This window comes from Akebia trifoliata, chromosome 4 (genome assembly GCF_017979445.1).
Source record: "Akebia trifoliata isolate Shusen 1 chromosome 4, ASM1797944v1, whole genome shotgun sequence".
Lineage (NCBI taxonomy): Eukaryota > Viridiplantae > Streptophyta > Magnoliopsida > Ranunculales > Lardizabalaceae > Akebia > Akebia trifoliata.
In genome coordinates, this window is record NC_141378.1 from 11,626,481 (window position 1) to 11,698,569 (window position 72,089).

General features: G+C 34.3%; 4 protein-coding genes and 1 pseudogene across 6 annotated transcripts; 2 read left to right on the forward strand and 3 right to left on the reverse strand.

Annotated features, from left to right (window-relative positions):
* Positions 1-176: 176 nt before the first annotated feature.
* ABA1 (zeaxanthin epoxidase (ZEP) (ABA1)) lies at positions 177-12,018 on the reverse strand. Its single transcript, XM_086439522.1, has 16 exons — positions 11,307-12,018; positions 10,451-10,613; positions 10,243-10,317; positions 9,077-9,177; positions 8,500-8,615; positions 7,344-7,555; positions 4,627-4,718; positions 3,916-4,030; positions 3,698-3,801; positions 2,829-2,874; positions 2,616-2,680; positions 2,425-2,514; positions 1,981-2,035; positions 1,221-1,309; positions 1,053-1,140; positions 177-487 (listed from the first exon to the last, which is right to left on the reverse strand). The coding sequence occupies exons 1-16, from the start codon at positions 11,816-11,818 to the stop codon at positions 404-406; spliced, it is 2,007 nt and encodes a 668-aa protein (XP_086295648.1). The 5' UTR covers positions 11,819-12,018; the 3' UTR covers positions 177-403.
* A 15,161-nt stretch (positions 12,019-27,179) lies between these two features.
* Positions 27,180-34,478, forward strand: LOC147403787 (ABSCISIC ACID-INSENSITIVE 5-like protein 5). 2 transcript variants are annotated; one of them, XM_086439524.1, is made up of 5 exons: positions 27,180-27,335; positions 28,292-29,541; positions 32,921-32,992; positions 33,215-33,253; positions 34,200-34,478. In XM_086439524.1, the coding sequence occupies exons 2-5, from the start codon at positions 28,414-28,416 to the stop codon at positions 34,275-34,277; spliced, it is 1,317 nt and encodes a 438-aa protein (XP_086295650.1). In that variant the 5' UTR covers positions 27,180-27,335; positions 28,292-28,413; the 3' UTR covers positions 34,278-34,478. The 2 variants fall into 2 exon arrangements, with proteins under 2 accessions (XP_086295650.1, XP_086295651.1); XM_086439525.1 differs by having other exon boundaries at positions 33,224-33,253.
* Positions 34,479-36,118: 1,640 nt separating this feature from the next.
* THO5 (THO complex, subunit 5) lies at positions 36,119-49,458 on the reverse strand. The gene is made up of 8 exons (XM_086439523.1): positions 49,176-49,458; positions 46,567-46,857; positions 40,455-40,791; positions 39,037-39,374; positions 38,324-38,583; positions 37,450-38,056; positions 37,224-37,358; positions 36,119-36,793 (listed from the first exon to the last, which is right to left on the reverse strand). Exons 1-8 carry the CDS (start codon positions 49,374-49,376, stop codon positions 36,527-36,529), a joined length of 2,436 nt encoding a protein of 811 aa, XP_086295649.1. The 5' UTR covers positions 49,377-49,458; the 3' UTR covers positions 36,119-36,526.
* Positions 49,459-54,019: 4,561 nt separating this feature from the next.
* LOC147403789 (uncharacterized) lies at positions 54,020-60,685 on the forward strand. 2 transcript variants are annotated; one of them, XM_086439527.1, is made up of 8 exons: positions 54,020-54,328; positions 55,079-55,190; positions 55,309-55,386; positions 55,466-56,125; positions 57,961-58,324; positions 58,919-59,000; positions 59,944-60,201; positions 60,512-60,685. In XM_086439527.1, exons 1-7 carry the CDS (start codon positions 54,137-54,139, stop codon positions 60,148-60,150), a joined length of 1,695 nt encoding a protein of 564 aa, XP_086295653.1. In that variant the 5' UTR covers positions 54,020-54,136; the 3' UTR covers positions 60,151-60,201; positions 60,512-60,685. The 2 variants fall into 2 exon arrangements, with proteins under 2 accessions (XP_086295653.1, XP_086295652.1); XM_086439526.1 differs by having other exon boundaries at positions 54,021-54,328; positions 55,076-55,190.
* An 8,450-nt stretch (positions 60,686-69,135) lies between these two features.
* Positions 69,136-70,220, reverse strand: LOC147403790 (transcription factor HEC1 pseudogene; annotated as a pseudogene).
* Between the last annotated feature and the right edge of the window lie 1,869 nt (positions 70,221-72,089).

A 72,089-nucleotide genomic window follows, 5' to 3' on the forward strand; every position in this document is an offset into this window, starting at 1 on the left:
TAAAAAACAAAAAACAAAAACAAAATTTCCAACATTAGTGAGCAAACCATTGGAAATGAGGTTGGGGGAGGAAAAGAAAATACCTGCAAGAGCATAATTAGTTGGAAAGTATCCTTCTTTGTTCTTTCTTTCCCTATTTACATATACTTAATTACTCGACGAAAGAAAAGTCGGCATAAGGAAAATAACTAATTAATACATTATTCTTCCCATTTTTAACTGAAAACAAAAGTATGAAAAAACCATAATCAGACATTGATGGTGTGATGCTTTACTTGACTAAATCATCCTATAACTTGTACAAGAAGAGCAGCAACACTTTTACATTGCTCTGACACAGTATGAATACATGCTGTACAGTTTTTTCAGTGTAAATCAAAATCATTTTTTAACTGCTTTGCTTTCATGCAGCCTGGAGGATTGGACTCTCTCCTTTGTTGTCTGTGATATTTGGAGGAGCTTTCAGTACCTTTACCCGATAAGAAACCTGCGCAAAACTTGGGAATTTAAACATTCTGAACGGAAAAAGCGACCTACTATCATCTACGTAACAAGAATAATCCATTTTCTGATACAACACCACTAAAAAAACATATTGGTTAGCAATATTAAGTAAATGAGATGATTATTATAAAAAAATACAACAACTTTTATTTGAATGGGCATTGAACCGTAAATTAGGCTGAAATGGTTTGGGCATGTTCAATGAAGGACAATTTTAGTCCCAATTAGAAGAAATATTTATGTTGAAAGTCAATGTTGAAAATCAAAAACAAGTGAGGAAGACCTGAAAGAATGTGGATGGAGATAGTGTAAGGGGATATGAACTTAATCTCAATAACAGAAGACTTGGCTTTGGACAGATTCGTGTCCCTACATGTCGAAAGTGGAAAAAAAAAACCTAGAAAGTGCCGTGCTATTGTTAACAAAGCTCTATGGTTTAGTATATTTTGGTTTGTGCTTGACATCTTGCATCTATGCATAACCAAGTACAAGTACTATAAGAGCTGAATAGTATTTATACGATGAAATAAATGGAAACATTTTACCACCTTTTTATCAGAACCAAACTCAATTATGTCGGATGGACGGAATCGAGCAGGAAAATTTGGAGGAAGCCGATACCGCCTCCCTTCAATACTGCATGGGGTTAAGAAAGTCAAATCACTGAGAATGTATTCAATGAAAAACCAAATGAGATCTTGCTTCCCTTGACTTACTCAGTGATCCAAGTACCCCGTTCACTTCGCAAATCGGTCAGGTAGAAGGCTCCTTCTTTATAGATGATACGAGCATGCGTTTCAGATACCTAAGATCATTGTATTTAAATGCCAAAGCATGAGGAGAGACATTTCACTAACCAAATGTGTAGTCTTATGAGAATGCATTTTTTAAATACATAAATAAACAGACAGCAAAACTCTAAGAGAGTTTCCAAATTCAATTGTACTGATCCAAAAATTTCATATTTTTCCAAAATTTTAAGTTTTAGTCTAAAAGAAAATTAATAATTAGTGTAAAAACCACCATAACTAAAAAGTGTAACACCACTCTAATACTAGAGGAAAAGCTAGGGCATAGGTTCTATATAGAGAGAAAATAGAAATAGGGAAGAAACAAAAACTACTGAGCGATACCATTGCCAACTTTATAAATATAAACACTATTCAGTAATGCTACAACAAAAATAGATGGGAAAAAGAAATACAACACATCCCATAAGGTATATGCTTAGTCAGAAGGCACCAAAAAGGTATAAACTTTTTCAAAGCCTCTTTGAGTGGGATGAAACTGCATACGCTTTTGAGTGAAAAGAGCCTCTCAATGAAGACTAAATGCAATTCATGAGAGCCTTGAAAACATTTCCTGCTGAAAAGCCTATTTACTCAATTAAGGATACCAAAACATAAGGTAGTGAAGAATGAGAAAGGATCAGTTTTTATCAACAAAACAGGTGAAATCATCATACATCAAACTCACCTGGGGTGAAGGTATGGCTATTGATGATCCAGGAAAGTCGACATGTGAAACATTTCTGCATTGCACAATACACCTATGCATCATATGAAGTGTTTTTACATAAAATGCTAGGAACAAAGGAAAACTATGGTACCCATCCAGTAGCATGTAAGGACACATGTACATGGTACACATTCGGTTGGATGTATCCCAACTAAGAGATCTCTTTCACTACAATCACAAAATTGGTTAATTATAATCACTTGTATCTGGACCAGTTGCCAAGAACATATTAGATTTAATAGAATCATTCAACCAGGTTGATTCTTGTCCTAGGAGATCTCATAGAAGGGACCCATTGAATAGTGGGTCCCACCCCAGTCAGTGTATGGTACATGTACAACGGAGGTTACCTTAGACATCCTCATAGAACAATAGGTTATAAGAATTTGTCCTGAGTCATACCCAATTATGGATGGTTTGTTCTCATCCCTACTTAAATGAATCGGTTGTAAGGTTCCCTTGGTCTCATTCTCTGAGGGGAAAAGAAACCACCTAGAAAATAAATAAGATGACCATAAGTATAAAGTGCCGTGAGGTTAACCAAAAAACGGAGATCAAATAAATTATATTCACTGATAATACATCACACATACTCGCCATCAAGTGCACGCTCTAGTGCATCATCATCTTCAAACCATCTTCGTAATTGGTCATTTGCCTTCAAATTATTAATGGCCAAATATTATCTTTCAGATAACAATTTATATTTGATAAAGTTTCAGCTACTTGTACCATACTAGACAGTACGCTATGTGGAAACAGTTTCAGTATTGATTTTCGACTTTTAAATTTTTTAAGTAACATACTTTGTCTGAGAGTCGGCAGCACTGTAACCTCCCTTCCAGTTTTTCACTGCAAAAGACAACAATATTTCTCGGGTCAGTTTAGATAAAAAATTATCAACCAAATAATGAGATTGGTTTCCGCTAGTTTTCAATTTCATGTACTCTTTTACATGATTATGAACATTCAGATCTGTTAGTCTAGGTTCTTGAAATTGATGTCAGCACATGTAGACCACATTTTCTGCTCCAAATGGTTGTTTACTGCAATATGATGAAGAAAAGGTAACTCATGACTGTGTTTTCAGGCTTATTCTATCATTTTCTAGAATACTCAATGAAGAATCTTATTTCCATGATTTATATAGAGTTCCCCATATCCCAAATTTTCTACAACATTTCAACGGTAATGGAGATATTAGATGGTGATATCGATATTTTCAAGCAGATTGATATGCACAAAGAAATTGAAATCTGAAAAGTTTCTTACTTGTATTAGATTACAATAATAAGTTTGAAGAAGTATGTCTAAGGGTGCCCCATTTGGTTTAGAAAGTTCCTGACTAATGAGGAAAAAAATCCTGAATAATTGGCTCTTAAAGTTCTATATTAGGCATATAAAAAATCCTGAATATAGAAAATTTTGAACTGTCAAGGTACCTAGAATTCAAAAGTTCCAAATAATAGCCCAACACTATTGTGCTAGGACTCTTAGAGTGGAGTGACATATTAAGGGAAAAACACACAACCAATTGAAGAATTAAAAAGTTCCAAATAATAGCCCAACACTATTGTGCTAGGACTCTTAGAGTGGAGTGACATATTAAGGGAAAAACACACAACCAATTGAAGAATTAAAAAGAAAAAAAAAAACAAGGATACAAAAGTCTCACCTGTTACCTCCTAAGACCCAGCCCAGCATTAAAGGCATTGCAATGTCAATAAAAAATCTCCCACCTACTCTTCCTGGATGTGGTATCCGGAACTTGGTCAAAAACTGCAGGGAAAAAGAAAAAAAAAGGAAAGAAAAGGTTTAAACCATCGTAAAGGGAACAAAAACCACACTCCAATATTTGTAAACGGTGTAGTAATACCAATCTTGCATTCATACCGACAATGGACCGAGACCCACTCCCAAATACGGTTTATAAGTGGAAGCCATTATTGCTGCCATTCTTGCCATTCCATATATGATTGCAACACGCAATCTTCTTTCTTTCTCATAACTGAAAACAGATAATCTTATTTTAAAAAGGGGAAGCATCAATTATATCTGTAAGGGGAGAATTAGTTAGAATTTCAACAAAGCAACTGCCCCTAAAAATTATGCATTTCAGATTTTTTTTTATTTTAAAAAAGCCCGTAAAACCATTGGAATTAGATTTTCTCTCACCCATCCAAATAACAATCTAAAGGATATTCATTAATCTTGCTGGTTCGACACACCAATTCACAGTGGTCAAAAGTAATGTGCCGAGTCTAACCAAGATTTCCTAAGCCAATATTTCAACCAAAAGAGATTGCTTTGATCATCCAATATATTTTTTCTGGACTGTTAATCATAAATGACCACCCAAAAAATGAACTAGATGGCCGTTATGATGTGATTGATTGTTGGCATTTCTGATTATTTCCCTTCATGTGCATCAATGTACGGTATGCCATTGGAAGAACATGCTTATGGTCTAACCCCAAATTTAGCTCAGATTTTGTATTTATTTCTATTATATGCATACTTCAAAATTAATTGTGGTATACTTACTAGTTTCAAACTGGAAAATTAATTTCGTTTGAGTATGTTGACAGAAAAATGAAATGTTACCTCTGCAGAGAAGATGGAATATCAATAGGGTTTCCTGATTCTACACTTTGTCTCCAAGCTTTCTCAAGCTCTAAAGCAAGTTGGTAGCTATCCTACAAGAATACATTAAAAATAAGCCAAAGCAAGAACCATATTTTGACATAAAGAGGATGTGTGATAGGCAGGTCATATCTACACAAGAATAACACCAGAAGAATACATGGATCTTAGATGTAAGCATTGCTTATGAAAACAAAACATTACTGTATTTAATTTATTATTTGACCATGGTCATATATGAACTCTCTAGAGGGAAGACAAGTGTTGCTAGTATTTGCTTTACATCTTATTTTTATGAATTTAGACATTTCCTTTATGAATTGAAGGTAGCTAGTCTTCACTGAATAGGGACACGATTGTAATTTTTTATTTTATTAAAATACAAGTTAGAGAGGGGGGTGGGGGGCTTGATGAGGCCAAACCCTCTTTTCTCTCTCTTTTCTTATTCTCTTTTTCATTCAAATCCTATTGTTATCATAAAATCCAAAACAACATGGAATCAGAGCCAACTAATATTTGATTTGGTTTAGTTTTTTCCCTTTCCTTTCTCCTTTACATTTTATTTCTCGTCTCTTTATGTCAATTCTTAAATATCTCACAGGGCTTGATGTTCATGGTTCTTTCTTCTTGATTTATGTGATTTTAATCTCATATTGTGTTGTTTGTAACCAAGTGCTGTGACAACCCTTTTCATGTCAAGAAACAAGGACACCACATGTTTTTCTTCAAGTTTAATGATATAGTTTCTGGAAATCAAAGACATCATAAAAGTGATTGTGTACATGTTGCTACTCTGTATTTCAATCATATATCTGTTGGCCACTAAAACATATAAGAGACTGTTCTCACAATTGTTGATTGTGTATGAGCTGGAAATTGAAAAAGGAGAAGTCGCATAGTTTTGGAAATTCTCTCAAGGGTGTTGGGTCCTGATTGTTCAGTTTAAGTAACTGATTTATCAAGCATTTCAGAAATTTTCAACCCCTTTCTTCATATTTCTGATTACTAAACTCCGGCGTAATGAGAATCAACATTTGTAAGGGTGCTTGTGGTCAGCATTGTTTGAAGAGGACCCTCTAACTCATTATTTGGTAAATCTATGGATGACAAGCTAACCATATCACTCAATGAAGGAGGAATGGAACTGACGAGTTTATTGTGGGAAAGATTCAAGGTTACTAACATAATCAGGATTTCCCAATTGTGGTGATATCTTCCCAGTGAGTGAATGTAAACTAAGGTCTAGTAACTCTTGCAAGGCTCTCAGATTGCCAATCTGATATGGGATGTTTCTTGAGAAATTGTTTTTACTCAAATTCAAATATATCAATTTCATGCAACTTCCCAATTGTTCTGGAATCTTTCCACCTAGCTTGTTCATCGAGAGGTCCAAGTACTCCAAGTTGGATAATCTTCCGATTTGCAATGGTAATTGACTAGAAAGTTGGTTATCATTCAAACTCAAATTGAACGGAACAGACAACCTACTCAACTCCTTTTGAATATCCCCTACAAGCAGGTTTGAAGAAAGATCAAGCACTTGTAATTGAGTTAAGTTGCCTAATTCATCTGGTGTACTACCACCGATCCTGTTACCACGAATTTTTAACTCTTTCAGATTTTGGCATTCTCCCCAATTTGATGAGAAACACCAGAAAATCTATTGTAATTAAAATTGATGTAATTAAGATTAGGATACAATCCAGCGTCTAGGTATAAATTTCCATTGAGTTGGTTACCGTCAAGTCGAACTCGGACTAAGCTTGTGCAGTTTCCCAAGCTTTCTGGGACAGGACCCATGAAGTGGTTGTTGGCTACAATGAATTTTTCTAATGAAGCACCTTTACAAACTTCTTGCGGTAAGTAGCCTGATAATATCACATTGTGGTCAGCATTGTTGGTCAGTTGGTGATGATGATTCATGCTTCTCACATGGAGACAATCATCTGTATCATGCGTTAGCTCAAGAGTGTTACTGGTAGAGATATCGTATTTAAGGCATTAAGGCCAATGGCCATTTGCACACAAATTGAGCAAGATATCCATCTAACAGGAGATCTACCAATGAGTATTGCATCTTTGTTGTGGGTAACCTGATAAGTTGGTGAAGTAATAAGCAAAGTGTTGTAGCCAAGTTTAGTATTGAAGAGGAGTATAAGACAATGACTCTAGCCACTCGTGAGTTATTATCGCTACAATCTCTGGTGGAGGAACTTGGATTTACTATGGTTTGTCTTATGAAACTTAATTATGACAATTAGAATGCAATACACATAGCGAACAATCTAGGTTTCATAATAAGATCAAGCATATAGAGATTGACTGTCATTCCATCAGGTAGAGCACATGATAGCCAAAGTTATTTCTATGCCATTTGTTAGATATGCATTATCAGCTAAAAGATATTTTCACCAATAATCATAATCCATTAGACAAGATTCAGTCCAAACCGGGCATATATGAAATATATACTCCAGTTTAGTCTTTTTTATTTTATATTCACTTAATAGGGACACATTATGATATATTTTTTTTAAACATAAATGAGTTAGAGGGGATAGACGAACTTGATGAGGCTGAGCCCCCTTTTTCTCTTTTTTCTTTTCTTCTTCGTTCAAACCCAAATGTTCACCTAAAAACCAAATCAACAAGGAAGCCATAGACTACATAAAGAATACCTCAATAGCCATGCAGCCACCTTGGCCCATATTTGGCTGCATAGCATGAACAGAGTCCCCAAGCAAGGTTACGCGACCCTTTCCCCATGTAAAAATAGGTATCCGATCATATATGTCACGCCGAAGAATCGCATCCTCATCCGTGGCATGTAGCAAGTCGATCACATTATCACACCAGCCCCCAAATATGTTGAGCAATCTTTCCTTTTTACCTGCCAAAAGCCCCATAAAGAGTATTGAAATTTGAAATTGATTGACGGTTAAGAAAATAAATAAATAAAATTATTCATTTGATATTCTCATGTTATGGATGAATGCAGTTTAGTTTATTTCTTTTATTGCTTTTGATAATCTTATATTGATCTCAAACCTTCCATTTAGTTAAGTATTCCTGCATCAATTTTGGTATCAGAGACTAGGATCGGGAGACACAAAGTAGAAAATAGTGTTGAGGGGAGATGGACTCAACAAAGATGTTCTCAAAGGAGCTGAAAAATATGTTGTCGGAATTATATTAAACACGTCACTCTTGGACATACTTTCATTGTGTCGTGATCGTATTATAAAGGAAAGTGAAGAACATAGACAACTACATGAATAACAGGATGAAAACCTCAGGCTACAAAACTTATGCTACAAGTGCAATCATCTTGGATACTATAAATAGGAGTGCTCGAACTGGGATAATGAAGTATATGGGATCAAAGTCCATGAGCCTAAACTCAATGCGAGTAATAAAGAAATCAAGGAAGAAATCTATAAGCCTGATTTCAGTGAAAGCAAGATTGACAAGTGTGAAGCATCAGTTACAGAAAAAGAATCTAAGTCAGAAGAATTTGAACAACTGGCACAGGGAATTGTTGAGCCATGACATCCTTTACTTCTTACACCAATTGTATCCCATGGAATAGAAAAGGCAGATAATATTTTGGATAAACCAATGAGTTACGCCATATACACTTAGGATGATCTCTACATCAAAGGATGCCCAACATATAAATCCAGGTGTCGTACAGGAAACCCCCTATGTGTATTTTTCTGGTACGTATTAGTTATGTATATATTACAATAGGATTATAGGTCAATTCATGAAATCCCTTAAAAAAGGCTCATTCATATGGAATCTACAAAACTCTATGCATATGAGATTACCTACCATTTGGAGCATCAACACCACCAGGTGATTCCTCGTTAAATGCATACCACTGCATCTTTCCAGCACCCACATCTGAAGAAACAAAGTATTGTTTGTGACCCAAAAATACCCGGTACCTTCAGAAGAGAAATCTGGATATTAGACCATACAAATGATGCAATATGAGATATTAGCCGGTTAGAAAAAGAACATTGATAGATATCATAGCTCCATTGGTAATTTAATATAATACCGCCAGTATAATAACATCAAATAACTTAGTGACATCTCCATTCTCATACCCCAATGGTTTGCCTAGGGGTGGTATTATATTAATTTACAACCATGGCTGTGACATCGTTATCCTCAAACAAATATATTGTCACTCTGAAGAAGTACCACAAAACATGAATAAAGAGAGCTTATATCACCACACCAACTTTTGCTAAAGCCACCCAAGATGTGTGCTAATTCTTTCGTGATCTACATATGAATTGGGGTGGTGTTAGCAAAAGTTGGTGTGGCAATAGAATCTCTCTAAATACACCATCAAAATGGAAAGATTACCAATTACTTAAAAAGCAGAAGAAATACATACCCGACACATTCAATATCTGGAGGCACAAAATCTGCAATACCAGTGTAGCAAGTGTAACCCGAGTATTGAGCATCTTTAGGTCCAAACAATTTCTTCCTCACCTATTAATGGGAAATACTTGTTAGAATAATGAATTTCTGATGCCCCCCACTGGCATATGTCCCCATCACTGAACCGTAGATCATTTGCCTTGGGAGACGCAGAACCAGAAATCATTTTCTTGTGTATCCCGAGGAAAATGATCTATGGTTCTGTGATGGGGGTTTATGTCAGAGGGGGGTGTCAGATTATCACGACTCTACTTGTTATCATATTGACATTTTATTTCTTATTTCTATATTTCTGTCCTTTTTCGTCTTTTCCTCTATTTATGTATTTCACATAAATAGGGAGTAATGGAATAAATTTCTGGCACAATTTCTCTTTTCCTCTCTTTATCTCCAAACCCTAGATTGAATTTGTACAATACTATCTTCTTGACTTTCCAGATTATAGGAAATCTATGATACAAATGAAAAAGCTTCCTATAAAAAAAATGGTACATATCAGATAGACCTTTAAGGCTGTGTTTGGATTGAGAGAAGTCGAGAGAAGACAAACTCATTAAAAGAAAAGAAGAGAAACTCAATTTCTCTCCACCATTTTTGGATTGACAGGAGAGAACTTGGAACAACTTTGGAATTTTAAAATATCTTATAAGAGATCTAGGGGCAGAGTTGGAATTATAAAATATTTTAAAAGGGTTTCTCTCCAATTCTTCTCTTCTCTCCCCGCTTAACAATCCTAACAAGAGAAATGGAGAGAAACTCATTTATTTTCTCTTCTCTCCATTTCTCTCAATCCAAACACAGCATAAAAGCTGTGTACCAATGACATAACGGACCACATGGTGCATAACGGATAGGACCAAGCATTTGATGGTTCACAAAAAAATTTCCACCATCAAATATTAATCTGAATGGATGAATATAACCATTATGATCTTTCTGATTTGTTATGATGACTCAGACATTGATGTCCGATATATTAATCAACAAGAAATTGATGAAGTGGTCAGCTCAAGGACCCGTCATATGTGCCAAGAGTACATCCATTTTGTTGGAAAACTATCCTTTGGACTTACGGTTTTCTTTTTAAGATATAAGAAAACCATGTATATTTGCTACCTTCGACCATATACCATCAGCACCAACAAGGAGATCACCTTCATAACGTTGTCCATTCTCGAGTATCACAGTAACCTGAGATTGTTAAATGTAAAATAAGAATAAATGCAATTTAGATATGAAGAATAATAACCATGTATTCTTATAATGGATAAGTTAATGAAAGAAGATTTTCAAGGAAACAAAAGTTTTTGAAGATTCCAATTACCTTATTTCCATCATCTTCGTATTCAACCACATTACTCTCATTCATGATTGAATCTTCACCAACGGCCTGAGCAAAAATTTGTTGCAGAGTCATTCGGCTAATAACCCTTGTGACTGGGAGGCCCCGCTCCGCTGCCGGAGTGAATGTATCAAACTTGATGTACCTGAGGGCCAACTACGAAATTACATGATGTAGCAATTGGATGCTTATAAAGCAAAGTTTAGTTAAAAAAGACAGCCAAAATAAGAAATATTGTTCTACATAATCTAGGATAATTTTATATAGAGAAACAATTTGTAGTAAGAAGAGGATATTAACCATTGTCCTCACATGACACTCTGATGAGACAGTATGTACAGGGGAGGGAAACAGGCGAACCGTTCGCAGCCTAGCCATAGTCTTTGTAAGGCATCCGGGGCCAGCGAGGTGATACCCCTCTACATCGATTAAATTTCAAAGGAGCATCCAAAGTTCCAAAAAACTCTTTCATGTGATTTGTGAGCTTACTCTAACAAGAGGACTATACTAGAAGACCCATCCAAACTCTATTTGAAACATCCAGAATGGGTGTTATTGATGTTGATGGTAATTGGCATGGGTTTTAGATCCATTATTATAGACTTTCGAGTCATAATTCTACTTGAACAAGAAATGCCAAGAAGGGTCACTGATTAGCAGAAAACCACAACTTCTAATTTTCCGTATGCGACTAACATGACTACAACAAGGAAGAACACCAGCACAGACAAAACAAATACAAGAATTTTTCTACACCATTAATGAAACCGAATATGATCGATAAACGTAAAACAAACTCAAAATTAACAAACCAAAAAAACGATCCGAAAAACCTTACCAAGCACCAGTGATTCCATCAACAAGTCCATTAATCCGATCACCCGTAACACACCCAGCCTTCATAACCTCCTCGGCAACCTCCAAATCAATCGCCTCCAAGGCCGCAAGCGCATTGCTCTGTATCTGAATTGGACCTCTATACTTACCTTCTCCTCTAATTGCACTCAAATCTTTCTCAAACACCAACACATCAAACCCTTTTCTCTTCGCCGCTAATGCGAAAACCAATCCACCAATCCCACCACCAGCTATAAGTATTCGAAGCTTCTTCGATATCGGGTTTTGGACAACGCCATTGTTGCTGCTTTGGGTAGATGTAGAGACTGCTGAAGCTGCAATTACATGTTTTCTCCTCTTTTGCTTAAATGGTTTGGATTTAATTAAGGAATTTTGGTGGAGAGAAGGTGAGATTGATTCAGAGACGTCTTTGATGATTGGAATTGGAAAATGGGATCTTGAGAAAATTGTTGTTGATGGGTTGAGAGAACTGTGCAAAACTGTTGAAGCCATTGTTCTTAAAGAATTTTGTACAAATTGTTGAATTTGAGAGGTTGAAGTTGAAGAAGAAGAGTTTGAGAGAGCGAGATGTGAAGAGTGGGATTTGGAAGAAGTGTAGCCAATCCATGGAGTTTTGCTCTCCTTCACACATGCTCCACTAAGGGTGAGAGATTTAAAGGACACGTGGCACTTAATACGCCCTTGTAGCTTGAGTACTTGAGTTTGGGTGGAGGTAGACGAGAGTGGTCGCTGTTTAACTGCTTATCCAAAATTCGCATTCAAATGTACTTAACAATTGCACTGTTCTCTTACTACCACACCAACTTTTATTTATAACACACCAAACTTCCAAATTAAGTAACACCCATGTTACCCGATTCGTTGGTACTGAGTGCTTACTCCCAACCAAGAACCCATCGAATTTTGGTTGGATTCGTTGAACCAAATCATTTTTTAGTTGGTCCAGAGAACCAAATCAATTTATTATAATTTCTTATTGTTGATATTTAAAATTTGGACGATTTTTTTAATTTTATTTCTATTTAACTTACTTATAACTTTTGTATATATATACATATAATACACAAAAAATCAAAGCAAACCAATAAAATAATTATCTCCACCCATGCACATGAATTGGATTCATTCTAGAGTGGCAAACCCTGAATCAGAATTCGTTTCATTTTGGAAATCCCGAGCATCGTAATTGTTTGTTTGATCACGAGTCTCAATAATGGATTGAGACTAGTGTTGTCCCTTCTTCCAAATAACTTGGTATAGAGAGTGAAGCCACGATATTTGGACCCTAAACATTACTCTCCGTAATAAAAAATGATATATTAATGAAAACACTGAAGGTTTGTATAATTGTAGGGAATCAAATTTCGTAGAAAATACAAAATCATGGGCCTAAAATTTATATATTTTAAGGTAAATATTTTGCTTGCTTATTTTTCATGTTCAACGAGGAATTCATTCATAATCAGCAGGGAATTCATTCTCGATGAAATATAAATTTCTTGAGAATTTGACTTTACCAGTTAGGAAAATGTTAAGAAGAAACCTAGATTTTAATTTTGGTGCAAGGTAGGGGTTATCAATGGGTCGGATTCTGATCGGATCGGATCGGATTGAGGTTGATTAGATACCAATCCAATGAGGTTCGAATTGGATTCAGGACTGATCTGATAAGTTTCAGATCATATTTATTATTGAAACTCAATAATAAGATCTAGACCCGATCCATTAACAGTCGAATCGGGCCAAATATGATTTTATATACAAAATTTAAACAAACACATCTCAATGAATGTACAATATAATTTATATACATTCTAAAATATTATCGGATTAGATCCTTATTAAAATCCAAAACATCGATCCAAACCCGAAGTTATTAGAATAGATTGGACCGGATTTTAGGTTTGATCCGATCCATTGACAGCCTTAGTGCAGGGCGTACGGGTACTCATATGATAGAATAACAGTGTCACAAGGGAAAATCATACCCCTCCTTAAGTTGAAAATCACTTTGGACAAGAAAATAAATTTCAGAAAAAATATGCAATCATATACCATTAAATCACATTTTTCAAGAAAAATCATTTTTTCACCTCACATGCAATCATACAAAATCTAATATTTTGAGTTTTTTTTGTAAATGTCAAATCCAATGATCTAAAAATCACTCAACGAAGCTTAATTTGTTGGAGATTTTAATACAAAAATTATGAAAATATTCGACATGATCAACGCAGAGTACAGATATTGAAGATTTCCTCATAGACAAGGGTCACAGTGGGCCCAACTGATGCAGCCAAGTGTTTAGGATAAAAGTGATTAATTTATTAAACTTTTTAGTAAGTGTAGCAGTGAGTGGCATTTATTGGGAGAATAATCTTAGTTTTTTTTTAAAAAAAACCGAAAGTAAGCCAGTGCTGGGACTTTTTGGTCGTAAGGGCGGTAGTGTGTCGTGCATTAACTGTCTATGGACCCACCGTTGTTGCTTGACACGTCAACTGAAACACCTCTTCCCATCCGCTGACTGACACGTGTTGAATTTTCCTAATAATGAGGGGGTGATTTAAACATACCTCAATGTTTTTGTGAATATTTGAGATACCCTTGTATTTTCAAAGTGATAACATGCCTCCCTTGACCTCTTTCTACTCTAATATATTAAAGAAAATGACTTAAAACCCTCGTATTCAACCTATAATCAAATCGATTGACTTTCTTCCCAAAGCTAGTCATATTATATCTTTTACATAGATTTGTTTTACTTCATCTTCAATCTTAAAATTCTATTGTACTTCAATCATTAAACCTCAAGAACAAGGTAAAATTGTGGTGATGTAAGAAGAAAATAAGATTTTAGGTGAAAAAATCAGTGTTTTTTGTTAGAGATTAAAGTGAGGTTTAAAATAATAGATTGGAGATTAGCATGAATAGTTTAATGATAGTTTAAATAAATAAAATCTGAAGATTTTTTCGCAAGATGTTAAAGATAGGGGTACTTAAGCCATTTTATTGTTATTTGTAAGAAAAGACTGAAGTCAAGGGATGTAATTAGTTTTGAGATCATAAGGGTATCTAAAATTTTACCAAAATGTGGAGGGGGTATTTCTAAATCACCATATTGGCACCAATTCATGGTCACCCACCTCTAGTGTTGGACCCACTCTCACCTACACACAAGTTCAACAAGTTTATGTAGTTGTTTTGTAGCCCACTAGATTAGAGCACCATAGGCTTTCAAAATATTTTATTTTTATCACTTTTCATGAGAAAACACGGTGAGTCGGTCATAAGTACTATTTATGATATATGGAATGTTTTTTCATGAAATAATTATGGTGGACACGTTAGGTGTCCTTAAATAGAAAAGGAGGTACACCTGTCAGTTATTTGAAACCCACACGTTTGCCACTCATCTAAAGAGTAAATGACGATGATACATTCATGCACCAAACTAAAAATTGACATCTAAGGCATAAAATGCGGATTTTTATTTGAATGATCTGAATCCGAATTTAGCAGATTTGATTTTTTAGAATATATCTTAATAAAAAATAAGTCAAATATGAGTTGATGTCCCTTTACCCGAGTCGGATCCGAGTGAGATACAAATCCATCCCTATATTGTCCTAAATCTATTATGTTAATATAACATGAATTCTTTTATAAAAAAGTAAAATAGTATAACGATTGGAAAAGAAATATAACAAACCAATGCTGATCGGTCTGAAATTATCTTACTCGACTCACATGAATCAAGTAATTTGGTTGGATTAGATCCAAATATGAGTTTAGTGAAATCAAAATAGTTCAAATAGGATTTTAGCTAATAAGATTTGAGTCGGATTTGGATCTGGAATCGAATCCAGATAAAAAAATTTAGATCTATATATGGATATACTCGAATCTAGCCCGAACCCGACCCATTTAAGCCCTATCTAGATGCTCATCAAATTAGTAGGTTGGTAATGATAATGCACTATCATTGATTTGATTTAAATATTTTGGTGTATAATTACGTTTGGCATGGACTAATAAAGAGGTTCTTCGTGGCCCATTAACATCTAAAAAGGTTGGGTTAAATAAAACATGTGTTGCTCCATCTGAATGGAAAGGTGATTTGACGAAAGAGTGACTTTTAGTCGAAACACCCACGTGTCAAATTGTTGACTAGGCTTTTAGCTTAGACACCCATGCATTGATTCAGGTAAGTTGGAATTGTTGAGTCCATAAATAGGATGATCACCAAATAAGTAAAAGACTTTTTGACTCATTTTTTAACTCAGTCTTAAGATTTTTTTACTAACTTGATAGTCAAAGGATCTTAATCTGGAAAAAAATAAGTTGGTTAGGTAAATCTTTTTACCTATAGGTATTATATTAAGTCACCTCTCCTGATCAGCATCTCATAACATACATGTTCTCACCCCCCATCGACACACTTATAGTAACAAAGAAACTATTGTCAAAACCAGGGTTACCAATGGGTGGTTCATGTTGATCATGGTCGGATCCTAACCCCAGCCTGGAAGAGGTAGGTAGTACTGTAAGCCGACCTTACACCCTTGTTAGGCCTAAGTTGGCTAAGTCTAAAGTAGATCGTATGGAGCTTGGATTGATTTTCGAGTTTTATAAAAGAAAAATTAAAAAAAAAAAAAAAAAAAACCAAATTCATGCACATTTCAAAGTCGTTCGAAGTCATTTAATATTGCTTTTCATAAAAATAAGAGTCCGATGTATCTTTCAAAGTTGAAAAAATAGTTAGAGATAAGGATAACTTTATTATTTTAAAACATACTTTCATTATTTTTTGTTACAAGGCATATCCATACAAACAATATGGTAGAGGACAGCGAGGAAGAGTTAGGCCCAAGTCCAGCTTGAATTTAATGGATTGGAAATTTTTTACCTTGACCAATGCTTTCAGGGTTCAAAATGAAAGCCCTACTAACCATTGTTTTTTGTTTGGTCGGGCATGATTAGTCGTCCAATGGGCCTAATTGACAGACCTAGGTGGAAAGTTTTTTTTGAAGCGGCCAGGCAGCTTCAAATTTTTGAAGAAATCCTTTCCATTGGATTACACCTGGCATTTTCAAGGTGGTATTTCGAATTTTTCAGAAGTATATGGTGTGAAATATCATTGAAACCTTTAACTTAGAGAATTATATATATATATATATATATATATATATATGGGAGCGGTTCGGCAGCCCTAAAGTTTGCCAAGTTTGTGCCAAACATTTTTTGTAAATCACTTTTGATGGGGTTAGAAGTTTTGAATAGGCTGATTTTTTGTGAGGATGATCTCTACGGTGAAGAGATCATCCTCACAAAAAATCAGCTCATTTTGAAATTCTAACCCTAGTTTACAAGTTGAAGAATTGTGGACCGTCCATTTTGGTAAATCACTTTTGATGGGGTTAGAAGTTTGGAATAGGCTGATTTTTGGTGAGGATGATCTCCTCATCATAGAGATCATCCTCAAAAAAATCAGCTCATTCCAAAGCTTCTAACCCATATTTTGAAAAATGTTTGGCACCAAACTTGGCAAACTTTAGGCTGCTGAACCGTCCCCTATATATATATATATATAGATATATATATAGATATATATATATATAATATATATATATATATATATAGATATATATATATGTTTAGAACATTTTTGAAAGGGTAACACTGGAGTGACCTCAGGGGGACATCTTGATATGGTGGTGTGCACATGCTAGTAGATGTGTTTCTCTGAGATACGAATAAAACATATCTACAGACATACATGTGTTGCCACATCAAGGTGTCCCTTGTTGAGGTCATTCCAGCACGACTCTTTTTGAAATCCCTTGAAGAACCCTTAGTTGCCAAGCCATTTTGATACCAAAACCTTCGAAGAATTTATTTTTTTGACTAAATCTTAGGTTTGAAAATGGACGGTCACTAAATTTTCACATTTAAAATTTAAATTCAACGGTGAAAAACATCTGTTTGTTCAATTTTTTGGAGTGAGTTTATAAAGTTTTATGCTCTAGATACCTGTGGCACCCGAAGAAGTTTTTGGGTGCCATGTTGATATGTGGTCCATAGAGATAGATGGTCCTCCGATTCTTATAACCCCATCTCTTTTACAATTTAATCTATTATAAAAGAATTGTTTATTTAATTTTAAATATAAATTAAGATGATTTTGTAGATAAAATAATAAAAAAGATATTTTTGTAATTTTAAAAAGTTAAAATTAACGTGATTATAAGAGGTTGAGGAATTGAAATTCTATTCATTTTATCGAAAATGACCTTGATGATAGTGAATGAAGTTAAATGTAAAGGATGAATTACAATTTCATGGTCAACTTTTGAAGAATTTATGATTTCGGTTCATTGTTCATTTTAATTATCGAAACATGAACGATAACGAATTCGCAGGTTTAAAGTAACAATCTCGCTAAAAATAGTGAAACCTACGAGATAGTCACTTTAAATTTGCGACATAGTCACTTTAAAACCATCGAATTCATTATCATTCGCGTTTTGACGATTAAAATAAGCAGTGAGCCAGAATCGTAATTTCGTAAAAAGTTGATAACGTTTTCGTAAATATTCCAAATGTAAAATTGGGGCATTTTTTATCTTTAAAATTTTGGTGTAAACAAACACTTATTCGACTTTCTCTGATCTCTACTAAAATTTAATACCGTTCTTATACTGGCCAATTTCTGTCGAAATTAACTCTCTCTCTCTCTCTCTCTCTCTCTCCTTCGAAGATAAATACTGACCTTTACATTTTGTGTTTTATATGTTGGGATTATATAAGTTTTTATGAATAAATTTTAATTAGTCTGGATTTTAAAATATATCTCGAGAATACATCATATATTGCAAAGATAAATATCGACCTTTGGATTTCATTGTTTCAAATGTTGGTATTGTGAAAATAGCCTCACCGTCAAGGTCGGTAAGAAGCACTTAAACAAGGTCATTTTGGTCATTTCATAATTATCAGAGCATTTATCTTCTTCACGAATGACGGATTAATTTGACTCTAGAAATGGACTCGCATGGCACTACATCATAGTTTCTCAAGTCCGTCCTTTCTTATATTAGAAAAGACAACTTATGAGTATTAGAAAAATTAAACAAATATCTCAAAACCTTACCGAAGTTTCTATATTAGGTAGTGATGATGGGCCTACTTCACCTACCATTATCGATGAATGTTAATTTTATAATTATTATTAACTTTTACCAATAAAAATATCAATTTGTTTTAATTGCTGAAGAAAATATTCTTGAATTGTTATATTGTTCTGATGTAAATATTTTAATGTGATTAAAAAGGTATGTTTTATTTTTCAATTTTTTTAAGAGTCGTAATTTTTGGACTCATTTTTTTTTCACTATGTACTCGACTGACGTGGCAATAGCACAAAATCATAGATCGTTTTCTTCAAGATACACAAAGAAAAGATCTATGATTCTGTGCCATTGCCGTGTCAATTAAATACAGACCTAGTGAAAAAAATCGAGTCCAAAAATCATTAGCCTTTTTTCAAATGATCATGAGTTTTAAATTACTTGTAGATAGGGTTGTCAATGAATTGAACTAGACACAAAATTTGGTTTGTTTTGATTCGATAACTATAGGTCTAGATCAATTATTAGATTCCATTAAGACTTTGATTTGATCACTTTTTGGATCATTCATCCATCAATCCACTAATGTGTTTGGAGTGTATAATTAATGTATATTTATATTTATATTTTATATCTACTTCTATCAAAAGGAGTTGGTCCGATTAGGACTGATTCAAAAATATTGATTTATTTTTTGTCAACTTAAGCGAATCCATAATTATGCATATCGTATTGGACTAAGTCTGGAATCAAAATTATAGATAGGATAAGTATGAATCAAACCCTGAGAGATTGGCTATATGGCTATTTTGAATCCAATAAGTAGTGAGAGTCGGTAGGTTGTGTGTTCGATACCCAGTGTGAGTAGTGGCTCCTCGAGGCCACCCACGAGGCAGGCATACCCACACTTACCTGTTGCATGTGATGTGCGGGTGTTGCACGTGCCTGGGAAAAGGACCCATATGCCTTGGTCCAAGCCCTAGCTCATCCAATCCCACTAATCAAACGTAAGTTCGGATACCTCCATTAACAATAACAAAAAATACGAATCAAATTTAGTTCTTACTAGATCATTACAAATTGGGTACCAATCCTATGTGTGTTACTTTAGGAAATTTTCTAAATAATGTTTCATAATTATGACTGTGGGCACAAAAATTTGATCCTATATTTGGTCTCTGTCTAATTACTTTAAAGGGTCAAGAACTACCTGATCTTCACTCTTCTCTTATTGGTTGTGTGAATTTTCTAAATAATATTAGATAATTATGACTGTAGGCACCAAAATTTGATCCTACAATTGGTCTCTGTCCCATTACTTTAATGAGACAAGATCTATCCGATCTTCGATCTTCTCTTATTAGGGTGGGAAGATTGCAAAGAATCCTACAATAAAGTTAGATCATAATTTGGAAGTGTGGGCTCAAAGATGGGAAAATTTCACGATTTGGCCTTCCACAGGTTTCCTTTTTGTAGACTTGTCCCCTGGTCAAATCCTTGAGAATCCTATTATTATCACTTTCCCAAGAGCTGACACATGGACGGATGGAATACATGTTGGCATACAATTGGATTTTTTTTTTGTCTATCTTTGAATGATGACAACCGATATTAATTTTTAGTTTGCTCAATTATTTTTTATCAATTATCATTATAGAATGACATTAACGAGAAAAAAAATTTACTCCTATTAAAATACATGCGAAAGTAGGTGAACTGTCATGTTTTCTTAAGTCGACATAATAGATTTACAATTTATATCTTTAGTCTTGACGCTTGAAATCTCTATGTGATCATGATTCGATCATGGGAGAGGATATTTTTTTTGTTCCTAATCCCACAATGAATATTATTAATATTAATAATAATAAAAAATCAAATCTAAGCTTTTGTTGTTTGAATTTTAAAAATGTTAAAAAGCAATTCAAGTGTTAGGATGGAAAGTGAAAATTTCAAATACTTTGTTAATATTTTGGATACATTTGTTGAAACTATAAGTTTACTCTCACGTCGGATTGGGAAAAAAAATTTCAAACTAATCAATAGATTCTTAAATGTTGAACTAGGTTACAGGCTACTACGTTCGTTTTCACCGCCATAGACTTGTTGACTAAAATGATCTTGACCAATGGATGGATGATTGATTGGTTGTCCAATCGTTGCAAGGGTGAGACGTTCCCCTTGGAATCACATTGGGTATCCAAGCGATCGATCTTACTCATTCATCATTCAGAACATAAGTGTCGGTCGATATGATTGTAGGGAATTTGTTTTTTAGAGAAATATGAATTTCTCGGGACATGGTTATAGGAAAATATGATTTAAAAGGAATTCAATGTTTATTGTACCAAGGAAAATGTGAAAGAGAATTGATTTTAAAATTTGGGGCTCAAGCTCACCGTAAGAGAAGACGTGCGAACATAATTTTCCTAAGGGTGGGTAAGAAAATATTTTTCTACCTAGAAATTCCTAGGAAACTACACAATCATACACGTGAAAATGGCAATTGTCTTGTAGAAGATCCTTTTTCTTGTCCATTTCCCATGAACAATCATGCAAACATTGGTTTTCGAATTCTTTACTATTAGTGCAAAAAAGTATAATGTGGTTCCAAAAATTTTAAAACAACAATTAATAATTTTTTCACAATCATAAATGATTAAACAAAATTTTTAGTTAATATACATCTCTTTTATATATGTATACTAGAGTTACGGTAGAGGCATCCTTTTTGGGGGTTAAAAAGGAGAGATAGTAAAGCTAGAGTTATTATTGAAAATGGGTTAAAATAGGATAGATAGTAAAATCGGAGGAATATTATTATATTAAAAAAAAATGGAAGAGAAGAAAGGAGAGGAAAGCCAATAAAACCAATGGGGGTGAAGAGGAAGGATAGGAGAGTGTGGATCCCGCTCACTATAGTTAGAAGGGACGATTATCCCCCACTAAATTGTAGTTGGAGTCAGCCCTGCAATTGTATTTTATTTTATATATCTTTATAAATATAATGAGAGAAGTGGTTCGATACTAAAATTTGGATCTCACAAATGCCCCCATCTTTACATTTAAACTTAATATAATTAGGTCATTTTGATCAAAAGTCAAGAAAATCCTATGATCCTATAACCATATTGATTTGTTTTTAAAATTAGAAAAATATACTTTAATATTTTAAATTACAAATAAGTCTTTATGATACATGAGAATTTGCACATACCACCTTTTAATCTATATAGTAAAACAAGATCGATTGTCTCCCCTCTTATTCATTTTGATCCTCTTATAAAAAAGTATTTCAATGACAACTTTTAATTTTTTTTTACTTTTCTCTTCTTTCTTTTTGAATAATACCCAATTTTGTTGTATTTTTTTTTTTCAATAACATCCCTTCAATTTTATTATTTTCAATCTTTTATTCTTTTTCAATAATACCCTTCCAACTTTATTATATTTTCTCTTGTACACCCCTTAACCCCAAAAGACATTTGAAGCAAAATTTAAAATATGGTATCGATGACATTGGAGAAAAAAGTAAAATTTTCAGGGATTTCTTTTATCTTTTAATTTGTTTTAGGGAATCCTAAAAGCATCTTTCCATCTCACCTGTGGGTTTGATGCCCTAGTTCACAAGTAATTTGAGACTTGTCTTTTCCATGACAAAGAGAGGTACCTTATCAAGGTTTCAACATTTGTTTTCTTTAAAAAAAATTATGGTGTACTACTAATAATTTCAATATTATTAATTAGGACTTTTATATTGTTAAGAAAGACATTTTTGTAAGAATTTATGTAATTAGGTTTAAAACAGAATAAAAAACTATAAAACTATTTTATTGCAACCACTAATATTGTTCATTCCGTTTAAAATTATATTAAATTAAATTATTTTAAAATTTTCCCTTACTTTCACTATGTCGGCTAGTTCACAATGAAGTTGAAATATCCAAAGATATTTGAAATTATATAAATTATACTATAAATTTTATTTAAATATATATAGTTTACTAATTAGTTTAGTTGGTAAATTTTTTGGGTGATGACACCAGAGACTTGGGTTCATATCTCGCCTGCATCGAGTTACTGTACCCATAAAAACATTCTTACCGATAAAAAAAATCATTGTAATAACAATCGTTTAAATTCAATCTTATCATCTAAACAACACAAAATCCCAACCAATAAAATATGAAATCCAATGATTGAGAAAAATATATATAACATGAGGACATATCACATATCTCTAGGATAGTTATTGGGAGTTGATTTCATATTTTTCATGAGTTATATGATCCCAATGTATCTCTAGGATGTATACATATCCCTAAGATAAATATCAACTATACCTATAGTTATTTTATTAACCTATTTTCCAATAGAATTTTTTTTTAAGCCAAATCTTTGTTCCATTAAATGGATTTCTCTATATCCAACCCACTCTATTTTGAGGGGATTTGTGAATGTTTGGTCAAAGGTCCAAAAAAAAAAAAAATGCCAGTCAAATACTCAACAGTTATAATCATCTTTATCAAGTTGACATTTGATCTCCCATGTTTGTTAGGTAAAAGTCATTAAATGCTTAAATCTCAATTCTTTAAAGATAAGTCAAATGTACAGCTTTTATATGATTTTTAATTTTCCTTTTCTCGACTGTAATCCTATACTCCACGATACGGGCAAGTTGCCAACTCCGGGATTCCTTCTCACTGAACCATGAATCTTGGAGTCCCAAAGTTTAGAGAATTTTTAGTTAGCAATCGAACTAAACTTTAGGTAAAAAATCGATTTAGACGAGAAATTGACTCCTGAAAAAGACAAATTCAAACATGATTCCTCCTTTTTCAAGAATCCAATTTCTCGTCTAAACCGATTTTCCACCCCAGAGGGTAAATATTTTCCCATCCCTCCCTAAGAGAAAATGATTTTTCTGCCCATCAAATGCTATTCTCTCAAGAAATTTCCCACCCCAAAACTTTAAACCAACTCACCTTTTTAAATTCTCCTGTCAAATTTATTTTCTCGGTAATTCATTTTCTAAGAAGTTTCCTCATGGGCTTGATATTAACAGATGTGCATCCATGGTGATTACGGTTTATGGCCCACCAAAAGAAGCTACAGTCAAAATAGTGACACGTGTCAACAACAAAATATGATGTTTTGTAACTTTATTCTATTCCTGAAGCACAACAAATCATTACTCTGCTGCCTTTTTAATTGTACGGTAGGTCTATTTTGTTGGATCAAGTAAGTTTGCACTTCGATTAGTACGCATCTCTAGGATTTGTATCGGATAAATTGATAAAAAGTCTATTATTCGTAACTGTATACGCGTCAAGATCAAATATAATGCTTTCAATACAGATAAGATCGAGGATACGTGAACGTGTTTCTTATTAAACAGTAATATAACACGTGGGATACATATATTTCAAACCAAGTTAAAGATTATTTTGCTCCTAAATATGCCCTTAACATTGGCATTTATTGGGTTACAACTATCAATGTATCGGGATCGGATTAAGGCCAATTTGATACTGATTCAATAAGAATTGGTTCGAATCCTGAACTAATCACGCAAGCATCAGATTGTGTTTGAATTTGCCAACCCAATTTGCTATACATAATTTAATATAATTCATATATTTAAAATAAATACATAATTTAATTTACATACTTTATGACATTTTATCGGATCCAGACATGTTTATTCAAAATTGTCAAAATACACATTCTCGATTCATACCCCAAGCTCTCATACCATAATGGATCAAATTTGGGTTTGATCACATTCTTTTATAGCCTTAATTACAATTTCCCCATGTAAGGTTGTGAATAGATTTAAACAAGGCTGATCTGGTACCGATCTGAGAGGACTTGAAATTGATCTGATAAGAATTAGATTTGATTGTTGTTGGGTTGATTGATTGTTTTATCGGATCTCAATATTAGTATCCAAAATTGATTTGATACCAAAGACCTTGGATCAAATCCTACCAAAAATTTTTAAACTATATAAGACAATTTTTGACTCACCAACAAACGAAATATATGATATAACTTACATACAGTCCAACATTTTATTGGATTGAAAATGATTGGTTTAGAGTAAATCTCAAAGAACGTCAAATTGAATCCTTATCCAAGCTCAAATCATTGGTCCATAACCAAAGTTATTGGATCAAGATGAATAGGATCTCAACTATGATCCTATTATTGACAATCCTACAAGTAGGAGATGCCACCATTAATAAGATTAGGGACATCCAAAAGAGAACATTGACTTAGATTATTTGTGTATGTTCAACCAAAGTTGATTACAATTTAAGTAATTCAAAGAAATCTTCACATTGAAGGTTTTTAAAAAGAATCATGATAATCCCGACTTAGGCACATGGCATACTCAATTAACTTACCTAACATGACAAGTTTGAAAATCGTAGATGTACTGTCAAAACTGCATCTTTTTTTGGGAAATCGTAATTCTATATCTCGAGGAGAGCACATCTACTACTTTGAGCCTGTCACGTCAGATAAGTCGATTGAGTCGCCATGTGGCTAAGTCAAATTATTAATACTCTTTAAAGAATGCGAGGCAGGCAGGGGTAGAGCCAAGATTTTCTTGTAATGGGGGTAAACTATGATTAGTTTTATAGTTGAAGAACTTGAAGATGAATGATTTTAGAAAGAAATTTAGAGGTGTTGAAGAAAAGGATATTTAAGTCATTCCCAATTAATATATGAGAATGCCGGCCAATGTCATAAAAAAATTGAAAGAGAAGTTTCCTACTAGTTGTCCAGCTTTAGGGTTGATGCATGACGTACTTGTGATGTCGAGTGATATTAAAATTGGCACAGATGCTTGCTTCACCAATATGGATAATAAAAGAAAATAAACCATTATACTTCAGTAAGAAAGCAACATGTTTAGACCACCATTTTATTCTCATTTACTTTCTTCAACTGTCATAACATACATAATGAAACTTATAATTAAATAAAAATATTAATAATAAATCTAATTTTTAATTTATGAATTAAAAGTTTTATGTTTTTTTTTTTTTAAAGATGGTTGTGATGTGATACTATTTCCAAAAAAATAAAATATATCCATTATTGAGTAGAATTGAATCTTGATTTTTTTTTTTTTTATATTTTTTCCAAATACATTAAAATAATAGTAAAGTAACTCTAATATTTGATAAACGAAAAGAAATTGATTTTGCATATGCCAACTAACTTAGTTGGTAAAGTCTGAGGGTGATGATATCTTATATTTGGGTTCATTTACGGGTAACATCTTAAAAATAATTTTATTAAATAATAAATAAATAAAAATTCATTGAAAAATTTTAAAGGATGTTTATTGAAGACCCAACTACCATCCTACTAGAAAAAAATATTCAAGATTTTTTTTTTGTTAAGAAGGGTATTTGGGCCAACTTGCGCACACGGCACATCAACTATTCCCTCCTCCCCATACAAGACTTTCGAAATAGGACTTTTAACCCTGTGATCTATGGTCACCAAATATTAGTAATTGGTGGGAATCGAACTTGAGACCACAGGGGGAGTTAACCCCGAACTGCTACCACTCGTAAGAAAGATATGAACACACTTTCAAATTTCAACAATAGATAACTTGGGATAAGACTTTGTTGTTGTCATTTGTGCACTACTATGAATAAAGATGATTTTTTTTTTTTTTTATTAATGTTGTATGCGTTTTGTTAACATATCCCCAAGGGCACACGTTAAGGTATATTAAATACACCTTTAAAATAGGCATTTGAGGGTATTCAGATCAAAAAAATCTTTTGAAGGCATGGTAGGAAATTTAATTTTCAATGTGTATTTAATGCACTTAAACATGCGCCCTAAGGATGCATGTTAATAAAACCCATATCTTGCCTTTTCTAGTATAATGAGAAAAGGCAGAATAAAATGATTCGACACCAATTTTACATCCCACAAATACCCACTTAAATTTAATATAATTAAGATCATTTTGATCAAAATAAAGAAAAATGCATCCCATGTGTTATTTAATTTTCCAAAGAGAAAATTAATAATAATTTATTGAAAATAATGATTTAAAAAAATTTTAAAAAAAATCTGGTCATAGGTTCCTCTAGTGCATGGTTGGATGTATGTAGAGTGTATTTTTGACATTTAATTTTTTATTTTTTTTGAAAACATTCAATTCAATCAACTATTTTCCTAAACATGCGTACATACCTTTGGTTTGTTACATTTAAAAAAAATATATTAAAAATATTATTTTTTAATAAATAATCAATTATTTTTTTTTAAATTATAAAAATATCATTTTTACTATATAATCTTTAAAAAAAAAAATCTTTAATTAATATTTTAAATTATAAGTCTTTTTAATTTTTTAATACATGTGCCCTTGCACATCCACTTTCAAGTTTGTTTAATAATTAAATTAAATGAAACAAGACCATATTAATTATGAAAGAAATCTTGTCCAAAGTGACCCTTTATATACCCTAACCATTTGGGAGAACAAGCAACGAAAAAAAACTAAGGTCCAAATCTAACTTTTTATGAGAAGAAAGTGGAGATGGACGATCAGTATGCCTCCATGTAGCTTAATTCTATTGCACCAACGTCACATCAAAGGCTGCACATCCATTATGAGAGGCCCACGTATGGCAATGTTCAGGCTTCTAGCAATTATTTTATTATAAATTTATTGCGTTTAATCGAACCCCACTTTCTTTATAAATGTGGGAAACCTGTAGAACTCTTAGAGACGACACTTGGCATCACCACCGAGTGCGAGAAGAAGGCGAAGAAGAAGGAATCTCTCTCTCCCACTCTCTGGAAATAAAAACTTCCAGAAAATAAAAAGAAAAAAAAAGGTAAAAATCTTTATTTTTTTTTTTCCCCGTTTTTTTCGCTCTCTTTTTTCTCTTGAGTGGACCGTTTAAAAATATAATTTTTATTTTTCTATTTGTAGATTTAAAATAGTTTTGGTGTATTTTATCCTTGATTTTCGATTGAACTTTCTTTTATGGAATTTTGCTTGAATTTGAATTTCTTTTGTTTAGATTCAGAAGTAGGAAATGTGTTAGGGTTTTGTTTTGTTTTTTTTTTTTCAATTGAACTGGAAATGAGTTTTGATTGAATGTCCGAATTTAGTTTTATTTTTAAAAAAATATACAAAATGTCTTTAAATCACCCCCCCCCTCCCTTTTCCTGCTAATAGATTTAAAAGATTTTTGGTGTTTTTTCCATGATCTTCTTACTGATCTCTAAATTGTGGATTATTTTCATGAATTCTAAGTTCTTTTAGTTAGATTCAGTAACAGGAAATGCATTAGGGTTTATATTTTTTATTTTATTTTAAGTTAAATTTTTATTCATTTGAGCTAGAAATGAGGTCGGTTGAATGTCTGAATTTACTGTTTGTTTTGAAATTTCTGGTAGTTAGTACAGCAGTTGAATTTGGTTAAAGTTTAATTTTTTCACCTTTTTAATGTTCTTTCTAGGGTGTTCCTGCTTTGGTGAATGTTGGGTTTGATTTAGTGTCTGTTTTGAAATTTCTAGTAGTTAGAACAGTTAAATTTGGTTGAAATTTAAAAATAAAATAAAAAATCCTAATACTTTCTAGGGTTTTCCTGCTTTAGTGAACGTTGGATTTATTTGGTGTTTGTTTTGAAATTTCTAGTAGTTAGAACAGTTAAATTTGGTCGAAGTTTACTTTTTTCCCTAATTCTTTAATGTTGGATTTGATTTAGTGTTTCTTTTGAAATTTCTAGTAGTTAGAACAGTTATATTTGATTGAAGTTTAAATTTTCTTCCTAATTCTTTCTAGGGTTTTCCTGTTTCGGTGAATGTTGGATTTGAATTGATTACTAGTGATTCCATTCAATTTGGATTGATTTGATGAAAGTACGAGACAATTGGGGCACTGATTAGCTCAATTTATTGGAAAAAATGGGATCTCATTTGAACTTCAAGAACATGGGTGATGCGCCACCGCAACCACCGGAAGGCAGCGGTGGAGTAGGTAGGGCACCCGGGAATTTTTCGCTAGCCCGACAGCCCTCGATATACTCTTTGACCTTCGATGAGTTTCAGAACTCAATGGGTGGGTTTGGAAAAGATTTTGGGTCAATGAACATGGATGAATTCCTTAAGAATATTTGGACAGCTGAAGAGGTTCAAGCCATGGGATCCTCCTTTGGCGCACCCGAAGGAGGGCTTGCTAGTGGAAATCTGCAAAGGCAAGGTTCATTAACATTGCCACGGACGCTTAGTCAAAAAACCGTTGATGAAGTTTGGAAAGACTTATTTAGAGAAAATGGTGGAGATGGGCATGTCAATGATGGGTCAAATTTACCGCAGAGGCAACAAACATTGGGAGAGATGACTCTTGAGGAGTTCTTGGTGAGAGCGGGGGTAGTGAGAGAAGAGGCTCAACTGGCTGGAAATCCGAATAATAGTGCATTTTACAGTGAATTGTTGTGTAACGATAATAATCCTGGTCTCTCTCTTGGGTTTGGACAGTTGGGTCAGACCAATGGAGTCATGGTTAATCAAGTTTCCGAGAATAATAATCAACCCATAAATCAATCCCCTAATCTAACTATCAATGCAAACGGGGTTAAATCTTTTCATCCGCAACCTCAACAGCCGCAAAAGCAACAACAGCAACAACTCTTTTCCAAGCAACCAACGGTTGATTATTCGTCTCCGTTGCATCTATCAAATGCTCAGTTGGCTAATCCGGGTACAAGAGTTGCAAATGTGGGAATCGGGGATCCAACGATGAATAACAGTTTGGTTCAAGGAAATAGACTACAAGGTGGAGGAATGGGTATGGTTGGCTTAGGTGGTGGGGGTGTTACGGTTGCCACGGGATCTCCTGCAAACCAGCTATCTTCAGATGGGTTTGAAAGGAGTAATGGGGATACATCTTCGTTGTCACCAGTTTCTTGTGTGTTTAATGGTGGTCTAAAGGGAAAAAGGTGCAGTGGGACAGTGGAGAAGGTCATTGAGAGGAGGCAGCGGAGAATGATAAAGAACAGAGAGTCAGCTGCCAGATCACGGGCTCGTAAACAGGTGAATGTTCTTGAAATGTTCATTTTATACTGCTTTTGTTTCTGTTTATTGTTATGCGTTTTGTGCTAGTGACCTCGTTTTGTGACAATTTAAGCTTATGCATTATGATATCAGTTTCTGCATCTGTGCTAGTTTACATATTCTTATATACAATCGCACCGGCGTACTATAGCCACTGCTAGCCAATTCTATTGGTGTAAGATATTAGAGGATGTATGTTTGATTGCATGGAAAGTGACTTTCCATGGAATTTGAAATCCATGGAAAAATAGTTGTAGAAAATAAGTAGGGTTGGAAAATCAAATTCCATTGTTTGATTTTACTTGGATAAAATCATGGAAAAAATATGAGAAAAAAGAAGAAGATGAGGAGGGAGAGAGGAAGAAGAAGATGAGGAGGAAGAGGAGGGGGGAGGATGTGGCGGTGGTGGCGATTGCGAGGGTGGCGGCGGAGGCTACGGCTACGGTGGCGGCAACGGCGGCGGTGGAGGTAAGTGAGGAAGAAGATGGGAGAACGTGGTGGTGATGGTGGTGGCGGTGGAGGTAAGTGAGGAAGAAGATGATGAGAAAGATGGGGGGAGAACATGGTGGTTGTGGTGGCGAACGAGGTGTGAGAGAGAGAGAGAGAAGGTGGCCGGAGATGATGATGACGGAGACGGAGACGATGAAGGCGACGGTGACGACGACGTCGACGAGGTTAGTGTAATGGTGGTGGTGGTTGTAAGGAAGAAGAAGATATGAGTGGGGAAGAATTGGGGATGGAAATTATGGGTGTGGGTGGGAAAGTGAAATCCATGTTTTGGTGGACTTTTTGATTGGGGTGGAAAATGAATTTCCATTTCCATGTGCAATCAAACACTTGAAAAATGTCATTTTCCATGGAAATTGATTTTCCACCATATTTTCCATATGCAATCAAACACACCCTTATTAGAGGATTTTATGGGCCTCTTTCTTTGAAGACTTTCTTTTTAAATGGGATGTATTATGTAACATGAGGGTTAACTTTCTACACTTCCTTTTTTTTTTTGGTTAGCTCGACCATCACTCCGTTCTTATTTATAAGATACTTAATACCTTTAAAAAAGGAGACTCGACTTATTCCAAATGTCCCAGGGTGTCTCTACTTATGGGCATTTTGATGTTTGATGCAACAATATAAAGTAATAACAACTTAACTAAATCCTAACCACAGCCTTAATGATGCACACCGAAAATTACCTAACAAGTAAATAAAAGCTGGCTGCATTTGTTGAAACCTTACATCACCTCAGCCACCCATTTTGGAACTTCAAACACTAACCCATTCTCAAGCTTGAGCTAAGTCCTAAGGTTCATTCCCCCTTGTGTGGAGCATCCCCCCCTTTGGGGAGGATGACTTTCCAAATTCTTTGAACCTGGACCATCCTAAAGTAGAAACCCCCACCCTCCAAATTGGCCATTCGGACATATTGATCAAATGATATTGAAGTGTTATTCGGTGGATCTTTTGCTAGACAAATCAGAGGCCTGATTGATGATATATCTGGTGATCGTTTTGATCTGCATCAGCTTCTAACTATTCTAAATCAACCACTTCTCCAATGCCTAACACTTATCTTTTTACCAAATTACTTTGAAGGCCAGGGACAGCTTCAAAGCATTTGAGTGTGTATCTTACATGAACTGATCCCTATAAACATCCATGTGTGGATTGTCCACAAACTACGAGTACGAAATAGAGGGACTTGTCTCCCTTACTTTAGAGACAATTTGAACATCCACGAGTTTCCACATTACAAATCTTTTGCTCCATGCTTTCACCACCACAATGCATAGAAATGGAGATAAGAGGATTGCCTTGGCCTCCATTTAAGGCCAAAATACATTCCTCCTAAGTTTGATAAACTCAATGTACTCACTTAGCAATAAAAACCCTATCCAACTTCCTTTGTCAGAATCAAAATATGTTGTTTTTCTAATCCAAGAAACCCTCTTGATAGAATTCGTCCAATACCCTCATAAAATGCTCCAATGGAAGAACTTGGTGTTTTATTTCGAACTGATTTCCTCCAACTTGGCAATCTTCCACAATTCTACTCATTTTAAGTCTTCTTCTCCTATCCTTACTAGAAGTTGGACCTCCTTCCTTGCTGTCAATGGAAGCAATCTTCTTAAGTGGAAAGCACAATGGATTTATATTTGATACGTTAGTGTTTTTATGAGAATTCCCCTTGAGTTTATTCATTCAAAAGGAATTACTTCTGTGAGTAATTGATTCCTAAGCCTTTTTTCTGGTAGATAGAGACATTATATTTAACACAAGCTACTAACTTTTTCTAACTTGATGGACATTTCAACTTTGTGGATAATTCTTTTCTTTCTTTTTTATAGGAAATTCTTTCATATTATTTGGGATGAAATTCATGGGATTAGTTACGAAATACTACATACATGTAGGATATAAGAAAATGGTTTGAGGAAAAATGTGGAAAGAGAGGAGTTTTACTCTAAATGTGTTTTATGAAGTCCTGGTTGTACAAGTTTACAACCTTCTGCTTTTGTCATACTAAAGGGTTGTTTGATCTCTATACATTATTTAAGAAAATTTGGATATTTTAAGTAGCAGATCTAAAATGGTGGAGTGTTTTTCCTTCTGTTGATAGAGCTGCACTTGAACCCACCACCTCAAAGTTGCATTGCAATATGTCAACCAACTGAGCTATGGGTCAAGCACAATTTAATGGTGAAGTTTAGCTGATGTCACAAGAGGTGAAAGAACAACATAAGCTATTCTACACTCGGACCTCATAAACACAATCCACTTTATGATAAAACAATGGGTATTTTAGAAACACCCCCTCCCCTATTAAATTGGTGATATTAGGTTTACCCCCTTGCAAAATGCAACATTAGTTTTACCCCCTTGACCATAAGTCAATGTTGTTTTTTTCTTGATGATTTGACAGTGAAATTTTGATTTTTTTTCCAAATTTTAATTTAATAATTTAAGTATTTGAAGAGCATTTTGAAAAAAATCAAAACTTCATTGTTAAATTATCAAGAAAACGAAACCTTGACTGACGGTGAAGGGGGGTAAATCTAATCTTGCATTTTGCAAGGGGGTAATCCTTATGTCACCAAATTAATAGGGGTGAATTTCTCAAATACCCTAAAACAATGGTACATACATCTGAAACAAGGAGTCAAAAAGGAAGTTAAATCTGTCGCCACAAAATGGACATAATTGAAAAGGATCAATCCCCATGATGTTAAAGCTATGATGATTTATGACTTATGATATTTGTAAATGTGCTGGTTATGACAGCTTAGTTTTGTTTTCAAACATTAGTGCTTATTTATTCTTTCTTTCTTTTTTGTCTTGTTTGGGTTTCTGCCAGGCATATACCTTGGAACTAGAAGCCGAAGTGTCAAAACTTAAAGAAGAGAACGAAGAATTGAAGAAGAAACAGGTATGTTTATTTTTGAGAGATACTATTGCCAAACTAACTTTTGCCAACACCACCCCAATTCATATGTAAATCACCAAAGAATTGGCGCACACCTTGGGTTGGTGATAGAAAAAGTTGGCGTGGTAATAGAAGCTCTCTTACTTTTAATGAAGTGGTAGACGTTCCATTACCAAACATTATTTGAAATTTTTTGTGGCAAAATCTTATTGACTAAACTTCCAGACGCTGCAGGCAGAATTTATTGAAATGCAGAAAAATCAGGTACATGGCTTCTTCCCCCTTTGTAGCTTCCAATGCTAATTTCTATAATTTTTTACAAATCCTGCTTTTTGCATCAAATAAGATGTTTTCGAAGTCTTTCTAAAGCTTTCATGGCTAATGTCTCATTTCTGATAAAGGAATGAATCACGCTGCCGTGCAATAGTCCTCCACATATAGAGTTTAAAATCCTACATTTCATGTAATGAATGTAGGTTTAAAAAAAAGCTCCAAGTTGAATTCCCGAGGTTGTTTTACACGGTACACATAAAAGTTCAATTTTCTTGTCCAAAAAAAGTAAGAGAAGATCTACATTCTTCCATTGAAGATGGTGACACTAATTATGATTTTATATGAAGGGATGACACTTTCAATTTTTGCCTTTTTTTTTTTTAATCTGCTATTGGCACCCCAACTTTTACTTGTCACACCCCAATTAAAAATAAAGAAAATAAGTGAATTGTTGAGAATAAGTAAAAGCTGGGTGCCAATAGAAACTCTCATTTATTTTTGCTATATTTCTGTCATTTGGGTTTAGGATTTTATATGAGCCTAATCATAATTGTAAACAACTGCTGAAATTGTTTGAATGAGTCTTATAATGTTGAGATTATAATTTGAGCCAAACATTTGTAATGTTTGAAGAGTGTGTTTTAATCTTTATTTGGGGTGTCGTAAATCATTTAAGAAATTGGATTGTAATAAGTAAAAGTTGGAGTGCCAATTGCAGCTCTATTTTTTGTGTGTGGTGGGGGGGACTTCATACTGTGCATGTAGGTAGGAATCCTACATATTGGATTAAGAAGAAAAAACTAAGAAAAAAATCAACATTTTGGATTGGCAAATATAACACATTTGTATTTGCCCATCCAAATATATCTTACCCTGCGTTCCTTCCACGGTAAATTGAATAGCCGAAAATAATTACGTCTGATTTGGTTCTGGACAGGTCTTGGAGACGATGAAAGAGCAAAGCACGGGAGCCAAGAAGCGGTGCTTGAGGAGGACAGGGTCTGGACCTTGGTAAAGTAAGTAGGATTGTACATACAGATGGGATAGTAGTAGGGTGCCATAAATTTAAGAGACTTGATTTGTAGTTTAAAGACTAAACTTTCCTTATTCTGTGAACTTTGTTTGCCCATCTTTTGAACATCAGTAAGTAGTAGTTGTACGTGAAGAGAAGCGAAAATTTGCAATGTGACCAGTGTCTAAGCCCACATTCAATATCTCTCCCCATCGTCGAAAACACTTATCAACGTATTTGAATGTGGTGGGTCGTATTGGTTTTTCTTATTTGAGCAAACTTCCAACAATAGAGATCATTGAAGTTGTTCCAATGATGCACAAATAGCTTCATTTTCAATGGCAATGGCACTTGTAGATTCTGTTTAGCTCATAAATTTGAATTTGTTTGGTGTGCGACTACAATGGAATTAGAATAACAATTGCTTCTTGTAGCATACACACAAAAATGTTCGAAACTAAAGATACTCTTCAAGATGGGCTCTTACCTCCATTAATTGCATGAAATGAAGGGTTTAAGCTTAGGAACATAAGGATAAAGATGGAGGGATAAAATGAACCTTCAAGGGAGTGAAGACCACGGAAAATTTAAAATCCGATCACACGAGGAAAAGAAAATTTAAATTTGGATCAATAAGACAATTTTACATTATCGGATCCTGATGTACGATATGAATGCATTTATTTTAAAATTAAAAAATTAAAAAATTAAAAAAAAAAAACTCTTTTGGAAAAAATTTGTTGTAAATGATATTCTTATAATTTCATTCACCAAAGGGCATTTTGATCAAACAAATAAAATAAATTCACCCTTTGTTTACTGCATCTTGTGGTCAATCCCCGAAGTCCTAATTTTGCATTAGAGACACTGACTGCCCGAGTTTTTAACATTTTGCATGAGGATTACAATAAATTCCCTCTTTTTTCCTCCGTAAGACTAATCTTAGAACCGATTTGATTCTTCACGAAAAAATGGGTGAAAATTTCATTTTTCATAGAAAAACATGTTTTACTGATTGATTATTTTTTCCATGAAAAATAAATATTCCCCCACATCTAAAATCTAATATAAGATTTGATTTAATTTTATTTTTCCACCAATTCCCATGAAAACTTTAGTGAGTTATTTCAACATTTTCCTACAAGTGGAAAAAAAATTCGATGACTGGTACAATCAAACACTGACATACATCTCTCAAGAAACCGATTGTCTCATTAGACCATTTTATAAACAAATTGAATTTATCGAGGGTATTCTTTTCATAAGTAAATCTTACTGAATAAACAATTTATTCAAACCCCTTATCAGAAACACATAAGATTCATTTAAATAGAAAATTCTCAAAAAGTACTCTAAAACCGCTTAAAAAAACGTTAAACCAAGAAAACAGCAAACACAATGCCAGTGGGTGAAAGGTACTCATTGAATGTTCATGGCGATAACGAACTGAGAAAAAAGAAATCGTTTGGTATTGAAAGAGGTAGGATTCAAACCTTCCAACAGATTTACAAACTGTCGCTTTTAATCACTCGGCCTCCTCTCCCCCTTCCCCCACCTCCCATCTTAGTGGGTGAAAGGTACTTTTCCTCTATTCCCCTTTTCAATTAGACAAATAATGAATCAAATCATAATCACTTCAGGGTTTAAGCATACCTATAAATATTGAGAATCTTCAAATAATGCTGTAAAAAGGTTTGACACCTAACATCCTCTCCTCTGCCATGGATAACCATGAGAACTACACCAAAACAATATGATCTTCAATCAAACCTTACAGAAATTAATACAATTTGACCTGGCAATAGATTCATCAAACTAGTGCAATCTCAATATGTAAGACAAAATGAAATCCTAACAACAATAACATAAGCAAACCGGTAGAATTAGATAAAAGATACATCAGGTATAGGACGGTCAGCAGCTTCTCAAGACAACAATAATACAAATCCTTAAACATTCACAATTTGAAGCGCTAACATACTGTTTAAACTTCCTACGATGTAACATATTCTTGAGCAACCATGAAGTATAAACTGAATTTCAAACACTCCAGTAAAATTGCAATTTGGTTTCAAGATCGGTAAAAACCAGACTGACAATGCACTTGAATCATAAATAATGGTTTCTAGGACACCAAAAGCCAAAGATCAAACCAATGCAGCATTTCAAGTGGAGAAACTCTTACTACCACATCGGCGAAATGAGAAGAACCCAAATGACAGTTAACAAGCAATGGTGTTTGCACTAGTAGATTAGCAAGGATAGCCAGAAGTGCACTCCATGTCCTTCCAAGAGATCATCTTCCTCCGATCTCTTCCCCTAAAAGATCTTGCAAGAATCCTCCCACTCACTGGCTTGCATAAACCAACATCAATAACAGAAGTACTCATCCTTGTTTTGGTTGATGGAGAAGCCTCGTGGATGTAAAAATCAAACAGCATTACAAGGCAACGAACTTGATGAGCTAAAATGTAGTTTTCATGGTCCCAAGGTAGCATCTTTAAAATGTGAAGATTGACCTGTGAGACCATCATTATTTCAAGTAAAAAAACAATTACTCGTCTATATTCTTTGCAAGAGTTGAGGATTAAAAACTGCTTCCAATAACTAAAAAAAATTTAAATCACCCAAAGAATATTTTGACAGTTGACCAAAGTTTTGATCAAGAATATCATAAGAATTGTAATTTCTCTTGTCAAATAGATGGAAGGAACCCAACTTTTTAAATTCAAAATCCAAGGACTGAGATTTATCCTCGAGATAAGTTTCTTCGAGATGTGTGTTATGGAGATACATATAAATCTCAGCCATTGGGTTTTGTGTTTAGACGGTCAGGATCATGTCTTTACTCATCAGTCACAGGAGCCCAACCCATTCTTCTTGCAATGATTCATTTTAGTGCAGATACATGTTAATGAAATTTGGGCAAGTAAGCATTCAATTGCTTACCTCGGCTTCCATGGCACGTAGTTCGTTGTACCATTCAGAGCCATCCCTCTCAGAAGAATTTTCTCCAGGTAAAATGGTGTTCAAGTTCAAAATGAAAAGCGGAGGCCTAAGAGGATACTCCATGCTAATCTTGATCTGCAATGGTGGAAGTTTAAGCAAACTGCTCAAAGCAGAAAAACCAAGAAAAGAAGAAAGATGAATAAAAAAACAGCATAACTTTAACTACCTTGGCTTCTAAATTTGCAATTCTCTCGGTTTTATCCATTCTCCTACTTAAAACCAAAACAAACTCTCTAACCCCATATTCTTCCCATGAATTGCCGACCATTTCGTGGCATCCAATACTTGTTGCATTTTCCATCTCTAGCTCAATATTTGTAGGCTCATCCAGATCACTCTCAATGTCAAGTAAAAGTTCCAAATCATCATCGTATTTCTTGAAACTTTGAGATTTCCCCTTACTCATTGGAAGAATCACACTCTTCGAAATTAAAGCCAATCGTCTAGAATGCTCAGGATCAGAACCTTTTGATGGAGGGTGTCGTTCAGAATCATTTACAAGTGTTGGAACCTGCACTACGGATGGGAGTTCCCCATCTTCCCTTGCACTCTCTAACTCTTCCTTTGATCTACCAGATTTCCCATCCATATCAAGGTCCAAAGGTTCGGGAACTTGTTCGGTAGCAATAGCAGACATAGATATAGCCTGGTTAGGTGAGGGACCTATTGGTGACCAACTTTTCAAATCACACGAAGGGGTATGCAATGCCCATGGAACATTTTCATAGGTCAGTGGAGGCCACTTAAGCTTCGTTAAGGAACCAAGCTGATCCCTGTAAACCAACCAAAGATTCCAGACTTTCAACTTAATCATATATTGCCACATGAGCAAAACAAAACATAAGAAGATCACATAAAACCATTCAAATTTCAAGTGAGTAGACAACCCAAAGTTCTAAATAAATATTTAGTGAAGAAACTTCAAAAACAGGCCTCAATATAGCAAGTAAACTGTAAGGGCCGATGTCCAGCTTTTAGTACTACATTTTTGTATTTGTCTCACAATAAAAGCCTATTGTCCGTTATCCAAAGTGACTCACACGAGAGCCAGCTGAGCCTTCACCCGAGAGCGGATCCTTTGCACAACTGTCTGAACCCGATTTTGTTGGCGATAAAGAGAGAGGCCAGAAATAACAGTAGAACTTTTTGCTATGGCACTGCTTTGAGTTTCGCAAACTGAAAGCAGAGGCGAGACCTCGGGCAGAAAATCAATTCCTGCCAAATGCTGGACCCACTTATATGGACGTGAAGTTCTCTTTTCATCAAATGCAACAGCATCACCGACGAGTAGCTTAGCTGACTGCATCAAAATTGATAAATGGTTATTATTGGAAGCAAATGCATAGTTGTCTGTTAAATGAAGAGTCCGACTAGCCTTACTAAGGGTCCTTGGGCTCACCTTGTGACATCGAAAAAACATGATCCGATGCTTCAGGGTTGTAGATGACAAAATTCTATGAACTTTGAAGGAAAAAAAAACATTAAAAAAAAGTTATTTTTCACCATTGAATTTTAATTTTAAATTTTAGAGCTACGTGGAAATTTGGTAGCCGACAATTTTCAAAACCTTGGATCAAGCCAAAAACATTTTTTTTATCTGATTTTTTTGAAGAAATTTAGAGGACTAGGGTGTTGGATTGCTAATGTGGTAGTCCATTTGAGCAAAACGACCTTCAGTAAGGCTTAAAATCTTTACTAAATTAGTAAGAGAAATATTTCTCTTAAATGAAGGGTGCCTGTAACATATTCGTACCTGTTGAGGAAGCTCAACACCAGTGTCATCAGGAAACAAGTTGCATAAGATGTTGTTTTCTGGTCCTTCATTAGACCCTTCGAGCCCAACACATACTACATTCAACTTCAACAAGTATTCAAATCTTAAAGTGACCAGTTTCACAGGCTTTGGATCAGAAACCTCATCATCGTATATATGGAGAATAACTTTGAGTGGATGGGATGGACTTAACCCTGCCTGGTCAAGGCTCTCCTTACTGGGGACCTTCTTTGGTCGCTTTCTCCTTCTCTGGCCATCGTCCTCCTCATCAGGTGCATCATCCTCCAACCTGTTGATCTCTGTGTTTGTAGATATACCTGAGCCATTAACACAATATTAATCAATGTTAAAAAAACTCGGGCTCAACTCACATGCTTATAGATGGGCAGGTTGACAATCAAGAAAAACAAATATTCAGATGAATTGAATGAGTAAATGGAGCAGTTGCAAGCAACAATGAAACAGCCTCTAAAATGCACCCTATTTCTTTAAAAACTACCATCTTGATCACTGACAGTAAAGTGTTTTTAGTAACTCCAGATCTGATGAAAAAAATATATTTTATACGGTCCCCACTCTCTCAATATAGGGTTGGGATCCATTTCCCGGCCATTGGATTTCATATTTTAATGGTCAGGAATCAGGATTCATTTTTTTTTCTTGCTCATTTCTCATCAGTCACCAGATCCCAACCCATATACATATACTAGAAGGCGACAGGTGCAAACCCACAAGTATTTGAAGTGCTTATTTGTAATTTAAAATATTAATTAAAGTGTAGTTTTGAAGATTATATGGTAAAAAATGATATTTTTTAAAAATTTAAAACAAATCAACATGATTTTAGGTTGTGCACTTGCCATTTGCTTAGCCTTTGACCAAAATGACCTTGATTATATTAAGATTAAATCTTAAAGTGGGGGCATTTTTGGAATCCAAAATTTGGTGTTGAACCATTATAATAGTGTCTATCTATCTATCTATATATATATATATGATAAAACACAGTGGTGGGTCCCACTCAGCTACAGTTTTGTGGGGTCCACACTATCCTGCCTTTCCTCTTCACCCCCTTCAACTTTATTGTCTTTTCTCCCCCCCCCCCTTATCTTTCCTCTTTTACCCCCTTTAACTTTACCATCTTTCCCCTTTAACCCCAAAGAGGATGCCCGTGCCTACTCGTGTGTGTGTGTGTAACATCCATAATTTTGATATAAAAAAGGAAGAAAAAGCTTAGCAAAAAAAAAAAAAAAAAATCCATAATTTTGTTAATAGGGATACTCCTTTCTGACCAAAAGTGAGTCATCTCAATGTGTATGGAACATTCTGAAAAAAGTTCAGTGACCATATAAAGAAATAGCATGAAAAACAGCATCTCAATAGTTCTAATAAATTACCAATGTCCTTAGTTGCTTGCTGGTGAGCAAAAGCTTGAGCATCCTTCATACTCCCCACAATCTCCAAATCAATATCCTCTCCAAATGCCTCTTTCTGAGCCAAAAACTGTGAGTAAATCACATAGAGAGAAGGAGGAAGCAATTCTGCCGAGTGATGCTGCTTTAATTTCTTCGTATGAAGAACCCCTAATTGTTGTTGTGCTGGCAAGGATGCTTTCTTAAGAGATTTCAAGTGTGAAGGCAGACTTGACAAAAACTTCTTCCGGTTTGCAATGGTCTCCTGCAGACTTTTCTTTTGTTGTTCCAGTTTCTCATGACGCTTGCAGAGTTCTTTTCTCTGATTCAAAGAAAGAGATTTATAAATACTAATTTATTATATTGTAGGCAATACATTCTGATAAACAAATATAAGACACTAAAAATTCATTTCAGAGGAAACTACTTCTATATCCTGAAGGAAATCTTAAACTTGTTTTTCTTCCAAAATTATAAACATTAACTTACCTTCACACTTAAACCTATCAAAAAATAAAAGAAGATAAATACTAATAAAGCAACCATTAAAAATAATAACTCTAGAACTTATTGACGACTAAATATAATAAATGGAAGGTGTGGCTAACTACACTCGAACAACTAAAGCTTTAATTCTGACATTTATAAATAGTAGTAAAGACGAGAATTTACTGGAGTAGGCTAAACGTGGATGGCCCATGGCTTCAAACATTCTCCAAATTTTGAGCACAATTTGGGCTCAATTATAAGGTCTAGAATAATCCAATTTAATTTTCTTTTTCAACCATCATATTTTGCGTACAGCTCCAGTTTCAAATCCCCTCGACTCAATATCCTAAGCACAATTTTGAGCACAATCATACAGTGAGCTATATTTTATAGTTTCGATGAAATTTCAGATCAGTTTTGAATTTACCTCAAACCAATCCGATAAAAATCCGAACCGATTGCTTCTCACATACATATACATATTTATACTTATAAAATAAACAACCCATCATCCCCTTCAATCCAATGGTTGGGATATAAAGAAAACCAAAGAACAATTTAACCAGTTCCGGTTTGGGGTTAACTCGAAACAAAGACCAATTTAACCAGATACGAGTTCAACCCGGACTGGTAACGAATAGGATAAACCCAACCCCGTCCAATACCATGTTGATCAAAATCAGTCCGGTTCCGGTCCAGTTTTTGGGTAAAATTGACTCGATTACCTATATAAAAAACTCTCACATCACTGCAATATAATAGTTTTTAAAAATAAAGCACGGGACAGTTCGTGTCAATAAAATATTACTTTTCCAAAAAATCAAATAACAGTCATGTCAGTGTCAAGTGTCAGTTCAATTTAAAAAATAATATAACTATTACACATTTTAAAGGCTCACAGCCTCACACGTGTCCAACTATATATAAAAAATTTATTTTCAAAAAAACCCCTTCACAGTGACAGACACATGCTCACGCCATCCCCAAATTCTGACTTGATGTCAGAACGGTCTTAAGACCGTTGAGTAGAGACTCTACTGCAGTGTCTACTGCAGGTAATTATAAAAAAAAAAAAAAATTTATAGAAAACCGGTTCAATATTGGGTTAACTACCGGGTTATCAACCAGGTTACGATTAAATGTTGGTCTGATTCTAGGTTTCGGTCTGATTCTAGGCATCTAACCCAAAACCGAGCATATATCTTCGTGTTGGGCACGGTTCGGGTTATAAACTGGTTCCAATTCAATTTTCGGGTTAATATACCAGTTCGGGTGGAATCAGGTTACCAGGTCCAGATTTTTTTAACATCCCTATCAAAATCCATCAAACCCTAAATTTTTCTACCCCAAAATTGATACTTTCAACCTCCTCCACCTCCTTTTCTCTCTATGCAACTGAAGATCCCTAATTATATCTTTTGTAACCCTAGATCTGATATGAAGTTTCTAATCTCTTAAACTCTGAAACTCTTCTAGTCAAACAACCATCACATATCACATTTGATGTGTAATTTTTGTAAACAACACAATTTATGAACAATCTTAAAAATATTCTAAGATCCAAACCAATTTTGATGATTTCCAGAAAAAGAGAGAGAAGAATACATGGACGTTCTTCAGTAGAGAAGACACGAAATTGAGGAGAGATTGAGGACGATAGGTTTTGGGAGATACATACAGGTTGAGAAGATGGGGTCTAGGGGAGAAAATTTTGATTTTTTTTTTTTTTTTTTGTTTTTGTTTTAAACGAAGAGAGAGACGATAAAGATTAGAGAAAAATATCATTTTTTATTATTTTCTTTATATCCAAACTGTTGGATCTAAAGGGATGATGTGTTGTTTCTTTTATAAATATAAATATGTATATGAGAAACCATTGGTTCGGATTTTTATCAGGTTGGGTTTGGGTTAATCCAAAACCGATCCAAAATTTTATCGGATCTATAAATTACAACACAAATCCAATCCGAATGTTATTTTTTCATATCGGATAATGATAAAATCCGACCCATTAACAACCTTATGCTACTCTACGAAACTCCAAGGGGAAGGGAAAAACAAGAACCCAAAAGACTGTCGATTTTGTATCCTAATGCTAATACAAGTAAATCGATAACGAAAGTTGACCCCACTAAAATTCACTGCTAACCTCAACACTACCTCAAAACAACACAAAAAGGCTTTCAAAAGGAAAATATGCTAGAATAACGCATCCAATAAAATCAAAGTATTTTCATCAAACTACATATAGGACACCAAGGGATCGTGACGCAAATCTGAAATCCTTAATCGCACCAATTGACATAGCTATAGATATGAGCATTCCTAGGGCCTTAATAAACAACACAAATATAAAAGAGAATATTGAATCACTTTGCCTCAACCTCTAGGGATTATGATTCTGAAGATCCTGATCGACACCCATTCACAAGGACATAAAATGACGGAGATGAAACACAATTTATAACCCATAAAATCCATGTGTTGTTGCAATCCATCCACCCCAAGCAATATTCAAGAAACTCCTAGTTTACATGATCGTGTAAGACTATAAGTCATTTCAAAATCAACTTTAGATAGAATATCAAGGATTTCCTATCCAATCTCGGGTAAATGCATTTATTTGCAATCAAAACCCCATCCAAAATATGCCTTCTCCTAACAAAAACATATTGATAAAGTCCAATTACCATAGTAATAACCGTCTTCAACCTATTTACTGGAAATTTAGAAACAATCATCCGCAGGGCTAAACTAAACTAATTAGTTTCAACTACAATATGTATTTGTATTATGCCCTCTTCGAAATTAATGAAATGAAAATGGCTTTTAAGGCATATTCTAGAAAAAGGTTTGTAAAAACTATTGATAAAGCATCTTCAACCATTCTTTAAAGTCATCTTCATAATTTAAAAATAACATCTTGCCAAGTTGTACTTTGATTATCAAATTTAACAATTTACAACAATAAAACTCTTCAAATGTAGCCATTAGAGAGAGAGGAAATCAATTTTTATTGTCATCTAGTATTAATGTATCCATTGGAAAGAGGAGAAATCAATTTTTATTTGTCATCTAATATTGATGTGACGTTTCAAAGAGTAAACAATACCTTTTTCAAATTTGAAGAATTTAGAGCATCTTCAACCCTTCTTCATATAGTCATATATGAAGATACGAAAAGGGAACACTCCAATGCCTTTTCATAAGTTAAAGTCAAAATGACTTTAAAGTTTAAACTCTTTAAATTTGAAAAAGCATTGTTCACTCTTTAAAACGTCACATAATACTAGATAGCAAATAAAATTTGATTTATCCTCTTTCCAATGATTATATTAATACTAGATGCCAATAAAAATTGATTTTTTCTCTCTAACAACTATATTTGAAAAACTCTATTATGGTGAATTGTTAAATTTGATAGTCAAAGTACAACTTGACAAGATGTTATCTTCAAATTATGAAGGTGACTTTGAACAAGGGTTGGAGATGCTCTTAAACTTTAAAGTCATTTTGACTTTAACTTATGAAGAGGGAAGAAGAGGTGTTGGAGAGTATTCCCGCTTCATATATGACTAAATGAAGAAGGATTGGAGATACTCTAACTACTAGAAAGTCATCTCTTGTAATGTCCCAACTGAGTTTGAAAGTATCCATGGAGAAACCATCAAGCCCCTAATCTTTATCCCCATTCGTACCACATAATAACCTGATACACTTCACCTCCCTCAAAGTGAGGAAGGTCACCCAGTTTTTCGATCTATACCACTAATCCTCTAAATAATGATTCTTATAGAAGTCAACCACACCTTCTCTAAGGCATCCCTCCCCCTTCCAACTCTCAACCTTGAAACCCAATTAAAAGACATAAAGATTGTTTGTTGTCTTGTGGAATATCTTAAATTATTTGTCCCCTTCCTTCATACACCTTACCTTGGATTTTTGCCTCCTACTGATTTCTTCTATTAGATCCATTTTCTGGAATTCCACCCTTAAATTCTGTAGTGTAACCTTTTTCCTCAAACAAATGTTCACTCGCCTAGTTGGCATCAAGCATCTCAATAGATGCCAACAAATCATTCTTCTGTTTTTAATGAATAAAAATCATTCTTCTGTTTTTTATGAATAACAAATCATTCTTCTTCACATTGACCCTGCCAAAAACATCCCTATTCCACTACCGTAACTCCTTTTTAAGGGTCTTTAGACTGCATCTAAACAGAAATCCAGGCCTTCCTTTAAATGCAAATGACTCCCGCCAATCCCCAATCCAGTCCTTGAAATTTCCTTGACGGAGCCACATGATCCCAAAACGAAATGGGATGAACGGTTCACAAAGAGATTGGATTCTAGAAAGATGGGATTATAGCCTAAGGTAGGCTTTGGAAGGCAAACTTGGACAACATTGATGAAGTGGTCAATTCAAGAACTTGACACAAGAAACCAATCAAGCTTAGACATTGGCAATGATTCTTGGTTATTGGACCAAGTTAATACCACCCCCAACCCCTCCCATGGGAATTCCTCCTTCCAAGATTGCTGAATTGATGGTACATGATTTTGATTTTTCTCTTTAAAAAGTTCTTTTCCCCGTATAGACATGAGTTTAGAATAGATTCTCCATAGAACATATTGAGATTTCCAACAAGATTGTTTTTCATTATTTGTAAGGTATATGTGCAAAACCCTTCCATTATATGATGAGTTATGGAAGAACAAGACATATTATATTGGGAAACTTACTAAAAGAGGGTTAATATTTTAATATATTTACAAAAAAGAACATATTTTTTTAAAAATTACCAAAAACGAATTAAGTCGCTGGACCGTCCAGCCTTTTAGTAACTCGCTGGACTGTCCAGCGTTTTAATAGCTTGCTTTAACGGGTAATTATAAAAGCACCCCATTAATTAATAAAGGCAACCCACACCATAGACAAATTTTTTTGTCTTATACAGTTTAAAAGTTTCAGAATGAGCTGATTTTTAGTGAGGAGGATCTCTATGATGAGGAGACCATCCTCACCAAAAATCAGCCCATTACAAAACTTCTAACCCCATCAAAACAAGTTCAAGAACCGCAAATCGTCCATTTTCTTGTGAACCAGTTTTGATGGGGTTAGAAGTTTCAGAATGAGCTGATTTTTGGTGAGGATGATCTCCTCATCATAGAGATCATCTTCACCAAAAATCAACTCATTCCAAAACTTTTAACCCATATAAGGCAAAAAAAAAATCGGCTATGGTGTGGGTTGCTCCTTATTAATTCGTGGGGTGCTTTTATAATTGCATTTAAAATGCTGGACAGTCCAGCGAGTTACCAAAAACGCTAGACTGCCCAGCAACTTAATTCGTTTTTGGTAATTTTTGAAAAAATAGATTTTTTGTTTTTGTTTTTTTTTTTTTTTTGTAAATATTAAAATATTTAACTCTCTTTTAGTAATTTTCCCTATTATATTTTATATCGTTTCATATTTTTTAACTTGTAATGAAAATTCTTCATGAACCTTACAATCCATTGTTAAATTCATAACAATGGACCATCCATGCTATGTACCTTAGAAAGTGAAAAAAAATTTAAACCATGTGCTAAAAACAAATGAATTTACCTGAAAAAGCTCAAAATTGAGCCTTTTTAGCATCAGATCATGTGCACTGTCGTTTGACATTACAGTTGCTTTGATGTCTTCCGGTGCATTACTGAAAAATTCTTCCTCGGGTACAAGTTCAATATCCGGATGCTTTGATTTGAAATCTTTGCAAGCCTTTATAGCCTTCACGTAGTGATTTTTCTCATACAACAAGTTGTGAAGCTGCAATGTAGTAAAGTCTACCGGTGCCTTTGCCCGTTCTGTTTCTGCTTTTACAGAGTCTTCTTCTAGCAATATGGAACGATTTACCTACATTTGAAGCCATGTAACTCTATGTAAGCAAAACAACCAAATTTGGGAACCACCTTTACAATCCAATTACACATTCAATTACAGAATGAATCTCAACATAATCAGCGAAATGTGCTATAAATAGCAAAGATCTGCACTAGAATTTGTGCGAACAAGCGTTTAATACGTATTTTTATATGCTTATATAAATGCTTTTGACTTGAAATCTTCCCAAAACCCACTTTCAACCTTCCTAAAAACCCGATCTTGTTCTTGATATTTGAATACTGAAGAAGATAAAATTTTGAAGTTGAAGGATAAAAATGTTACTCCATTGAGCGATTAATCGTTAGGCTCTATTTTCGTTAGATTTTATTTCTATTTCTATTAGGATTCTATCTGTAGGATTAATTATTGATTTAGTAGGTATTTGATTTGAATTGGTATTTTAGTAAGAATAGAATTAGTAAGTTATTGGGATTATGACTCTTTATTTATAAAAGGATGTAATCCCCTTATCCATCAATGAAGAATATTTGATTTAATCGTGTCTTTACACAATCTTGGTGTGTTGAGCACTCGAGATCGCCCTTTCTCTCGTTTGAGTGGGCACGTTAGGAATTGGGTTTCTAACAATTGGTATCAGAGCAAATTTTTCTGGGCATGCCAGCGAAGAAAAAGGAAAAGAAATTATCAAAATTTGAAATCATGGAGGAATGTGTGGCTCATCTTGAAGAATCTATGGAGAAAATACAATCCCTTCTTGCATCCATGCAACAAATTTTGGAGAAAGATCGGGAGCAAACACGACAACTCATTGAGCGTTTGTCTATACAAAATCCACTAGATTGTACGGTTAAATTTGTTGAAGGGGAATCACATGTAGGTAATTGTGATGTGTTGATTGAAGACCGTGTTCTAAATCGAGTGCAAGAAGATTGGTTTGAAGGTCGAGTTCAAACAAGGTACGCAAGAAATGATTTTCCAAAATTTGATGGGCTCAAACCTCTTGACTTGATTTATAAAGCGGAATAATTTTTTGCTTACCATCATACTGCTAAACATGAACAAACTTTGTTGGCTTCTTTCCATATGGAAGACACGGCTTTGACGTGGTATCAGTGGCATGGCCACACTCATATGCATTTTACATGGAGCGATATGACATCGGCTATGCTAAACCGTTTTGGTCCTGTGGATTTCAAAATTTTGGACTATTTGCTAACCAAGATGAAGCAAGGGGCTTTAATTGTTGTGGGTTACCGAGAAGAATTTGAAAATTTTGCAAATCGAATTGAAGGATGGTCGGATCGTGCATTGATGGGAACCTTTATTCAAGGCTTACGCGATAAAATCGGTCTTAGCCATTAACACTCCAAGAAGCCATACTACTTGCAAGGCGACAATAAGAGAAATTGTTCCAACTTCAACATGCAGATCAACCAATGTCGGGATTGGTTACCAATGGCCTAACACACACCAAAAATCCTCCTGAGATGATAACAACACCCACACGACGAATATCCAATGACGAGATGAAAATTCGATGAGACAAGGGATTATGCTATAATCATAATAAACATTACACTCGTGCAAATATATTTGTTAGAAGGACGGGATGAAGTGGAAGATGAAATAATTCCAATTGAAGTTACTTTTCCACCCAGTTTTTAGAGGTAGCATTGTTAGGACTCTATTTTAGATAGATTTTCTTTCTATTTCTATTAGTATTCTATCGGTAGGATTAATTATTGATTTAGTAGGTATTTGATCTGAATAGGTATTCTTGTAAGAGTAGAATTAGTAAGTTATTAGGATTATTACTCTTTATTTATAAAAGGATGTAATCCCCTCATCAATCAATGAAGAATATTTTTTTTAATCGTGTTTTTACACGATCCTTGATGTGTTGAGCACTCGAGATCACCCTTTCTCTCATTTGAGTGGGCACGTTAGGAAACTAGGTTCCTAACATCTCGATAAATCCTTGATTAATCCATCCATTCGCTAAGTTAATCCGTTGGTCTCTTATTCAGAGAATTTTACAAATTTTGGGTGGAAAGAATCGGATAATTTTGTGACTATGCGAGTCTCAGGTCCTGCAAACCCCCTAATTCACTGGAAATCAGATCACAGGAACCCCTCAACCCCTAGAAATTGTTTAAACCCAAACTCTATTACAAGCCAAATTAAACAACAAAATCACCCAAATCGAAGTTGCTTCAAACCCTAGAAACAACAAAAGATCGATTCTTGAAGTTTTTCTTCGACATTTCTCTAACAAAAACAAATTTTTATGAGGATGAGATCTTCTCAAACACTAGAAGAAGTAGAACCTGGCGTAAATTGACGAGATGGAGTGACATCTGAGTGACAAGTTCTCTGAGTTCGGATTTAGGTCTCCCTTCCTTCTTTATAAACATCATCTTCGCTACGATCTCCTCCATTGAAGTTCGGCTCTCTTCCAGCTTCTCGTACGCCGTCTTCTCTAACGTACGCACTGGTACAGATGGCGTAACCTCCACCTCCACCTCCATTTTACCTCCTGTTGCTTGCTACCAAGCGAGAGCTGTGCTGACTGAACTGAAGTGATGACGCGGACAAGGGGCCTCCTCTCAGTTGTCTCGCTTTATAATTCGTATGCCACACGTGTGGGGGAGATATGCACGTGTTTCCACACCTTTGTTTTTTAACCTACTTGCATACGAAATCATTTGCAAATAAGAAAAAATTGAATACGGGAGCTTGGTAAGGCAATGCAAATGATTTGCATTATAAAATGCTAGTGGTTGCTCTTGTCGTAAAGGGTTATAAGGGAAAGATACTAAAATTTAATAAAAAGGGAAGAACGAAAAATAATAATAATAATAATAAATTGAAAGAGGTGAAGAGGAAAGATAATAAAACGGGTAATGTTGACCTCATTCCATTCTAGGTGGAATGGGACATTTATACCAACAAAATTGTAATTGAATGAAATCCATTGTTATGTGTTATTATTGACCAATGATAAATTAACGCGCTGACATGGCATGAGCGCAAAATCATAAATCTTTTTTTCTTGTGTATCCTAAAAAAAAATATATCTATGATGCATATGTCACGTCAATTTAATCTTGATTTAATCTTATAAAAAGTACTATTAGAGTCAAAATTACAAAACATCTTTAGTCAAAATAATTATTCAAATTAAAAAAAAATAGTAGAGTTTGCTTGTGCTTATGGCATCTGGTCACAGTGGAACATGTTGCAAGGCAATTAAGACATTTGAAAATGTTGAGAAAAAGAATAACAAATTCGTTTTGGTTGTCCAACCCAATTTTCCAAATCAAAGCAATCTCACAAGAGAAATGGCAAGCCCAAAACTAAGATCTAGTGTATATTGTTTTTATTTTCATTGTTATATTCACATCTATTTTGTATAATTTTATGGGATAAGATTATATTATTCAATTATTATTTCATCATCTATGTAAGAATGAAATTAGGTTTAAACATATTGAGTTTGATATATCATTATTTTAAGTAAAATTATTGTTTTGTAAAATTTTACTGAGATGAATTATAAAAAATGAATGATGTGGAACAATGCCATGCCATCCTCTAACTGTGGGGAATATTATTTAGGAGAAGTGAAAGTTTTGGCATTCTTTAATCAGGTTAATTGATTTGAGGAATGGATTAAAATGTGATTTGATCAACATTAAGGAAGTAACAGAACCACATTCCCCCTTATTTCCATCCTTGAGAATTATATGTTTATGCAAGACCGTGAATATTAGTTTAAATATTTAATCTGATCATGTCTTAATAATATGTAGTTGGCCCTTTTGATCAAACTCATCCTATAATTATTGGGATTTAATATATATATATATATATATATTTTTAAGTAAAAATATATATTTTTCTTAATTTGTTTTTTTTATATATATTTTTCATTTGACAACCAAGTAGTTCAAAAGTTTTGTTGGACTTTTCTATTGTAACTACCAAGTACTTCCCCCACAAACAATTGTAAGACTCGAGGGTTTAAGAAAGGGGGGTTTATAAAGCTTTGAGGTGACTTGTAAGGGTAAGTAGGGTAAAAGTGTGAAATGGTGGATAATGGCATGAAACTTGTGGGTGAGGTGTATAGAATTTAAGGTTAGGTGGAGGGTATATGTGGAATATAATGCAAATGAGTTATATTTTAACCCAAATGTGTTGGATCCTTCAACCCACATGGGTTGAGTGTTAAATGGGATTAAGGAAAATGAGTTTTGATTAGAAAAATGATTATGTAAGATGGTGGTTGTTGATATTTTGGGAAGGTGAAAGTGATAATGACAAGTGTCAAAAAGGTATGGGTGCGTGTATTAGATGAGTTGATTAAGGAAAATGGGTGTGGAGATGACAAGTGGCGAGAGTTTTGAAAATAATGGTGGGGGTAAGTTATAATATGGATGTGGGTTAGTTAGTTTTTTGAAAATGGTGATGGGGTTGAGTAGATTGATTTAGGGAGGTGGATTGTGGTGGTGATTAGTGTCCCTTTTTGATAATCATTAACTTTTTGTGACGATTGATTAAGATTATGGATATGACATTGGGTCTGGGTAGTGGTTTAGGTTGGATTTAAGATTGATTTAGGCCCATTGGGTTTGGGGTTGAGATGGATTTGATTAGGTTAGAGTATATGTAGGGTTGAGTTGATTTGAGAAGTGAAGTGATGAGGATTTAAGTTTAAGGTGGGAGGTGGCCCATTTTTAACCTGTGGGCCAAGCAAAGAGGTCTTAAGTTTTGAAATAAAAAAAACACTTTTTGATGATTTGGGCTTTTAAACCCATTTTGATTTTAACATATTTTTTGGACGTTTTTGCATGGGAGCCATTCAAATTGGGGTGTTTACAAATATAAATGCAAAATATTGCATTTTCAAGTATTTGCTATGCAAACAAATAATACCTGAAACACTTAAATTAAAAGGTTGAAAATTTCGACACTTAAAACTTTTTAGCTTATGATTTTTAATTTAACAAATATACCTTTATAGTAATTTTAAGATTTTATACATACTAGTTCTTAGGCATGCGTAATGCATGTGTAATTTTTAGATAATTTTTTAAATTATTATTTTAAAATATATATGAAAAAATTACTATTTGATTTATATTACTTTCATCTTATATTCAATACTTTCCTTTCTTTAATTTTTATTTATACTCTATTTTTTTGTTATAATGATTGTTACACATTTATTTAAGTTTGATTTTATTTTAGAGATATGAGAATCATCCTGATTTTTTATTGTCATGTGGTTGTGATTTATATTAGTTTCATCTTATATTCAATATGTTCATTTTTTAATCTTTTATTTATATTATGTTTTTTTACTATAGTTATTACATGTATATTTAAGTTTGATTCTATTTTAGATATTTGAGAGCTGTTTGGATTTTTTATTGTCATGTGGTTGTTTTCTTTTATGTTAACATCCATATTTTATTTTGATGTGATTCTTTTACATTATAGCCTTAAATGACCAAGCCTCTACTCCACTTGTGTAGCTTTGGATAACCTTGCTGGAAACTAAATCCCCATGTAAGGTCCGAGAGAATGAGTAAGTTGGATTGTTTAGGAAAAATTTAGAACCCCATTCAAACAGACCATCCGGGGTGCATTGCATGTAGTGTAAGTGTATTTAATGGCAAAATTGGGCAAGGAATGTATCCTCATTATCATAAGACCATGATAAGCTCCAAGTGAACATCTCATTCATGGCATAGTCACCATGTAGTCAGAGTAGTTATAGTATACACATCTTTAAGGGTAATATATGACAGGGAGGGAGTATATCTTCTTTATAAGGTGATCCCCCTACCATTGTAAGTCCCCAATAAGTTCATCACGATCATTAGACATCAATGTAGATCAGTGTACGTACACTTACATATACACTCAATTTATCTCATGCGTCATTTAGATTTAAGCATAAAAATGGTAAAGTCATGAAATGAAAGCCCTAGTTCATGGAGTGTTTTCTAAAGCTAATTACCAACAAAAATTATATCAAACTTTCAGTATATCAAGCTTGCATGCATCCCATGAACAATGTTAGGAGACGAAAGAGGATTATCCTTGTGGATTGCCACTCCCAACGCTAAGCAAGTTCAAAAATTCCAATTAGTGGGAATATTCTTTTTTACATCACCGGGCATTCACACACTTAAGAAAATCCCATAGCCACACTTGACAAAACCCTACTATTTTTCTCATTGCAATATGGGTTTTATTATTATTATTTTTAATTATTATAATAATAGAGTAATTTATGATTTATCATTTAGAGAGCAGATCATATGCACCTTGGGTGGAGGATTGAAACCCTCATCCCACATACTAATACACATCATGGAAGTTGTAATCCAAGGAATTAATTTTTAAAATATCTCTTGTTAAAAATTTTCTTGGATTACAACTTACGTGATTTCAATCCTTTATACTGATCCAGACTTTATTTTTAGACGTAATTCCTTCGATTATGATTTACGTGATGACGTTATTTTGGAGATGTGGGAAAAGGGTTTTAATCCTCCACCCTGATTGCGTATGGTCCGAATTCTATTATTATTTATTTCTTGTTAGGAGGCAGGTAGCTAATATTTTCACCAAACCATAGATAGGGGTTATGTCATCAGTTTGAAAACATTACCACCCACGTTTCATCTCATGAGTCATGATGAGCGTTGCTCAGAAATTTTCAAACGGGCATACCGCCAAATTCGGACTCAGCACGTGAGTGGTAATAATTTGAAGAATAATGATAAAGTTTCACGTTCTGTCGTAGAAAAAGTTTGTATTCGGTGGATCAACTGGTGGGACCCAATTAAAATTCAATGTCAACTAAAGAGATGCCACGTGTCTTTATGATTCGTTCAACAGCACAAAATCTATGAATTTAGACAGCAATTTTATAACAAAAATGGCAAACCTAACTTCCTACGATATTGAGTACAACACTGCAATGACGTGGTAGTGTGCACAGAACCATCGTATCTCGAGAAAAAGTATATACGGTTCTCTGCGCACCTCCACGTCAGCGCAGAATGGTAGAAAGTCATTGTAAAACGGCTCAATTTATATTATATTATATATTAAAGTGTGAATCTTCTACTAAGTAGACAACAAATACGAAACACCCGCCACTGACAGCGAACACATTTTCGCGTTAAAAAAGGGGGGAAATTTTTTGATGGGAAGATATCTCCCATTTCTCTCTCTTTTTTGACTCTGTTTCTGTAATGGGAAGAAATCGAAAATGCTGGATATAGGGTTTCAAGAACAGAAGAGAACTTCGAGATTCGGAGATCGAGATCACAGTCCTGACTCTGTCGTTTTTACTCACGAATCTAACTTCAGTCTCCTCTCTTCGGCTTCTGAAAGTGTCGATCGTTGTTCATTTGCATCCGAAGTTCACGATCAAGAAATTCTTGTTTCGGAATTCTCCAAGGTGAAATCCTCAGTTGTTGATCATAGAATGCTTGTAATTTTGAGTTGTAAATCTCTGCGGCAAAGTGTGCGAGTAAGGATTTCGGAAAACTAATTATAAAATAAGGTGAAATCAGTTTTTGAATCAAATTGTTCGAGATCATCTCTGCTTTTGTTGATTCAAGTTCAACATTGTCGATCTAGCTTGTTTAGATCATTTATGTTGAATTTGACAAACGCTTGGTAAATCATCTCTGCAACAAAATGAGCGAGCAAGGATTTCGGAAAACTAATTATAAACAAAAAGATTTGGAAATCTGATGCTTTTTATTTTTTCAGTAAAAAAATAGCTAAACCGTGTATTTTTTTTATTATAATCAAGTACGGTTAATTTTTATGTAAAATTCATCTCTGCAACTAAGGCTTATGTTCTTGTTCTCGTTTCTGCTTTCTTTGATGTGAGATTCCTCTCTGTAAGTAACGCTTTGAAACAATCAGGATCACAAAGTTTGAATGAGCAAAAACAAACAAAAACTTCAGCTATTAATGCTTTATTTGTCTTATATGCCTCCAGATTAGGTTTTTGAGACCACTATTTCTTGAATGTAATTTTGAAACTCAAATAGAAAACGATAAGAATCTGTCCAGCAAATATCTGATAGGATTTTTTATGGAATTCTAAACTAGGTTTGATGCTCTTGAGCATGCTTCGAATCTTTCGCTTTTAAATTTGAAAATGGTTGACTTTAACATCTTTGATTTGATGCAGAAGTTGGCGGGAAGTGATCTCCATGATTGTTCAAGTAGTCCAGATCCAGATCCAAACAACAGATCTACAGTAAGGAAGAGCTGGAACCCTGCCAAAGTCAGAGATAAAGCAAAAGGTACTACTGGTGTAGAAAGGGGTGAATGAATAGGACAAAAAGAAAAAAAAAACTCTCCATAGATTTCAATTATTTCTAGTGTCTAACTGTTTTTGTTTCCTTTAATCATACATATCAGACCACAAGGAGGAAGAAACAGAGCACAATAATCAAATCCTAGATCCAGCAAGAAATTCCTTCTCTCGAGTCCTCGCAGGTACAAAATTCTAAACCTAACTTTTGATACTTGTTTCCAGAATATGAGAATTGACAATTCAGATCTGAATTGCTTCCAGGGGAGAAGAAACCAGAGAGGCGAAGACCCGTTTCACTAGATCTGAACAATCCAAGAAGCAATGCCGCTGTCCCCTCGCCGCTTTTGGGAGGGATGAAGAAAAGCTCTATTTCTTCTCTCAAATCTGGTACATTTCCAAGTCCTGGAACACCAGATTACCGTCAAGGAAGTGTAGGGATTCAGAAAGGTTGGAGCTCAGAACGAGTAGCTATGCCGACGAAGGGTAATAATCGGAGGAATGTGGGTGCTGCCCTCTTGCCTTTCAGTAGTGGAAGGACTTTACCTTCAAAATGGGAAGATGCAGAGAAGTGGATTTTAAGTCCGATTGCTGGAGATGGTGTTAGTAGGCCTTCGGTGCCGTTGCCTCAGAGGCGACCAAAGTCAAAGAGTGGACCACTTGGACCACCAGGGCTGGCTTACTATTCTACATATTCACCTGCTATGCCTATGTTTGAAGGTGAGGGTGGCGGCGGTTTTATGGCGGGGTCTCCATTTTCAACGGGAGTTTTAGTGGCTGATGATTTGCGTGGTCAGGGTCGTCGTAATAGTGGTAGTGGTGGTGAAGTTTATCTTGGGCATACAGAGCCTTGCATAATGCGTTCGGCTAGTGTACATGGATGGTCGACAGATCTGCCGAGCCTTTCATTGCCTGCTTCTCAAGGTTTGTGGTTCCTGGCTTATTTTGAAAATGTTGAAATGGCATATGAAAAATACTTACAAAATTATAGGAAAAAACTATGGGACTGTTAAATGTCAAACAATTTTTTCATTTATCTAGTGGACCTCATAGTTGTGGGTTTTGAATGTTTGTAAGGTATACATTTATGTGTTGTGTAAATTTTGAACAAAATTGTGCCTGCATTATTTGGTAATTACATTGGAAAACTTCTTCTTCTTGAAGGTGAACATTGACAATATCATTTACATTTGGATAAAAAGAAGTAGCATATAGAAATATTTCTACGGTGAGTGCTGTGCTAACAGAAAATCTGGATGACTTGTAAAACCATGGTCCAAAAAAATGACACTTTATCACATGATATGATTATATCATAGTTGAAAATCTTTACTATCATAATGAGGGAAGGTGGAGTAGAAGTGGTTCGACACCAAAATTTGGAAGTCCAAATCCATACTTTTATTTAACTTTGATATTGTTAAGTTTTTTTTTTTATCGCCAAAAACCAAGAAAATTACAACCCACGACCCTACAATCAAGTTGGTTAATTTTCAAAATTACAAAAATATCCTTTTTACTATGTAATCTTCAAAAACTCTTTAATCAATATTTTAAATTACAATTTACAAATAAGCCATTTTGATACATGTGGATTTGCACATGCCACCTTCTAGTTTAACATTAATTTGACATCTGATATATATATATATATAATAAATATCCTCGAGGATTTCAATGGACAAAGTGTCCTTGGCATTTGAATCCCACACAAAGTCCACTGACACAATCCTGATGATTTCATTCAATGATTTCAGACATTGAGGTGAATAAGAGGTGTTTGGCTAGGTATAAGCCTCACATCCATGGAAGTTTTGTATAAATAATATAACACATATAACTAATAAATAGAAAAATTAGGGTAACCATCACATATTTGCAAATTTTAAGTTCCAAATATATATAATAAAATTTCAGGTTTTAATCCCCTATGCTAAAAACTGTTATTATTTTATGTTAGCAAGAAAAAATATATTTTGTATTTCAATGATTGACAGTTTATGTAAGAAATAACTATATTATACATTATTAGAAAATTATTATTAAATATTATTTTTCAATACTTCATCTGCATAATACTAAATACCAAAAAAATGTATTTATGAATCTGATCAATTCAATAACTTTCTTTGCATACATTGTAATTTTCTATTCCAATATGTTTTTAAAGGCTACAATCTTGTTTCATGCCAGTGACAAATGTAAATATGATTAATATATAGTTGAAAACAAATAATGTGCGAGGCATGTGACTCAGACAAAAGGCATAGGCCTCAGTCATGCCACACATTGAGGCATCCGTCTTAGCTGTTTTTACATATCTTATTATTGGCGCCTTGGTTTTTTTTGTTTGTTTTGTTCTAATGAGCCTCGCCTTGAGGCGTAACAGCTTCAAAGATTCTGACAGTATGGGCGGGCATGGCTTAGATCAACCTATTGGACCACCCTCATGATCTCTTTTTTCTTTTTCTTTGAAAGTGAATAATTTGGGCTGTTCCACATAAATGAACTCTTTTGTTTCACATAAATGAACTCTTTTGTTTCTGGATAGTTTTGTAATCTTGTAAGTCTCAATATATTATTTAGGTGATCAAAATGCAGTTCAAAGAAAGTCAATGAAGAATGGAAAATCTGTTTCCTCAGTAGAATATTGGTCTCACTCTTATTTTAATATTAATTGGTAGTTTTAATTGTCAAAGAAAGCTCGCTCAAATATTTCCTTTCGATTTTAGCTGGTAACGATTGGATCAAACGTGCAGATCAGAAACTTGATGGCATCAAGGATGCAACAACCATGATTTCTCATGATGTTTCAAGGAGAGACATGGCAACCCAGATGAGCCCTGAGGGTAGCACAAATTCTTCTCCCAAAGAGAGGCCTTCTTACTCTTCCACTCCTCTCTCGTTCTTTCCCATTGTGGAGCTGAAGAGTCGCCATTCCTCAAAATTGGAAATAAGGGATGTGCAGGTAGATGACCGGGTCACCGTAACAAGGTGGTCCAAGAAACATGTAGACCAAGGGCCCGAGAGGGGCTTTACAAATGTTGGGAACAGGAAAAAGAAAGCCATGGAAACTCGAGCTTCGGATTGGGAAGTTTCAGAAGCCACAAATTACACATCAAAGTACGCATTCTCTGCTTTCCTTTTGTTTTTCATTTTGTTCCTTTTTGTTGGTCAGTTTTATAGCAATAGCACCATAAACTTATGTAGCACGCTGTAATCTTCTGATTCAGCTTTTACCACGGACTCCTATCCTTCATGTTGGACAGTTTATTAATGTTTCTATATTTCCCTCTCTGATATTGGACTGACCACTGTGGAAAGTTTCGAACTTACCTATCCAACAAAAAGGAGTAGAAGAACAGAAACAAAGAAGAGGAAAAACGTTTCTAAGATTTTTGCAAAAATTATCAACCAGCTCTTGGCTTTTGTTTTTTGATCATTGTTCATAATGGAACCACAGAAACAATGGTCAATTGTGTTTCAAGATTTTGGTTGGTTCTGCTATTCCATGGATTTGGCAAATCTCTTTCAGAGCCAAGGGTATCCCAAGTTATTCTTTGGTTTTGTTTACTTTTACATGTCATCTTTCAAAAGCAACTGATTTTTGAAGTTTCAAAGCTATCAAAATACAGTGGAAATGGCCAAATATTATGTCAAAAAAGAGAAGAAAGACTATAATCCTATTGCTCTCTTTAAACATCATGTTCTTTGCAGGTTGAGAAGAGAGGAAGCTAGGATCTCAGCATGGGAGAACTTGCAGAAAGCCAAGGCTGAGGCAGCGATACATAAACTAGAGGTTCTCCTTCTTACTCGCATTATTCCCTGTTTTTCTTATCTCTGCGTCATCCATGCAGAATGCATGTTAGTTATCCGCAGATAATAATAATAATTTTTATTTTTTGGTATTAAAATATAATATTTGTCTATTCCCTAATATTAAAATATTTTCATTCCATCTATTCATTATTTCCACTAGCGGGCAGTATGCGCATTTGCATGTGCATGTGTGCTTCACATATTCATGCATGTTAGTTCATCAGAAGTTGATTTTTCTGAATGCATCTCAGATTTAGCGTACCTTACTTGTGTGTCATGACCATGTAGATAAAAATGATTTATATAGGAAATTATGATATAAAGTAGTTATAAAAGGATCGATTTGCAAATGTCATGGCCACCAATTCATCATCGAACACTTTATCCCAAAAAACATATGGTTGACTGAATGAATCCTATTCCTCCCTTCAATTTTATCTTAAGCCCTGCATTGTGTGAAATGAAGGATCAGGATTCATTTTGGGAGATGGAAAGATTTTGCATCGGCTGCCTACCTGTTTTAACCTTCCTCCTTTATTTGGGTTTAAGACCGGCAATATTTAGGAATTTTATAATGATTATTATTTTGAGGGGACGGAGGGGTTAAGTAGTTGTATGGGGTTGTTTTGAGAATATGAATGAAATGGGACAAAAAGAAATTACTTTTGATGGGTCATTTTGAAATTTTCTATAGATTTTTTTTCCTTTTTAAATATAGTGGGTCAAACCCAAGTTTCTCTTTAGAAGCAGTTGTACAAAATGTCAGTCATCATCATCGTCTGCACCATTAGCCCAATTACTGTGGTTGGCAACATGTCAGTTTGTGACTTTGTGGTTAAAATAAGATTTTCATAGGAGACCTGGGAGTTTATATATGTGCAGATTATAATTTTCGGATTAACTAATTACAAAATTTGGTTCAGATGAATCTGGAGAAGAAGAGATCGTCTTCTATGGATAAAATCATGAACAAGCTGAGATCGGCTCAAAGGAAAGCCCAAGAGATGAGGAACACATTATCAAGTAATCAGGCTCATCCAGTTGCCAGAACTTCCAATAAGAATATATTCTTCCGTAAACGCACTCCAATAAGTACTTTTGGTGGTTGCTTCACTTGCCATGCCTTCTAGCATCTCATCAAGTCTTCTGCTTAGTTCCATCTTCTTTAGCCATAAAACCTGGTAACATCTATTCCTTGTGTTATTCAATATCTAAAATTTGCATGCCTGAGCTATTCTTGCCTCTTTTTTATTTTATTTTATTTTTTTTAAAATGGAAAATAGTTGAATTATGCCATGTTTAACGTAGCCACGTAACCACTGGACTGGTCAGATCTTTGAGTTGGCTAAATCTTGATAAACTCATTCTTATTGCTATAATCTTTTAAGGGTATAAATAGATTTTTTTTTCTTCTAAACTTTAAATCTTTTTGTTTTTATTAAAAATAATACGTTTCATTGTAAATGGAGTTGACTCATTGACTGTACACAGATGGATTTCTAGCATACATGGGGAACGCAATATGGCTACTATTTGATACTAAATTATAGTGTGGATTCAGTTTTGTAGCAGCAAGAAGTTTCATAACTTCAAAACAATTTCAGATAAGTTGTATTATCCCCTTTATATTATTCCATGGGCTGCGTGCAAAGAACTTCACTATTACATCTATGCAAGTATGCTTATTTCAATCTGATTGTGAAGAATACCTGCCCTTACAATTTCATCACTGCTGACTCATCTCTTATGTGCTTTAGGTTCATAATCCCTCTTTAGTTTCATTCAGTCGATACAAAGATAACCTGTTTGTGTTACGGTTCGTTCTGGATTTGCGAAATACTACGACTAACATGACAATAAATTTGAAAATTCAATTGTTGCGGTTTGCTGAATTTTTTGTTGATTTCATGGTATTTAAAAGACACCCCTCTTTCTAAATATCAAACAAGCCCTTTAGATGGTTTGGTTGATCCACATTTTTTATGTTTCATCTTTTGTTTTCTTTTCAGATATCAATCAATTTCAATTCATTTTTTTTTCTTCTATTGATTCTTTTCGGATTGAGATGCATGGATATAAGGTTGAATCTCTTATTAATGTGGTTCAAATACCATGGCTGAGAATAAATTGCATAATAACCCAACCTTTGATGAGTAAGGTTTAAATGCCATCATTGAGATTCCTGGAAACCTTGCATTTTACCTTATACAATTTTTTTTTTCATGTACAAACATCAAAATTCTCTAAGTATTATAAGGAAGATAAAACTAAGTATCTCAGTTTTCACAAAGGAGCATATTATGAATATTTTGAAACATTGAGAAATAATTGTTATGTAGCTTAAACCATTGCGTTTTATGTATAACCACTGCCATTAAAGTACGTTTCAAATGATAAAATGAACTTGAAAGATGACTATCTTACATTGATATGGGAAATTTTCTAAAACAACGATGAGTGGCTTGAATGATTGCATTTGATGCATGAATAATGTCAAAACACTACTCAGTGACCTATGTTGGGCATGGTCTGATTTAATTTGGCTTGTAGGTTGTATATTTTATGGTTCATGACCTTTTTAGGGCCCTATAATGGATTAAAATTGTTGTTTGGGTCTCAAGAATCAGTCAAATAACTGTCTTAGATAATCATAATTAGTTAAATAAACTTCTTTTTAAGAAGTATCTCTCTAGGTAGTCTAAAATAAAAACGAGGTTTGGGATATCTGGGTCCATAAAAAACATATAATCTCGGCCCATTAAAAAACAATATAATGGGCCGGATTTTTCCGGAGGATACATGATGTTTCTAGAGAGAGAGGGGGGGAGCCACTGCGATGGGCCGGCCAATCCTAATTTGGCCTCAATCTTATTTTGAACTTGGCCTATTTAACGGTAGAGCTGGGTTGGGCCAAATATGAAACGCCGTGACCAATTTGGCCTCAAAATCTTAGCTTGAGCTTAGTCCATTTGATGGTCCAGCCGGGCTGGGCCAAATAATGAATCCAGATCTCTAAGCTTGACACCAAACATATTCAGGCCTTTTCACGAGCCGGGCTAGCCCACGTATTTCACTTCGGACGGGGCGTTGTACCCAGACAGAGCCTGGCCTAATATAAATTGAGTCTAGCCCATCATAATTTCCTTAATAGGCCTAATTATGTTACCCGAACCAAGTCCATGTCGGGTTGTTTGGCGTCAATTTGTGGCCCAGGACAGCTCTACTCAAGCCCTCTGCCTAAGTGGGTCTTGACTAGCCTGGGAATATAGATTTGTTTCATCATATATTTTCCGGTTTTTCCCCCCTCATGAAGCATCAGCAAATACTTTCCTGCTTCTTTAAATATTTAATTGAAAAAAACAGAAAAGAAAAACTTGATCTATTTTTGTTCTATCCTTTCTAGAGAAACACGTGGGGGATAAGATGCGGACCCTTACATCCTCTTAAGATACAGCTAAGTGTATCCAAGACACCAATCACCACACCTTGTCTCATGATCAGGCGGTGGTTGTCTTTAGAGTCAACCAATAAAAAGAAACGTGTGAAAATGTTATGTCACACTCACTCATAAACGAGTGTTGTTGGCTTGTTGCCATTGGTGGTCCCCACTTACAACTAAGGGGGTCAATGGGAACCCATTACCTCGAACCGATTAATTGAATTTCGGTCAGCTGTCATGGACTTGGCCATTTTAGGGTTTGATAGCCATCTTAAGTATCCAATAAGAATTGGTTCTCATTCATGTACTCAATAGGCATTTAATTAGTCATTATTTAATTTATTTATGACATTTATAATAAAATTAATATTAGACAAGAGGTGCATCTTGAAGGAGATATATATTGAAGAAAATATACTTTGACTGAACTTAAAAAATAAAAAGAATGTGTAATTTTTTTTTTCTTTCTATATGAATGTTCATTAATTTTACACATTTTTATACAATTTTGATAATAAATACATGGTTCATACCATAATTTTCTAATATTTTAGTATCAAAAGTTTGATTTGTTTGAAGAATTCATTGTTGATTTTAACTTTTAGTTGAAGAATTACAAGTTAAATTGTTGCATTTATCATATGCTCAATTTTTTTTTCACATTTGAAAATACATTATTTATCTTAATGGGTAGCAGGTATTTGGAGTGTCGGTTCTAGTTCCAATGAAACCGGAATAAAGATTTTGTCTATGTTCCAATTCTGGTCATATGTGGAATTGATTCAGAATAAGGTGTTGACACCCTCACTTACAACCATAGTCACCAAGTCGGGGTTGGGGAATAAGTTGGAAAAGGGAAAATTCGGTAAAATCAGGAAACATTGGAAATTTTTTTTTAGGTTAGGGCTATGTAATCATTGTTTTCATATTAAATCATCAAGTTTCATATTAAACTATAATGATAAATCAAGAATTCTCACATGGGTATCATTTATGCATCCGTCCACAACAAGTAACTACATATTCAAGGTTTATATTATTCAAAATATAAAAAAAGCCACAATCATTTGTCTAAATTAGAATTCATTAACACATTAAAAACATCAAGTCAATGTCATTCTCATCATTTGTGATTTAATCATGAAGTTCATAAAAGTCACATATTATTAAAAAATTCATGATTCATGATTAAATCAGTGAAGGAAAAAGTCATATTTTATATATTTGTGTAAATATATTTTAATAAATAATTATAAATTGAGTTAAATGATTTATCTCATTTGAGACGAGATGACTTGTCTGAGATAACTTGGTCTTGTTCATGAATGAGATGTGATGTCAAACTGAGATTTAGAAACGTGGGTTGATGGCTTGCACTTAATACTTAATAATGTCAACCGACGGATCAAGGTTGTCTATGAATGAGATGTGATGTCAAACTGAGATTTAAAAACGTGGTTTGATGGCTTGCATTTAATAGTTAATAATGTTTACTGACGGATCAAGGTGGATTTAAGACAAATCCATTAAGATTTGGATCGGATTTGGAATCCATACTTATTTGACTCGGTTCTCATTGGATCATATTCTATTCGAACATCATACATGAGTTCAAATTCAATATTAGAAGATTCTAAAAGAGCTAGAGGAAGATCTAAAAGAATTTGGATGGAGACACGGAAAGTGGATATAAACTCACTCTCAATAATTCTATTATTCGACCCCAAATCTTTGTGATAATGCTTTTCGCTGTACCCAATCCAATTCAATAATACTTAGAGTAGGTCTAGATAGTATTACACAATTAAATGTTTAAAATATAATAAATATAACTTATATTTTCTCACGTATCATATGATTGGGACCATATCGGATCCGGGCATGTTTGATCCAAAATCCACCAAAGTCTGATTGGAATCTCATGAAAACCCAATTCCTTGATGCGGATCCTAAATTATTGGATTAGAATGGATCATATATTGGGTCAGATCCGATCCATTGAGAGCCCAACTTGCACTTCAGTCTCCTCAACCAAAAGCAATCTCATGACAAGAGTTCACACGTGTGATATACAGTACACCCCACCTAGCCTAAAGGACAGAACTCATGATTTTGTTCTAAAGAGATTAGATTCTCTGTCCTCAACCAAACCTGCTTCCCACCTCCAGCCAAAGAAGTTCAGATCATCTACTCTCCGGAGTGAGTTACCTATCCTGACTCCATGTCTCTTGCTTCACAACACACACACACACACACACGCACACACCCCAAATGTGTGCCCCACCTTTTGTCAAACAAATTTGTTAGATAATGGTTTTGGAATCCACTTATAGTGTTGTTCATTAAGCCCATAAATAAGAAAAAAATAGTAGATCCTACCAATAGAACTCAATTGTTTGAAGTTGAATAGAAGGTTGGCTCAGTGGTAAAATTAGCGATAAGGATTTGCTCTCTTTGGTCATGTGTTTTACTGGATGGTTTTTTAACTTAAAATGTTACATATTAAGAAGATTTTGTAGGATTAGGACATGTAATCGTAGGGATTATTCTTATCCCAAAAAAGTATAGAGAAACTTAAGAGTATAAAAAAAAACAAAATTTTTTATTTAACAAAATTTTAATATGATAAAATGCCACGTGGTGTACAGAGGAGAGGTTCGCATAGCTCACTTCTAATTCAACCAACCCAGCCAACAAACCATGTCAATGATTTATTATTTTTTCTATTGGCCCATATTCACCTTTATTATCAACACTAGCCCTCTGACTATCAAAGGGTGATTTATACATACCCCTCCGTGTGTTAGTGAATATTTAAGCTACTCCTTGTATTTTCAAAATGATGACATGTCATAACCCTTGACCTCGTACTAAATAGAAAATAAAATAAATATCCTCATCTTTAACATCACCAAAAACCTGTACTTTTAAACACAAAGACCAATGATCTTGAAGCATCTTTAATTCATTCAATCATGTCTTCAATCTCTTGAAGAAAACTCTTGATTTTGTACTTAAAAATTCATCTTATAGTTTTTTCAAAATCTTATCTTGTCAATAAATTTAAAATGATAATGGAGATAGATCTGAAAGTTGAAAACATTTACTCTAGAGATTAAAGAAGACTAATTTTGAGAAGAAAGATAAGGATTTTTAGTTAAAGGTTGAAGATGAAGGCATGTTAGGTCATTTTCTGTTAGACTCTTTAGAGTCTTTGAAGCCAAGGGGACACATGTCTTCAGTTCGAAAATACAAGGATATCTCAAAGGTTCACCAAAACTTGGAGGGGGTGTTAGAAAGGGAAAAAAGGAAGGAAAAATAAATAAATTTAGAGCAGCTCTCTTACCCCCACACCATGTTAGGGGGTTATGTTGATGGGTTTGCTTTCTTTAATGAGTTATCTTTTTTGGATCCAAAGTGCATGTATTACATTACATGAATTTATCCCCCATTTTAGATATATAGATAGAATGTGTCAGAATTGGTACAATGCACTTGTAGGGGATCCTCTATTTCCCTTGTATGGGTTGTTGGGATCTTGGTGGCATGACTCACATGGCTCTTGCTTGCAACCTTTTGATTTGGCCACTATTTTTTTTTTTTCATTCTTATTTTTATGAGACATGATCCTTGAGACATGAACACTCCCATCTTTTGATCTTGCCTTCGGGGGCAATTTACTCTCTTGTATGGAACATTTGATCTTGAAATATATATATATATATATATATATCTTGAAACCAAAGTAGTTTAATATTCCCTAAAGTTTTTATTGAAAAATAATTTGGAGGAACTTAGCTTATGAACCTGTCATATGTAATCTACTATGAAAAATTACTACAATTTGATGGGTAATATAATTTGAGGAAAAAATGCCTATTTCCTAGAGATATGTTCTGATCTTTCAAAGACCCACTTTTCTTAGGGATAGTTTTTTCTTGGGAATCCCTATGATCACATCGGTCATGTTGATGGAAAGCCTCAACAATTGTGAGGCTAGCATTTTCCATGTTATGAGGTAGGAGTTCTACTTCCGCATCTTGTGATTGTAGTAATTAAGGTCCAATGGATCGACCATTTTGGCATGAGTTCACATGGCGAGCCATGAGAGATGTAGGGACGTCATCCTCAAGCTTAATTGTGAAAATTAAGCACCGCAAGTCAGAACTTCACGTGAAAGTGGAATTCCCATGCATTCATTCTATGACAACCCCTACCCCAACCCCACGGATCATAAATTAATTTGACTTGCATAACCCCTCACCAATTCTTTTCCAATCAAAGTCAAACATGTTTCTCATATAGTACCTGTATATGGTTAGGTTTTAAAGCCTCTCTCAAAAACCTTTTGAACACCTCCTTAAATGTTTGACTTTTGACCCAATTCATGAAACGATTTCATACTCTCATCTATTTACGGTTCTAAGGGTGGAGTTATGATGTTGTCTATCCGGGTGCAACTAAAACCCTTTGCAACTTTTAAAACTTCTTATGGGTTGCCTTAGTTATTAGTCTAGCACCAAAATCCTTGAATATTTTAAAAATTCTTGTAAGGGCAAGTCCCACCATTGTCCCATAGGGATTTATCCCAACTAACTTGGTTTGGGTAATGCCATTCCACATGAATTGGCAGAAATTTTGTTTGATGATGTATTTTGCAATTTGCCCATCATATTAGGGCGGGCCCGTTGACGAAAATGAAGAAGAAATGCTCCAATTTCCCCTACAGTAAATCCACCCCAAGTGTGATACTTATATTTGAGAATATTTGTCTCACACACACATGTCTAGGTCCCGTTAAGGTGCCAATTATTTGGCCAACACCTTTTGTCTTATATGGGTTAGAAATTTTGGAATGAGATGATTTTTGGTGAAGACCTCACAAAAAATCAGTTTATTCCAAAACTTTTAATCCCCTGAAAAGTAGTTCACGAAAAATGGACGCTCCACGATTCTTCAACTCATAAACATGGTGTTAGAAGTTCTAGAATGGGCTGATTTTTGATGAGGGTGATCTTTTCGTCATAGAGATCGTCTTCACCAAAAATCAACTTATTCCAAAACTTTTAACCCATGCAGAACAAAACGTTGGCCAAATAGTTGGTAGCTGAATGACTTTCATATATATATATATATCTATATATATATATATCTATATATATATATATATATATATATATTATATATATATATATATGTATGGGATAGGTTAAGGGATAAATATTGTGACAACGACTGTGACAATGATTTTTTTACTCTATGGGTTAGAAGTATTGTAATGGGATGATTCTTTGTGAGGATGATCTCCTCATCAAAGAGATCATCCTCACAAAAAATTCATTCATTCTGAAACTTCTAACCTCAATTTACAATGTTGAAGAATTGTGGACTGTCAATTATTTGTAAATCACTTTTGATAGGGTTAGAAGTTTCGGAATGGGCAGATATTTTGTAAGGGTGATATTGTCTCTATAGAGTTCATCGTGACAAAAAAATATTCCACTCCAAAACTCTTAAACCATATAGGACGGAAGGTCAAGTTTTTGACTTTTGAAAAAAAAGTTGAACTTCTTGTTTGGTCTTTCCTAGTATGCCTGTGATAATAATTTGACGATTAGTCAATCGATAGTTTGGCAGAATAACAAGGTTATTCTAAAAATATTTCCTACCTTTTTCCTCAGGTTATGTTTCATTTATAGATAATAACTCTTTGTCATGGTTTTCCTTGATCTATTACAGCAATGACTCCTCTAATAGATCATGATTGCACTTTTTTCTCGTCACGTGCCATGACCTGAATCCTGAAAAATCATAACTCGATCCCTAATGTAAGACTAGGCTCGTGAACCAGAATCTCGAGTCGTGAGAAAAGAAAATATGCAGAAACATTCGGTTTATAAATTTAATTATACAATAAATTACACAAATTCTCATAACTCAGTACCTAATGTAAGACCAGGCTCGTGATCCAGAATATCGAGTTGTGAGAAAAGAAAATGAGGAAAACATTTGTTTTATAAATATAAGTATACAAATTATTAAATATCGACTTTTATAAAAATAAATTTATGACTTTTGAACCCATGCTTACTTTAGATATTTTTGTTACAACTGTTATGATAGGTAATGAACTTAGTTAAGATGTAACAACTCTCTAAACAAAATTAGCTGATGTGACATTTTGATTATTGTTAATAGAGTGCAACTTACATGCTGAGAGAAGGAAATTCAGTGGCAAATGAAAGAGCTATCGATTCGTTGAGTTCTTTTAGTTTTTCGACTTTTGATAGTCTTCCATTGTTGGTTAAAAATGCCTAGTACGAGATAGGCTTGAACTTCCTACCATTTTTTTTATTTTTATAGCTTGGTGAACTTCCTCATATGAGACTTATAAATTAAAGGATATATTCCCTTTGTAAATTATTCTTAAATGAATGTACTTTCTTTGATTACTTAGCAAAAAAAAAAAAAAAAAAAAGTTTTCTGACCTGACTGTGCATTTTTTAATGGACTCCAAGTTAACAAGACCCCCCCTCCCCCCGATGAGTTGGTACCATCGAGTTTTAGGCCGAGTTACTTGAGAATCCAATTGAGTCGACTCAGCCGAGTTTCAGATTTACTGGACAAGTTTTAATAAGAGAGAGAGAGAGAGTCCATTAAACAGTTGGTCTAAGGCTTAATTATTTATAATAATAACATAGATTACAAGGCTAGACAAGAGAATGAGAGATACACAGAATATATAATCAAGTAAACTAAAGAGTCTTCCTTTACAGCACATGAAACTATCATCACTAAACAATCTATTTATACTTGAACCGATCTCCTTCTTTAGCTAAGCATCTGGTTTGTACTGAACATATGATCAGGTTGGTAAGCTTTCCCCACAAAATTGTAGTTCGGGTTCGAAATCGGACCTGAGTATCCGATACCCATAGACCTATTCGCGTTCACCCGCTCTAATGATTGCACCTGTGTCTTCAAGAATTTCACATAATGAATTGCTTCGTCTAACATCGAAGCTGTATCCATCTTGGTTCCTCCAGGTACAAGTCTCTGAAGGATCCTTATCCTCTCACTTATCCTTTCTCTTCTATGTCTCGCCGCCACGCTTTGTGGGTCCTTTGATATCTTCACATTCTTCCTCTTCGGCGGCTTCACCGACTCCGGGTCAATGTGAATTGGTTGCATTGCAGCAATTCTGAATATCATTTCTCTCATTGCTGCCACCGAGTTTTGCTTATCACTTGCAATACCCGATAATTCTAATTCCCGCGAGTTCGGAATCCTTCGAGTGATCAGGTTTTGAAGTGATGATACCGGGCTTTGAAAGATGGAGCTTGTAAAGGAAGTTTGATTGATTAATGAAGGACAAGTTATAGGTGTGTTATTCAAGATGGGTGGTGCAGTGACATTAGAGAAATCAATTGAAGGCAGGTAGGGTTTGTCGAATTCGGGTAGTTTTTCCATTTGCATCATCATCATCATCATCTCCATCTGATCTTCTGTTGTTGACTTTAGGAGGTCCATATCCATGGATCTCTCTCTCTCTCTCACACACACACCACACACACACACACTTATAAGAGGAGAGAAAAAAGAGTGAAGAAATAAAGCTGAGAACAACTGAAAGACAGAGGGATGGGAAAGGTGAAGAGAAGAGAAATTAAACTTAGTTTTATCAGAAACTGCAGAGAGGAAGCAAAAGAATAAGGAGAAGAAAATGTAGAAAGAATAAAATAGAGAGAGAGAAACATATAGTTATCGGGAGCCGACTACCAATCCTGTGAGGGCACCGTATATATATATATATATATATATATATATATATCAATTGGTTGAATCTTATATTATATTTTTCTCTATTTTCACCACTTTTGTTGTCATAAAGTTACTGAGATTTCTTCCTTTCTTTTCTTCTCTGTAAAATCATTTTCTTTAATGGGTCAGCTAATTTATGAAAATGACTTCCCTGTGGCATAAGGATGATCCTCTTCACATCCTCATTCATCTTGACCATTCATTTGTTCTATTTGTTGGACAAATTGAGGATTGATGACATCGATGGGGATCTTGGAATTGTGTTAAGTCGGCAGCCATGATAAAAATTCACCACCCCAATAACATGAATTTGTTATGGTTTTTGGAGCCTAATGGCAGTGGTCAACAAAGAGGTAATGTTAATCAATCCATATATTTTGCCACCATGTTTTTAAAATGCTTTTTGACGTCTCGTCCATAATGAGACCGAGTCGTCTTGGACGAGTTTTCCGATAAGGTTGAGTTGTCTCGTTCAACAATGAGATAAATGAACCATGATTTTTAATCTTGTCCGATGTGTTCGACTTGTCTATCCATCTTGTTGGTGGATGATACCGAGTCATCGCGGACAAGATTTAAAACCATGATTGCCAATTTATGCTGCTAACCCAAATTATTTAGGGACATTTATAATAGTTTTTTGTGGGAGAAACATTATAATTTTTTTTCCTAGTCATCGAGCATAGTGGAATCGATGTGACTCTTTATCCTGATTTAGGGTTTTCAATGTAAATCCTACTTTGTGGTTGATTTTTCTTTCTTACTATTTTCTTGTTCATTCTCTTCAATTATTTCGTATCTTAGGTTGAGAGTTGAGAGTTTTTTTTTTTTTTCAACAAAATTTTGATAAGACATTTTTTCCTCGAAAGGATAATAGTGAATTTTAATTACAGTGAAAATTAAGTGAGAAAGGATTAGCTAAGCAAAGTGTCAACTTACTTAGTTGGTAAGTCTTTGGGTGATGACACCAGAGATCTGGGTTCAAATCCTGCTAACACCAAGTTACGAAACTCATTAAAAATAGGCTTATTAATAAATAAATAAAGTAGAAAAAAAAAAAAAAAAAGCAAAGAAAGGAAGAGAAAGAAAGGCTTAGCTACAACATTATTTGGAAATGACAGCACAACGACATCCAATTGCAATGAGAATAGGAAAAGGTAGCGAAAGCTTTTTCAGTAACAAACACATGGCTCTGGTCTTGGACATGGTGAGATGAATAAGAATCATTTTGCCAACCCAAATCATTGGTATAAGGGTTTGATCATGATGCGGATAATGATGATGCATCATGAAATATATCCATAGTAATAAAATTATAAACGTATAATATAAAGTATAAACTACTATTTTAGATTTACTTTTCTCTCTTTTTAAAATAGAAAGTAGGAAAAATCACACGGAATATATTTCATGACTATAAATAACAGCTTTCAATGATGATCCTGAAAATTTATATCTTTCAAAAAAAAAAAAAAAAAACCATGTTAGGTTCTTAGGTTGTTCACAATAATGTCCATTATTTAATCAAATAGCAATTAATGTCAGAGCAATATATAATTTCTCTTAGTTAAATCCAAAACTTAAATTCTATTATAACTTATAAGTTTTTTAATATTATCACTATGGCAGATTTTCCTCACTCCATAAACTATCAATCTTATACTTCTTGTTATTCTTTTCCAATCTTTTGTCATGTAGATCTTGTGATCATACTTTGACGATCAAGTTAGTACTAATTTCAATTAAGTAATATGGTCTAAGAAAAAAATTGAAATTATATACTTTTTTTTTTGTCGTAATGTATGCACA

Coding starts and splice junctions, on each gene's coding strand:
- ABA1 (XM_086439522.1), bottom strand. CDS start 11,818: ATGGCTTCAACAGTTTTGCACAGTTCTCTCAACCCATCAACAACAATT. Junction 3,802..3,915: donor TGGGTCTCGGTCCATTGTCG/GTATGAATGCAA, acceptor TTTTCCCTGCAG/TTTTTGACCAAGTTCCGGAT. Junction 488..1,052: donor AGTTTGGTTCTGATAAAAAG/GTGGTAAAATGT, acceptor AGTTTTGCGCAG/GTTTCTTATCGGGTAAAGGT.
- LOC147403787 (XM_086439524.1), top strand. CDS start 28,414: ATGGGATCTCATTTGAACTTCAAGAACATGGGTGATGCGCCACCGCAA. Junction 29,542..32,920: donor GATCACGGGCTCGTAAACAG/GTGAATGTTCTT, acceptor GGTTTCTGCCAG/GCATATACCTTGGAACTAGA. Junction 33,254..34,199: donor TTGAAATGCAGAAAAATCAG/GTACATGGCTTC, acceptor GGTTCTGGACAG/GTCTTGGAGACGATGAAAGA.
- THO5 (XM_086439523.1), bottom strand. CDS start 49,376: ATGGAGGTGGAGGTGGAGGTTACGCCATCTGTACCAGTGCGTACGTTA. Junction 46,858..49,175: donor ATCTCGTCAATTTACGCCAG/GTTCTACTTCTT, acceptor CTTCAAATGTAG/GTAAATCGTTCCATATTGCT. Junction 38,057..38,323: donor AAGGCTCAGCTGGCTCTCGT/GTGAGTCACTTT, acceptor GTTGGTTTACAG/GGATCAGCTTGGTTCCTTAA.
- LOC147403789 (XM_086439526.1), top strand. CDS start 54,137: ATGCTGGATATAGGGTTTCAAGAACAGAAGAGAACTTCGAGATTCGGA. Junction 54,329..55,075: donor TTGTTTCGGAATTCTCCAAG/GTGAAATCCTCA, acceptor GATTTGATGCAG/AAGTTGGCGGGAAGTGATCT. Junction 56,126..57,960: donor TTCATTGCCTGCTTCTCAAG/GTTTGTGGTTCC, acceptor TCAAACGTGCAG/ATCAGAAACTTGATGGCATC.